The sequence below is a fragment of the Tenebrio molitor genome, chromosome 4 (assembly GCF_963966145.1).
Source record: "Tenebrio molitor chromosome 4, icTenMoli1.1, whole genome shotgun sequence".
NCBI lineage: Eukaryota > Metazoa > Arthropoda > Insecta > Coleoptera > Tenebrionidae > Tenebrio > Tenebrio molitor.
The window spans coordinates 9,058,298-9,112,551 of record NC_091049.1 but is presented as its reverse complement, the minus strand read 5'-3'; the positions used below and the strand labels follow the sequence as shown (position 1 = coordinate 9,112,551).

General features: G+C 37.2%; 6 long non-coding RNA genes across 9 annotated transcripts; 2 read left to right on the top strand and 4 right to left on the bottom strand.

Moving 5' to 3' along the window:
• Positions 1-22,358: 22,358 nt before the first annotated feature.
• On the bottom strand, positions 22,359-23,624 carry LOC138129642 (uncharacterized). Its single transcript, XR_011159297.1, has 2 exons — positions 23,321-23,624; positions 22,359-22,935 (listed from the first exon to the last, which is right to left on the bottom strand). It is a non-coding gene; the product is annotated as an uncharacterized lncRNA (long non-coding RNA).
• Positions 23,625-30,647: 7,023 nt separating this feature from the next.
• On the bottom strand, positions 30,648-33,880 carry LOC138128657 (uncharacterized). Its single transcript, XR_011158820.1, has 4 exons — positions 33,643-33,880; positions 33,180-33,580; positions 32,851-33,128; positions 30,648-32,755 (listed from the first exon to the last, which is right to left on the bottom strand). It is a non-coding gene; the product is annotated as an uncharacterized lncRNA (long non-coding RNA).
• A 64-nt stretch (positions 33,881-33,944) lies between these two features.
• On the top strand, positions 33,945-34,507 carry LOC138128656 (uncharacterized). Its single transcript, XR_011158819.1, has 2 exons — positions 33,945-34,161; positions 34,279-34,507. It is a non-coding gene; the product is annotated as an uncharacterized lncRNA (long non-coding RNA).
• Positions 34,445-35,753, bottom strand: LOC138128655 (uncharacterized). Of its 2 annotated transcripts, none has more exons than XR_011158817.1 (2): positions 34,671-35,753; positions 34,445-34,619 (listed from the first exon to the last, which is right to left on the bottom strand). It is a non-coding gene; the product is annotated as an uncharacterized lncRNA (long non-coding RNA). The 2 variants fall into 2 exon arrangements; XR_011158818.1 differs by having other exon boundaries at positions 34,678-35,753.
• Positions 35,754-36,049: 296 nt separating this feature from the next.
• Positions 36,050-48,368, top strand: LOC138128094 (uncharacterized). Of its 2 annotated transcripts, none has more exons than XR_011158532.1 (3): positions 36,050-36,164; positions 46,285-46,353; positions 46,441-48,368. It is a non-coding gene; the product is annotated as an uncharacterized lncRNA (long non-coding RNA). The 2 variants fall into 2 exon arrangements; XR_011158533.1 differs by lacking the exon at positions 36,050-36,164 and adding an exon at positions 36,205-37,171.
• A 1,277-nt stretch (positions 48,369-49,645) lies between these two features.
• Positions 49,646-50,928, bottom strand: LOC138128093 (uncharacterized). 2 transcript variants are annotated; one of them, XR_011158530.1, is made up of 2 exons: positions 50,340-50,928; positions 49,646-50,283 (listed from the first exon to the last, which is right to left on the bottom strand). It is a non-coding gene; the product is annotated as an uncharacterized lncRNA (long non-coding RNA). The 2 variants fall into 2 exon arrangements; XR_011158531.1 differs by having other exon boundaries at positions 50,353-50,928.
• Between the last annotated feature and the right edge of the window lie 3,326 nt (positions 50,929-54,254).

Below are 54,254 nucleotides of genomic sequence, written 5' to 3'. Positions count from 1 at the left end.
TGTTTGACTAATGCCTTAATCAAATGGTGATCGTTTGGTAGCACGATGGGATGTTTGACATCGTAAGTTAAGGATGAGTTTTGCAACCTACCTCCCGCGCGAATTAAATTATCATTCTTGTCGAGAAAAATATTTAAGCACAGTAAACGTGATTTCTTGTTAATCGGTTTGTTTTGTTTAAGGCAAGCTAATTCATCGTTGAATGCAACTTCTTGAATTAAACGCATGATGGCCTTCATGGAATCTTTTAATTCTTCACATGTTAAAGAACTAGAGATTTGCCTTTGGTTTGGCTTCCTACAATTGTTGATGAACCGTAATACCCATGACATTACGCGTTCAGTTTTTTTGTAATTTGAAAATTTTGTAAGAAGCGGTAGTTGTCTTTCGCGAGAATGAATATTGGTCAGAGTGACAGTTCGCCGTTCTGGAATTTCAATATCCGAAAGATTTACGTTAGATACGGGCCAAGTGTCGTTGTTTTCTGACAGCCAATCAGGACCGTTCCACCACAGTTTATTAGTTTTGAGTTGACCAGGTAAAGCACCTCGGCTTAGTACATCCGCAGGGTTACTTTCGCTTTTGACATGATACCAATCTTTCGCATCCGTTAGCGTTTGAATTTCGGAAACTCGATTTCCTACAAATGTTTGTAAGTTTGAAGATGTAGCGTTTATCCATGCCAGAACGACTGTGGAATCTGTCCAGAGAAATTGCTGATCAATTTTGACATTTATCGTTCGTAAAACTGTATTAAATAATCGCGACAACGTTAAGGCGGCACACAGCTCCAAGCGTGGTAACGTAACAGCGCGAAGAGGAGCCACACGAGATTTAGCGCAAATTAAGGGAACTTGATGATTACCACTATGATCGGTTGTTCTTAGATAGACAGCAGCGCCATATGCGATTTGTGATGCGTCACCAAAACCATGTAGTTGCACCTGTACGGGGCTTGATTTTATTATGTTTCTGGGAATTTCGATTTCGTTTAAGTGAGCGAGTTCTTGCAAGATCTTAACCCATGCACAATAAATAGTTCCAGGTAATAGATCGTCCCATCCAATTTTCAAACTCCAGCATTGTTGAAGGATTATTTTTGCTTTTACTACTACTGGCGCCACAAGACCCAATGGATCGAATACCTGGGCAGTTTTAGACAGGATTTCGCGTTTTGTTAGTCTTTTCGGAATGTCGCACTGTTTTACCTGATACCGTAACGAATCGTGATTAGGATTCCAAAAAAGCCCTAACGTTTTAGTGTAAGCATCCTTATCGAAACTGACGTTGAGATTAGGCTCGTGACTATCTGGAATTAATGCCGGATGATTGGCGGCCCATTTACGTAATAAGAAACCACCATGAGCTAAAATTTGAATTATTTGATCTCGTAAAGTGATTAGGTTTTCAAGTGAGTCTCCTCCCGTCAGAAGATCGTCTACGTAAAAATCCTGTTGAATTGCTTTAGCGGCTTCCGGGTACTGATTTACGTTTTGAAGAGCTAGTTCTTTAAGACATCTTGTTGCTAGAAAACTGGCCGGTTTTGTACCGTAGGTTAGAGTGGTTAATCTATACGTTTTTAGCGGATCTTCGGTGTTCTCGCGCCAAACAATTCGTTGATAGTCACTGTGATCGGGATGTATTTCTATCATACGGTACATTTTAGCTATGTCCCCGTTTACGACGTATTTAAAAGTTCTGAATCTCAACAAAATTGCAAAAAGCTCTGGCTGGATTGTAGGTCCTGCCATAAGATTGTCATTTAGACTTAATGCATCAGCTGAGCGAAATGACGCGTTAAAAACAACTCTTAACTTGGTCGATGTAGAATCCTTGAGTACCGCGTGATGAGGCAAATATGTACAGTTCGGTTTATTTAATTCGCAACCCGGAACTTCCTCCATGTGACCCAAAGAGACGTAATCCCGCATGAATTGCACATAATCTGATTTTAGTGTAGGCCTTTTGTTTAGGTTTCGTTCCAGATTGTTAAAAAACTTTACAGCACTATCGCGGTTTGACTTGAGAATTGGAGGATCATTTTTTAATGGCAGTTTAACAAGAAACTTTCCGTTTGTTTGTCTGCACGTATTTTGAATAAAATGTTGCTCGCACATAATCTCTTCATTTGAAAAGCATTTTTGTTCGGAAGGGTTGCTGCATTGTTCTAGTTCGAAGAATTTTTGCACCTGGTTCTCTAAAATGTCGGTTACCGACGTTAGAGAAAGCGAGCAGGTGCTTGAGCTATTGTTATTGTTCATATTTAGTGACCCACCCGCAATGAAACCTAAATGAGTATTTTGCAGCATTAGTTTGTTATGGTTCTTCAGTGTTATTTCCTTGCGGTCTTGACATAAAAGGTTCCAAAACAAATCAGCCCCGATAAGTAAGTCTACTGGTGCAGTTTCTAAGAATTTCGGATCGGCTAGCTGTAATTCCTTTGGAATATTTATTGCAGACATGTTTATGGTCACCAGGGGAAGATTTTCGGTTATTTTTTCCAGAACAAAACAACTTAAGTTCGCCGAAAACTTATTGTACTGAGACTTGATGTTTACCTGGACGGCCTGTTTGATGTTCGTCGAAATTTGACCAATTCCGCCAACGGTTATATTTACGGCTTTCTGCTGTAGACATAATTTTTTGGAAAATGATGACGTAATATAACTGTTCATGGACCCTGCATCCAGGAGAGCTCTACATTTATGTGACTTATTATTACGATCTTCTATGAGAACGATCGCGGTTGATAACAAAATAATTGATGATTGGGACCTCATAAAATGAGCGTTTAAACTTTCTACCTGTGCTGGTGTTTCATTGGTTTGCGTGATTTGTCTTTCTTTGTGAAGCAGCGTATTGTGGCTTTGATTGCATTTACGGCATTTGAATTTGGACTGACAGTTGTTAACAAAATGATTGGTTCTTAGACAATTAAGACATAACTTCAGGTTTCGAGCTTGAGCGTTTCTTTCCTCTACATTTAATTTTGTAAATTCATTGCACTGAAAGATTGTATGATCGTCATTTTTACAAAATGTACAATGTAGTTTGTTTGTGGCAACATAAGATGTAGTGCTTCGTTTTTGTGACATATTGTTTTTTGCATTATTGTGATTCGGATTGACGTTCGATTTGGGGTGCAATAGATTTAAGGATTCCAACAACTGACATTTCCTTTCTAAAAATTCGATCGTTTGACCGTAAGTTGGAACCTCGTCGGTTAATGTAGCCTGCCATTCTCTTGCAAGATTGTCGTCTAATTTGTCCACAATTATTACGACTAGAAGAGCGTGCCAAGTATCAATCGGTACTTCTAGCTGTCTTAACGCGGCAACATTTGAATTCAACGTATCTAAAAAACACCTAAGTGACGAATGCGAGGCTTTAATTACTTGGGGTGCCTTTGTGATGGCTATTATGTGATCGTGGACGATCAGCCGTTTGTTGCAGAACCGTTTCTTTAAGATATCCCACGCTACATTATAATTTTCTGATGACACCGTTAATGACTCGACTGATCGCAAAGCTTCACCAGATAAACATGATCGCAAATATTGGAAACGTTGACAGTTGTTTAGCATGTTGTTTTCGTCTTCAATAATGGATTTAAATGAATTTTGAAATGACAACCATTCCTTATAGCAACCAGTGAAAGATTTTAAATTTAGAGTTGGCAGATTCAATTTGATTGATTGATCACGATTAGAACAATGTGAATTAGCGCTGGAACAACTACCGTTACCGTTCGTTGTGGCCGCAGTGTGCGGTGGAGGCGTCATTTGTTCAATTTTTGTTTGAATTGATGATAATAGATCGAAATATTTTGACTCAATTTCGACGCGGTCCTGAGTCTGCGTTTCAACAGCTGTCGTTGAAGAATCAAGTAATTCAATTTCAGTTTGTACCTCTTCATAATCTTTGAACGTCTGTTCGATGAATGTTTTTCTAAATTTTAGTGGATTTACATCGTTATCATTTGATTGAAAGTTAGCAACAAAGTTTTGAATTCGCGTAATTTTTGTTTTTAATGAGGTTCTTTTCTTTTTTAAAGCCTCTAATTTGGCAATTGATTCATCTAATAAGGATGTCTCGGGCATAATGATTGATTTGATTTACGTGGTCGAGATGAAAATTTGCGAAATTAAGAACAATAGAAAAAGTCGTACGTAGTAATGTAGTTTGGAAGGGAAATTGAAAGGATTGAGAGCCACTAACCTTTGTTGATGTCTTGAGTGATGATCGCTTCGCTGCTACCCAATTCGGTGACTATTCGTGCTGCCCTTTTGCCCTTGCTGAAGGTGACGAAATCGTTGCTGCCCTCTGGGTGTCGAAACTGCTTCTTGAATTGTTGTTGTATTACACTTGTTATTACACTAGACGACCGTCGTGTGATATGGATTTAATCATCCGGCTCGAAGGACCAAAATTATGAACGATTAATCACTGTTGGGTGGTGATATTAGCCGTTCAAATGATATAGTCGTCTTTGTATAACTACTTAAAAACTTTATTGTATGACAAAATGTTGATGTACAAGTGTTAAGTACCAAGGATAGTGGTAGACTCTGGTTTTTACCGCTATATCTCGACTTAAATAAGGGTGGGTGATTTCACCCCTCTCACAAAGAAAGTAGGCAGGACTACCTGCTACAGTACCTGTTTCTTACAATAACGTTCAAAATTACATTATTTTGTATACTGACACTCGCTACAACTCTCAGGCCAGCTTCTTCACAATGGTGAATAACGTTTCTTATATGTGCCATTAAGTTGGCAGTAGGCGTTGTTCCCCTGCAGAACGTAAACATTAAGGGTTGCTTCCACTTCCCAGAGAGACCCCTGATCATGAATACCAAGGCGTGGTCAGCAATGATGTTGCTTTGTTGCAGGCCAGTGTGAACAAATTGTGTCTTCCTATTCACATCGAAATGAGGCTCAAGGCTTACCTCACCAAACAGCAAAATGCAATTTCGCTCCCGTTGTCTTAATTGCCTTACATTGGCTTTTAAGTTGTCAAAGAGAGCTTCATTGATGCCTGCATCGATTGGAATTCTTTGCAAGAGCGTCATTAAGGTTTTCCTTGATGGCAAAGAAAATAGTTTTACATTGTGCGGTACGCTTTACCACTTTGCTTATGTAAAATAAGTCCTATGATTTTATCATCCAGGGAGAAGCGACGACCCTGTAGACTTCGCGAAGCAAGCCGAATTTGACTTCTCACAAAATTTGCAACAGCGGGTTGCAAGCTAGATAATTGCTTATCTAACATAAGACCTGTGTCTAGCTCAGATTTTTTCTTCACGAACAGTCTTCGCTTTTTTAATTGTTTAACTGAACGCCTCAAAATGACTGCTTTTTTGTATAGCCTATGTGCTTTTGGTGTTAATTCTGTCTGTCGGGTGACACCAACATCTTGGAGCAACAGATCAGATGCACCTGCATAGGAGGAAAACAATTAGTAATTCTGTATTTTAATGAACATACCAATAATAAAAACATTAACTTTTATTGTCTTTCACGTGATACAAGATGTCCGCGAAATGGCGCACTCACTACTTACTAAAGTTGACTTGTCGTTTGCAACAGCATTTTTTTCATATTTTTGAACCAAATAAAGGCACAAAGGGACCAGAAAATCATATTAGGCAGAATATAGCCTAAGGGAGTCCGTTTCGGCTCAGGGACGCGAGGGTCGCGGGTTCGATTCCGACCCAGGGCGAAATTAAAAAAACTAAAAAAAAAAAAAAAAATGAAAAGGCTATATTCTGTCTCGTGATTCGGAAGTCACGTTAAGCCATTGGTCCCGGTCTATTGAGTTGGTCATCATGCCCCTCATAGATTTGTAAACCAGTCCTAGACTGGGTAACAATTTTTTTTTTTTATTAACAGTAACACAATGTAAACAAAAACATATTCGTACATCATTACCTTGCAGTGTCGCCGTAGTGGGTTTAAGATAATTTTTATAAATAGGGTTATTAATATGTAAAGAAGGTTTTACAACTAATTATTATTATTATTAATTAATGACTGACTCAACAGGCAAGAGCCCATTAAAAGAGTCAGATGAAATGTAAAGTAAAAAGAGTAAGTACCAAACACGACACAATGAGAAGAAATGAGAAATGTAAAATAGAAGAGAAAAGAGAAAAAAAAATAGCAAAATAGAAATTTGAAAAAGCCAATTGAAGCGGAGACAGACGAAACTGACTAACATTCAGAGACCTCAACCGCACCGTAGGCCTTCCTAATGTCAAACGCTCGACAGACAAAAATGTCAGCTGCCTGCTCAATCTGTGAGAAGTTCGAAACAGCATGGAACAAAGGCGACCTTCTCAGCAGATTGGTTCTCGGTGGTGGAACCACGAACGTACTGGCACTCCTCAGGTTGGGCCTTGGAACACGCAGCGACAACTTACCCAACAAGTCAGGACAGTCCACACGGCCACGGACAAGGTGGTACAAAAATAAGGCCGAATTTATTTTCCTTCTGAGCGAGAGACTTTGGATGTCAAAGCTCTGCAGCAGCTCACCGTGGGGGCACCCCCGACACGGATAAACCCCGTTGAAGACGTATGACAAATACTTGAGGAAACGTCTCTGAATTCCCTCCAAGCTGCTGACAGTAACACCGTATATGGGATACCACACAAGCGACGCATACTCGAGTCTGGACCTGACCAGTGCAAGATACAGAGCCTTCAAAGCATCAACCTCTTGTATTCCTTTGGCATTGCGTATCACAAAACCCAACGATCTGTACGCTGCCGAAAGTACGTTGTGAGTGTGCTCATCAAAAGTCAGGTGAGCTTCGAAAGTCACTCCCAGATCCCGAACATGATCAGGTCTGTGAAGTACACCCTGATCCAGGGAGTAATCAAATATAAGGGGTTTCAACTTCCGAGCTCCGGATCTGTCGATATATTTTCAAGTCATCAGCATACAGTAAGCAGTGAGAATGTATTCCAACCGTTATATCATTAACGTATAAGTTAAAGAGCAGGGGACCGAGAACCGACCCCTGGGGAACTCCTGATGACTGCCCGTACGCACGAGACCTGAAACCGTTGACCAGAACACACTGTCGTCGACCAGACAAATAAGAGTACATCAAATTCACCAGATTCCCTGAAAAACCAAAGCTCTCAAGTTTTTCGAGCAAGATAGAATGGTTCATGCGGTCAAACGCCTTAGAGAAATCCGTGTAAATGCAATCGACCTGACCCTTCCTGTCCACAATCTCACATAAGTACTGACTAATGACCGCAAGATTAGTCACAGTCGAACGACCTTTCATGAACCCATGCTGGCTATCGATTATCATGTGAGACACATGAGGATAGACGAGAGAATGCAAAACGTGGAACGATCACCACTCTTGAATATAGGAGTCATGTGGGACATCTTCCAAGCAACCGGGAAGATGGACGACTTTAAGATCAGATTAAAAATGTAAGTCAAGGGCTTAGCCAACACAGCACCACAATCCTTGATAAGGAAAGAGGGAACAAGATCCGGTCCAGCAGTCATCGTAGACTTCAACCTGCGAATTGCGGAGAGCACCATGCTCTCATCCACCCCAAGGATATTCAAGTAGTTGCCATTAGTGCTGACGCAAATTGGATCACTATTGCTACCGGTGTTGGGATCCGACGAAACAAAAGCCTGCACAAAGAAGTCAGCATAAGCGTCGACAATGGCTTGTGGATCGTTCAGGATGATACCATCCCTAACCACTACAGATGGGAAAGACCTGATATTATTTTTTACCTTAAAAAAACCCCAAAACTTTTTGGAGTCCTTTCTCACGTCGGATGAAACTTTCCCGAGATAAGCATCATATGCATTCCTCGTCTGAATCTGGATGTGCTTACGCAACGCCGAGAACTGATCATAGTCGTACCTGCATTTAGTTTTCCTGTATCTCACCCACAATCTATGTTTCCTCCTAATAGATGTTATAATCTGTCTGTCATACCACACAGGATAGTTCCCCAGTGACTTTCGCTTTAAAGGCACATATCTGATGAATATATCGCGCAACATGTCATCCAACAGCGAAACAGCAACATCCACGTCATCAACATTGTTCAGAAAAGCAAAATTAGCGACAGTCAGCTCTCTGTAAAGTCCAACAAAATCTGCCTTTTTAAAGTTAAAAGCCACATGCTGATTTGAAGACTTGTGGGGTTTCTGTTTCAGATTTTCAATAAAAACAGTAATATCTAGAGATGGATGATAGTGATCCTCAGGCGTCAGAGCGTCGACACAAGGACTGCAAACTGCGATCAGAGCGAAACACGTTAAAGTGGTTGAGATCAAACAGTTCGGAGCTCTTTACGTTTGAGCTGAGCCATGTTTCAGTAAAACACATAAATATCAGCGACTTTAGTATTGAGTCCTCTAGTGTTTTGATAGTAAACATTAACCATACTGCACTGAACTCTGAAAATACTATGCCCACTCTTGGATGTTATATCAGAATCACTAGCACCCTGAGACAACTGTGATTGCTACTGGGCCACATCACAGCCGAATAAGTCACTCTTCAGCTTTTTTAGAGCCTGCTTATAAGCAAAGCACTTGTCGACATTAAGAGCTGCATGGCACACATCGAGGCCCTCAGGCTTGGTCTTCAATGAAGTGCAATTTGGACACTTATGAAGGGATTCATCAGCCTTACAATCTCTCATCATATGTTCACCCCCACACAGCGGGCAACAGGCCTTATTTTTGCAACTCTTCGATCCATGATGGAAGCCACTACAATTATAACAACGTAAAACACTAACAGCGTCATAAATAGAACAGCCATTAAGACCTATGATTACAGTACCTGCACTGAGTAACATGGAATAAGTATCAATGTCTACCTTTAGATTAGCCTGAAATACATTCTTGTTCTTTGCAGTGGGCCAATAGCGAATCAGTTCACAATGTGAAGAAGCAGCGAAAAGTTCAGAGTTTTGCTTACGAAGACAATCAACTACTCCCTCCTTAGAAATTTCACTTGAAATACCAACCAACCTGACCTGTGGACGTAAAACACTAAGCTCCTTAACCTGGTACCGATTCGACAACTTGTCAGACACAATGTTCATCAGCTTCTTACAGTCTAATTCATTGCTACATCCAACAACTATGGCTCCACTAGAAACCCGCTTTACATCATTGATTTTAATGTTCTCATTAATTGGATTAGCATTATGAAGAATATCAGACTCAGTAACTAAACTAGATTGTTTCGAGTTAATAGGCCTAATAACCACCTTGCTCTTAACCTCACTTTTTAACTTATGGGCATAAGTAACTCTAACAGGAGAGACACTTCCTGTAGTACCAGCACTAGCAACTTCCTCTCGCAGATCAGCTATATCTTGTTTCAGCGGAGAGACAGCCGAACATATCATACTTTTAATGTATTTTAAGAAAATGTTATTTCCAAGGGCTTCCTTCATATCGCCATCATATGAGGGAGAAAAAGGAGGTGCTGCAAAGACAACATTACAATCTAGACACAACAATTTCACATGTGGAGAGCGACGATGAGCGCTCCGCAAAAACATAACCTCATCCGCCAAGATACCAGCACAAGAGTAATGCATCCCGCGACCACACGCATCACATCTGATGGAGAGCTCAGGCTCCACACCCCCATTACAACCAGGACAAGACTGCTCACTCATTATATAAAGCAAACAGTTTGTTATGATGTACTGCTGGCCAACACCCTCCTTTTAGCAGGTAGTTTAGGGATTATTTAAGAGGACGCCACCCCGGTGGTCGATATATTACGTAGCATCTTCCGACTAGACTACCAACACCCCTCCAACACACTGCATGAATTGACCAAAACCACACCAATAACACAGCGCTTCACGCATTACCACGCACGCTACACAGAACGGACCTTAAACAGCAACAACACTCTAGCCCAACAAACACTCCACACATCATACAAACTCCCAACCAAAAACCGCCTTATCAACCGCGTCCCCAAAAAACCCAAAGTTAAATTCAAACACCTCCCCACACTAATACTAGCTGCGTCGTACCCCAACCTATCCCCTGAACTCCGACTCCTGGTAGAAGAAACCCCTCTCTCAATGAGATAAGGAACGCCAAAAACACCCTCCACCCCCCGAAAGGACGAGATCACCCCCCCCCCCCCTAATACCTATGTTTCAGGCCCAAGGACACCCAGCCCCCAGGAACAGGATGACATCACGACAACCCCCAGGAACCAAACCGGGACAGGACCAGGACCAGCACCCGGACCCCACACCAGCCCCAGGACCAGGACTCGGCTGGTCACCCAAACAAGAAAAACTCCCCTTCTTTTTTATTATATCGAGCCACATAAACCAGGAAATTTTTTTTTATATCGAGACAAACTATGAAACTTTTTTTTTTTTTTTTTAATGTAATTAAAGTTAAATTTCACCTCCCTGCTGAAAAGGCCATAAGCCTCTGTTGGGATTTTCTAATAAGGCCGACTGTTTTGATTTAAAAGCTAAAACTGTTTATTCAAACGTGAACGTGTTGTTTTACCATCTACAAGTTTCAAGTTAGTGTCTATGGCGTATACCAGGTTTTTCCTTAGTTACATCTACTCGTTGGTTTTAGTACCAACCTAAACAAAATAAAAGTACTGTTATTAAATAATTATAAAGTGAGAAATACATCAACACTCTCCCTTATTTAATAACTTACAGATTCCCATGTCGTTACACAAATCTCTAAATCGGGTTGAAAACAATGGTTTTGTTAATATGTCCGCGAGCTGTTTTTCAGAATCTACTTTTGAAACCATAATCTCTCCAGCAGTTACTAATTCGCGAACAAAAAAATGTCTGATACGAATATGCTTCGTTCTTCGATGGAACTCGGGATTCTGGGCAAGTCGAATAGCAGCTTCATTGTCGATTTGTAATGTAGGTGTTGCTTTCAATTGGTCCAGTTCAGTTAAAATCCTCTTGATCCAGATGATCTCCCTGGCAGCTTCGCTGGCAGCTACAACTTCAGCTTCAGTTGTGGATATGGCAACGGAAGATTGTCTTTGGCTCATCCAGGAAATAGGGGCCCCAGAGTGGAGGCACAGTACACCAGAGGTCGAGCGCCCCGTGCTAAGGTCACCACCATGATCTGCATCGCTGTAGCATTCAAAAACCCCCTTTGCTTGGTTGTTCTTGTAAAGAAGCCCACAGTTCGTTGTACCTCTCAGGTACCGCAAAATCCTCTTGACCCTAACTACGTCTCGATCTGTTGGATTCTCAAGATTTCTGGATACCACGCTGAGTGCGTACGCAATATCCGGACGTGTCCCACACATGAGGAACATCAATGCTCCCACGGCTTGTCTGTATGGAAACTCGGAGTTTCGAGAGCTTTCTTCTGTGTCGTTGTCCTTGACGATTGGAGTAGTCACTGCCTTGCAGTTACTCATGTTGAATCGTTCTAACAGTTTTTCGGTGTAGTGGGTTTGACTCACCCTCACCGAGCCGTCTTCTTCTCGATTGATTTCCAGTCCCAGGAAAAACGACGCAGGTTTAGCAGTTATTTTGAACTTTCGTCCTAAGTCATCGATAAATTGTTGAAGTTCCTGTTCGTCATTGGCTGCAATTAAACCATCATCAACATAAAGGACGAAGAACATTTTTGTGGAGCCTGTTTGCCTAACAAAAAGACAAGGATCCGCTTCGCTCCTTCGAAAACCCAATTTAATGATGTAATTGCTAAACTTCTCATTCCAGCAACGAGGGGCTTGTTTCAGCCCATACAAGCTTTTCTTTAGTCGACATACTCTCCCAGATCCATCACCGTGTCCTTCAGGTTGTTGCATGTATATGGTTTCCTTCAAGTCACCATAGAGAAAAGCCGTTGAAACGTCAATCTGTGCAAGTTTCATACCTTCATTTGCGGCAACACTGAGTAACGTTCGAATAGTAGACTTCCTGGCTACTGGACTGAAAGTTTCGTCATAGTCAATTCCTCTTTGCTGTGAATAGCCCTTGATGACCAGTCTCGCCTTGAACTTATCGATTGATCCATCGGCGTTGGTTTTCACTTTGTAGACCCATTTGTTTGAAATAGCCCTTTTTCCTTGAGGTAAGTCCACTAGCTCCCAAGTCTCGTTTTCTTGAAGAGCCTTCATTTCACGGTCCATGGCTTCTTTCCAGTAATCCTTTTGATCCGACTTCATGGCCTCGCCGTAAGTTTCTGGTTCCTCAAGTGACGTTGCAAGATGCATCACGTAGTCTTGCAGTTTCTCTGGCGCTTTCAGAGTCGATCTGTTCCGTAGACATCGTGTGGTCCTGTCGGCGTTGTGCTCGCAATCTGACTCGGAAGTTCCAGAAATTGACGTATCTTCGGTTTCCTGCTCCTCTTCATCGTCATCGGTGAGTTCATCATCGCGATCAGCTTGAATTTCCTGTTTAGACGTTGAATCATCTTCTGGAATAATCACACTTTTCGTGTGCTCAAGCGTTTTCTCTTCAAATACGACATCTCGTGATCTAATGAGTTTGCATTCCTCTTTGTCGAAGATCCTGTATCCGTCATCATGATCGTAGCCAATGAGAATACCTTTAGTGGCTTTTGGGTCCATCTTTTTTCTGGTTTGCTTCGGAACATGAACATAGCAAGTGGAGCCTATTACACGTAAGTGTTTCAGTCCCGGTTTCTTACCGTACCACAGTTCATATGGAGATGTTCCTGGCACGTTTGAAGGTCCCGTGCGATTCAAGATGTAGTTAGCTGAACGAACTATTTCAGCCCAGAGTGTCTGCGGAATGTTTCCGTGGGCATGCATAATTGCCCTTGCTGTTTCGACGACTGTGCGATTCTCTCTTTCGCTACAGCCGTTTTGTTGTGGGGTGTATGGCATCGTTAGACGTTGAATAATACCTTCCTTTTGAAGCATACTTCTAACGTCCTTGTTGTCAAACTCCTTCCCATTGTCACTCAGAAGTTCTTTGATCACATGTCCAACAGTTTTTGTTTCAGCTAAAAACTGACTCAGCTTCTCTGCAACTTCTGATTTTTCTTTCAAGAAATAAATCGTCCTGAATTTTGTGTAATCGTCCTTGAAGAGCACAAAATATTTAAATCCTGACATCGATTCCTGAAATGGTCCGCATACATCTGTGTGAACTCGCTCTCCTGCTTTTGTTGTCTTCGTTCTAGTGCCAAATGGTAGGCGATGAGCTTTTCCGTACATACAGCCTTCACACAGTTCACTGTCCATTTCCACTTTGATGTTCAGCTCCTTGCTCAGTAGCGACTTCACATGGCGCTTATTCTGATGTCCGAATCTCTCATGATATAGCTGCAAGAGATTATTTGTACCTGTGACATTGACTTCATCGAGTGAGCTGGTTTTCGTACTTCTCACGGCCAACTTATAAAGTCCTCCAAATCGATCACGAACTCCTATCAGCTGGACTAATCCGTCGACTTTGAAATTGCAAGTTTCTGTGGTTGAGATGAACTCGCTATTTTGACGTTTATCTTGTGCTGCAAGAACGGAGAACAAATTCTTCTGAATACTTGGAACGCACCAAACATCTGTCAGAGTGATTTTGTTCCATCTTCCTCCAACTGCTGCTTCAATCTCCACTGTACCTTTTCCAATGGCTTCAATTTTCTCACCATTCGCTGTGGTTACTGAATGTGTTGTTGAAAATGGTTCAAGTGTTCTGAACGAATTTTTGTCATTTGTGATATGACTTGTCGCGCCATTATCTACATACCAGTCTTTATTACTGCTTACAGAATTCATCACAGTTGATGTAATAGAAACGAGTGTCATGTTCGTACCTGGTTCCGGATTGCTTGATTTCGGTGGCCTGCCATCAGCTATCCACTTTCTACACACTTTCACGGTGTGATTTGGCTTCTTACAATAATGACAAATCAGCTTCTTTTTCTTCTTGGAATCGACTACATTCGCTTGCTGCGATGCCTGCTTCGACGAGTTCACAACCAGAGCTTTCTGATCAGAAGATTCGTCCTCCTTGGTCCCTAAGGCTCGTTCATATGCACACAATTGATTTGTCAGATTATCGACTGTTCTGTCACTTTTTGACATTAACATCCAGCTAGACTTGAATGAAAAATAGTCATCTGGTAGTGTTCCCAGAATTTTACAGATCAGAAATAAGTCTGGTAGTTCCAGGTTCGCTTCATCTTTCATCATCTCCTGCTTCAACTCGCTCCATAGTGTTTTCAATTTTGAAATATGTGATGCGATGTCAACTTCAGGATTCCTCTTAAATCCAAAGAATTGTAAGCAGAGGTTGTAGACTTTGTCCTCAGAAACGCCGTCAAACAACTTGTGAAGTTCCAGCCATACTTCTCGCGACGTCGTGAATCGCATTATCTTCTGCAACGTTTCATCTGACATGTTCGTGGTTAAGATAATCAAGGCATTGCTGTCTGCTTTATTGAATACTTCTAATGCACTTTTGTACGTCGCTGTTTGGGCAGCGGTAGCATCTTCTTGTAGTGTATTAGGTGCCACTAACCTGCCTTGGACAACATCCATTGCTCCGGAGACTCCTCGTAGACAGACGGAAATTTTGTATTTCCACGTAGTCCAATTTGCTTTCCCTTCCAATAGTCCAACGTTAATTATTCTTGACGAATCCATTGTTTCTTCTTTGGTTCACCTCGTGGATTCCTTAACCTCAAAATTGGACTTGCGGAGATTACTTCAACCAGTACGCCAAATTATATTTTCCCGTTAGTGCACTTTCTTTTTAATACGAACTGTAGCCCATAACCTGTTGGGATTTTCTAATAAGGCCGACTGTTTTGATTTAAAAGCTAAAACTGTTTATTCAAACGTGAACGTGTTGTTTTACCATCTACAAGTTTCAAGTTAGTGTCTATGGCGTATACCAGGTTTTTCCTTAGTTACATCTACTCGTTGGTTTTAGTACCAACCTAAACAAAATAAAAGTACTGTTATTAAATAATTATAAAATGAGAAATACATCAACAGCCTCAGCGGCAGTAAGAACATAAATTGTATATATTGTAAAAACTACACCATAAAATGTACCAAACAAAACTGAATAAAATGTATTTGAACTGAACCGGTGGTCGAGACAGTTCGTCTTATCGTTTTCTCAAAACTAGTCACAAACGTTGTAATTTTTAATTGTAAATAAATAGATTAAGGACGACCTCTAGTATTATTACACATTCGACGACAGACAGCCCGAAGAAAGTGTAGCGAAGTACCGTAAAAATCGGGCTACACAACAAAATTGGTGTCAGGTGTGGGGTGAATGTTGGTTGTTAAGTCGTCATCTCAGTGGTGCTACTGTTGTGCAGTGTGTGTATGTGAAGTTCACTTCGGTTTGAAATCACCGAGAATTCAGTGTACAGTGGAAGTATCCGTCGAAAGTCACTGATCCGACTTCATCCAGGATCCAGGGGTCAGAATCAAAAATCGACGTTCCGTACGCGAGGAGTGAACAATCTAGGGGCCACGTCGGCGATCAAGTCAAATAATCCAGTCCAGTCCAGCAATCCACCACGACAGTGATAAGTGCAAAATCTTAGTGCCTAATTTTTAGTCATTTAGTTAGTTAACGTAAATTATATGCAAACTCGAGCTCAGAAACGTAAGGTCGAGCTTCGAGCCTATCTTCCATCGAATTCATTATCATTATACGAAACCAGTGACGCAACAGATCAATCAAAAATGCCTTTTAGTATCGAAATAGCGTTAAAGATGATCCCCGAATTCAAGGGAAGTAAAGAGCAGCTACATAAATTCCTGACATGTTGCGACATTGTTTTTGACACTGCTATCACTGATGCGGAACAAACTACATTTTTAAGTGTTGTAAAAACTAAACTTTGCGACCAAGCTTACAATTTAATTAAGTACAAAACAATAAACAATTGGGCCGAATTAAAAACACTACTCAAAGATCATTATAGAGAAAGACGAACAATGGCTCAAATTCAAATAGAACTGCTAACTTGTCGTCAGGGCAAGACCGATGTAAGATCATTCGCGACAAAAATCGAAAAAATATTAGGTGAACTAGACGATGTTTGCATTTCCAGTCAAGGTGAAAACGCCAAAGAAACGATTCAAAATTTGAATAGAGCAACAGCTCTTAAGGCATTTGTTGATGGTTTACATGATTCGATTAAACTTATAATTAAAGCGTGTCGTTTCGATGACTTGCCTACAGCAATCGAGGCGGCTTGCGACGAAGAAAGGAATGTTGCCATTAACAGTAGAAGTCGGGAAAATAATTCAAATCAAAATTGTAAAAAATGCGGTCGATCAAACCATATCACCAGCCAGTGTCGTTACAATAACTACAGCAATGCACCTAATCAAACCTTACAAAACCAAAATCGCGGTAATCATCATAATTATAATGCAAATAATCACAACTTCTCAAATCAAAACCGTGGTCAGAATAATTGGTCGAAAGCTAGTAATCAAACACAAACCAATTCCGGTACAGAGTTATTTTGTAGATACTGTAAACGCGTAGGACATGAGATTGAATTCTGTAGGAAAAGAATATATAACAACAGTCGAAAAAACATTAACAATGATGTCCAAAATTCGCAAGAGACGTCGGGAAACGAGAACGGATCGAGCTCAGGCAGTCAAATCTCGGTCCGCGAACTCAGGACTGCTTCCCAATAAATTCATTTGAAAAGCAAGTATTTGTTTTGACAAATAAAAACTCATGTTTTGTCAAACTTCCGCTCAACATATCAAACTCTAAAATTGCAACACTACTACTTGATACGGGATCGGATATCTCACTATTAAAAATTAATTCCGCCGATGATGACGCACAAGTGTCCATTGAAAAGAAAATTAAAATCAAAGGTATTGGCACAGAAATCGTAACATCTTTAGGCGTATGTTTTGGGAATTTCCAGCTTTCTAGTAAGGTGTCAATTGGCCATGCAATTCACATTGTCGATTCAAACTTTCCCATCCCCGGAGATGGCATTTTAGGTAAAGATTTTTTGGAAAAACATAAAGGCGTCATAAATTTTGCAATACCGGCTCTACAAATAACGATACAGGACGAAACATTTTCATTCCCCATGAACCAGATGTTCCAAGAAACACCCGTCGTAAACCAATCTCTCTTAGCGGAAACCGTCCCTCAAATAACGATTCCGCCTAGAACGGAATTTACAACCAAATTAGAGGTAAATTTTTCTGGACCCAAACTTTGTTTACAAAAACGAGTGGTCGACGGTTTATATATTCCAAATGCCATTGTAAAAGGCGAAAGCGGATATTGTCGAGTGAGAGTAATAAATTCTTTAGAAATACCCTCAGAAATAAAAATAACTGATTTCGAGTTCGAAGATCTAGACAATTACCGCGCAATAAATTTCGTAGAGAGTTCTCATTCCAAGCGGTTACAATTATTAGAATCCCAAATACTTCAGAATCATTTAAATAAAGAAGGATATGACTCAATTTTAAAAATTTGCCGAGAATTTAATGACATCTTCTATCTCGAAGACGATCAACTAACGCACACTAATGCCACAAAACATTCAATATCCTTGCTAACACAAAAACCTGTATTCGTCAAACCTTATAGAATTCCTGAATTTCAAAAACCCATAGTCCGACAACAAATCGATCAAATGTTAAAAGATGACATTATAGAAAATAGTGTTTCTCCTTACAACGCACCAATATTAATTGTCCCTAAAAAACCCGACAATATGGGAAATAAAAGATGGCGTTTAGTTGTTGATTTTAGAAAATAAACGACATAACTGAATCGGATGCTTATCCCCTACCAAACATTACCGAAATCCTGGAACAATTAGGTCATTCTAAATATTTTAGTGTTATCGATCTCGCGACAGGATTTCACCAAATTCTTTTGAGCGAGGATAGCAAACCATTTACTGCATTCACATTTGAAGGACGCTATCAATATAAAAGACTTCCTATGGGATTAAAAAATTCTCCCGCCACATTTCAAAGACTAATGAATCATGTTCTTACGGGACTCCAAGGAATAAATGCCTTGTCTATTTAGACGACATAGTTATTTATGGTAGTTCCCTGAGAGATCACAATAATAAACTGATTGACGTGTTTAACCGGCTTAGACAGCATAATTTAAAATTACAACCGAGTAAATGTTCATTCTTAAGGAAAGAAATTACATACCTAGGCCATGTCATTTCGGAAGATGGGATTAAACCAGACCCCGATAAGATACAAGCGGTCAGGGATTACCCAACTCCAAAAAACAAAGACAACGTCAGATCTTTCCTAGGTTTAGCATCATATTATAGAAAATTTAACAGGTTAACAGCTAACCTAAAATTTAGAGCCAAACAGTTTCTTTCTTTAATGTTTTACATTTAACATAACATAACAATATGTTAACGATTCCTATTCTCGAAGCAATTGGCTAAGGGCACCCTTTGCTGAAAACAAACATGTTCAATTATGTCCCGATTAAACATAAACCACGGAAAATTCAAACTTTACACTGTTCTAAACGGTTTAATTTTTCCAATGCTTACTCAGCCCAGGATTCATTTGAACGCGTGATATGACAAACATTACATACCAAGTGATGGCGACACATTCTGTATGTTTGGGGTTAAAGGTTCAAATGCAGTGGAACTTGAACTTGTAGAGGGGCCAGATTGCTCTTCAATGGAACTTGTCACAGTTGCTTCCATTGAACTTGTAGAAGGGCCTGCTTGCTCTTCAACCAAACTTGCCACAGATGCCTCCGTTGTAACAGGCCTTGGTATGTTAAGAGTCGGAACAGTAACACCTTTCCGTAAGTACATATTCGTGGTCACAAATTCTTGTCAAAAATGTCTATGACAAACTCGATAGTTATTGTAGAGCTTGGTAGGACTGACCCCTTGCAGACTGGGATTTCCACAAGCTTCAACCCATTTCATCAATAATTCCAAATGCATTCGAGGATTGGGAAAACGATGCCTGTGAGATTTCTCATGTTCACATCCAAATACGGCACATTTTTTTGTGTACCGCACCATCTGAAAAGTTTACTTCATTTACCAACTACATATAATCCCACCACATATGTGTAATTTATTCTAGGATACACGTGTTTGATATTAGTTTCCTTCTTTTCAGTATACAGTGAGTTTTTTTTTAAGACTGGCCATAGGGTTTTACATGCTAATTTTTCAACCCCCTGTTAACTTTTGTTCCGATGAAAATATTCAAACCATTTTTGGAATGAAGGTGAAAGATTTTTTAAGCTATCGGATAGATTACAATTCAATATCCCAAACTGTCGAAAAAGGTGTGAAAAAAATATTTTTAGGGCGCCGAAATAATAGTACGTCGAGCGGCCGCCAGAGTAGCGCCATTGTCGGCTCAACCAGCACCTGACGATCTCCAATTTTGAACGGTGAACGCTTTCGGCGCGCTAAAAAATATTTTTTTCACAACTTTTTCGACAGTTTGGGATATTGAATTGTAATCTCTCCGATAGTTTGAAAAATCTCCAAACTTTGTTCCAAAAATGGTTTAAATATTTTCATCAGAACAAAAGTTAACAGGGGGTTGAAAAATTAGCATGTAAATCCCTATGGCCAGTCTTAAAAAAAACTCACTGTATTTAATACGGAAGTAAAATAATGTTTTTTTAGCCTTACCTTAACAGACAAAAGACCACAGTTTAGTCTTGAAAAAGACTGATTTTTTTTAATTGTGACGGAAAAGGGAAAAATCATTAAACGCAAAGAAAGACACTAATAACACAACGGTTGGGTTATCAATGACGGTTGAACAGAACATAAAAATTCAAAAATATGACAGAAATGTCAAATTCTGTCGACTAGAGCGCTCCCTAGTAAAATGTGCCGGTACTACCATTATATTTCTTTCTCTCTCTAAAAATGTTTCAGAATATTCAAGAGGTAGTGCGCTGGCCATGGGTTCCGTTCATAGATATACCGAGTGACTATAAATGATTGAAGGAAAATAGTGGATTGGCAACACTGATGCAGTTGGTAGTGCAAGTCTTCTCGTGCATCATCTGTCAATCATTCCTATTTAGGTTAGGTTAAGTCACGAAGTACATTGTCGATTTAGATTTTTTTGACGTTTGTTTCAATTTTAAAAATTGCGTGTGTCATGCCAACGATGTTGCCAACTAAAGATTTTAAATGTGTTACCAACATAACAAAATAATTTTCAATCATTTATAGTCACTCGGTATAAGGAGAAGATACAGCAATAGGTGAAGTACTGGGGACAAGACGTACCTTTTGTTTCTATTTCAGTCGCACGCATGTAATTAACAAATACCGAGTGACTATAAATGATTGAAAATTATTTTGTTATGTTGGTAACACATTTGAAATCTTTAGTTGGCAACATCGTTGGCATGACACACGCAATTTTTAAAATTGAAACAAACGTCAAAAAAATCTAAATCGACAATGTACTTCGTGACTTAACCTAACCTAAATAGAAATGATTGACAGATGATCCACGAGAAGACTTGCACTACCAACTGCATCAGTGTTCCCAATCCACTATTTTCCTTCAATCATTTATAGTCACTCGGTATATTATTCCTAGCGTTTCCCATGAGTTACGTATATTGTATATCCATGAAAGGATATTTCTTTATTTGAAGAATTGTAAGGAGTGGAACATACAATACAGGTCTTCATCTTTAAAGCAAAAAATAATTCACAATTAATTTGTCACGATGACGTTTCTCAATTATCAGTCAACTAGATGAATACGAAGTACTTCTCTATTCAAGTGCAGATGTATGGAAACAAGACAAGAATACATTACATTGTGTGCTAGAAAAAAATGGAGGATAGTACCGGAATCGTTGATATGTTTTCCCAAGCAACGAAATACGTTTATATGGAATGGCTGTATCTTCTCCTTATATATCTATGGTTCCGTTCTTAGATTGGTTAAGAGTTTAGATGTCGCTCTCTTCACAAAATAATTAAGGTACTAGATCAACAACACCACGGCCTCCTAGATATGACAAGAGACAAGTCTCTTAGCAAGTCTATCGTTATATCTAGGAGGCCGTGATCAACACACTACGTATAGAGGTACCGCCATTCCATTCCTCGCGAGAGTGGATTGTAAGATAAAGATATTTTACATTTACATAAAGATATCAAATGCAAATTTCACAAGTGGAATAAGGAAGACAATAGTTTTGGGGATTTTTTTAATGAAATAATGGCATTACTACAATGTCAAAAATATGTTAGGTTATGTCGCCCATTATTAATCAAATTTTTTTAACTGAAATGTTTTACTGGTTGCAGATATCTTTATAATTAAAATTTACAAAAACATCACTAATAAAACCCAAACAAGTTACCAAAGTTTTAATCGTTTAAAAATACAATATCAAAATATATTTTGAACTGCTCTTCTCATTCCCATACTTTTATGTAGATACTTACACAGCAGCTTTGTAGTCACGGTTGGAGCACGAACTCACAGACAGTCTCAATTTTTTTAGCCACTGTTCCCTCCGTACTCTGTTTTTGACTTCTAATATTAAATTGCTTGTTACTGTATATAAGTATATGTAACGAGTGTCTTACCGTTTGGAACATAAAACAATCCATTTTTTCTAGAACTTGAACAGCCGCTAACACAACACTTGTTACTGACCATGTTAAAGTATTAAAATAAACGCAAGTAATTGAACCAAGTTAAAGGATGTAACGAGAACAAAGAAATAAATGACAATACTTAAACACAAACGAAAACTGTAACGAAATAATAAGTTAGATGAATCTTGAACGAGGATTATTAAATATACAGCAGAATAATGACACTAGTTTTTGTCAAATTACGTCAAATCATTTTTAGATTGTGTTTTTTTTATCCCCAGTTTGAGTAGATTGTGCGACAAGGACAGACAAAAAAATCACTGATGGCGGTACCTCTATACGTAGTGTGTTGATCTAGTTACCTTAAAAATAATGGTGCCAGATCCATGGGTGCCAGCAGAAAACAAGGCCATCTGAATCAAAAAGCTACGCTTATAAGGCCGTTTCAATGTACATAATAATTGTTTCTGCAGAGTGGCCATAAAACAAAAGAAGACAGAACCTTATTGCGCGCCCTCGGTGGCCGATTAACGAATCAAAGCTACAATATTGGCGGCAATTTAAAATATTACCCTTCTATTTTACATGAAATGGTAAAAGCGTGTTTCATTTGTGGGGCAAAAGATGTTCGCTTATTTGAAATTCGCAGCAATATGAAACAAAGACGAAAATGGTTCGAAGCTTTTGAAACGTTTTGCGGTAAGCAAATTTATGGAGACAATGATAAGCACAACCTTTTAATTTGTATTTGTAATATAAAAGACTACAACAATTACGGATTACTCAGAAATTTGTGAGCAGCATTTTCAACAAGTCTCTATAATTACATTACAACCCCCAAAAGACGACGCTTATGTAAAGATGCTGTTCCTTGTCCTTCTATTTTTGTAAGTACCTATAATTAAAAAAGACTTGTGGTGTTTATTGCTACATGAAATATACGTAGAAGCGAAGTCAACCACGACATATGAGAAAACAAAATGAGCTTCCTCTTCTCATTTTTCGATTAATTACGTATTAGTTTTCACAGTCATAATTATAATTACTGTCATTTTATTAATGTTTTTGTTTTTTAGGCTTTTCCCACTGAAACTCCGGTTGAAATTCCTGTACCCCAAAGTCCTGTAGAGTCTTTCATCATTCCAACTGTTCCAATGACATCCAAATCAATTCTAGTAAATAGTATTTCTGCGCAGTATATGCCACCAAATGGTTGAGATAATGGGCCCTCATTTGCTAGAAAATCCAGTACTTTCATCTTGTCTAGTACATAAAAATCAGAACTGCAAGCTGATAACAACTGCAACGCTGAAACCAGTTTTAGATAATACATATTTGTCAAGAAAAAACAGATTTATTAAAGAGGAAATGTGCAATCCAGAACAAAATCCGGTAATCTTGCATTTTACGGTGGCAAATGTGCACATGCGTAGAAATGTCTAGTATATGGCGAAAATGTGTTGCTTCAGATCAAATTGTTGAATCCCAATTAATTTTAACGCGGCAGTAATTTCTCAATAAAAATTGGGCCCTGTCTAATTTATATTTTGAAAGCAAATTAGCAAATTATACCGTTGACAACAGGGGGTCAGTATATGAAGTTTGCACATGCGCACATTTGCCACTGTAAAATGCAAGATTACCCAAAATCCTTTGCAGAAAAATATTAAAGTTATAAATTGTTCTAACCTACCTTGTGTTGTGATTTCATGTTTTTTTGCAATTCTAATTTATTAGTATTTTGCTAGTCCAGAATGTATCCAAAATAAGCTCGGATCTTGGATATTTTATTGCATTCATGTTTTAATTGACGTTTTAAGCACTTAACCTCAAAGTAAAAAGTGGAAAAAGTGTCAATCGACTGCGTTCGAAATCAGTAGATGGAGCGCAAAAAGGTTCTGCCGCCCGAAATGTCACAGAAACAAAGTTTATATGGAAAAATCGAAAATTGAAACGGCCTTATAAGCGTAGCTTTTTGATTCAGATGGCCTTGGCAGAAAAATGCTGTCAGCGACATCTATTAGTCAGGCACGAGTTAGAAATGTAAGCAACATTAGATTGGTTCAGGGTTAAGATTTCGCGCCATTTACAGCACGATTTCACCACTTTAAATTTTAATGAAACGTTGTTCACGTTGAGTTGACAATTTCAATGTCAATAATTATTTTCGGCTCTAGATTAATAAGAGTCGAAGCCTCTAATACGGCTGGTCGAGTTCATCAGTTGCATTAGTACTGGATACGGTGTACAGCCATCATAGTTGAATAAGACGTACCATCCATTTCTGTCGCTCTCAACGCATTATCTGGGTATTAGCACTATCCTTTAGCGAGTCCCCCGACTCTGATTGGTTTAAATTCTCAATCTATCAATTATTTATTACTCTCCTGTCATTCGTGTCATCTTTTTTCTAATCTGTTTCTCTCAAGTTTGCATAGTTCGAGAGTATTTGAACCGTTAACTCTATCAAGTATTATTGTTTTAGAACTTGAACGTATTAAGAATGACTAATTCGTCTAAAGCCAGGTATTTTTCACTCTAATGTGAAACACTGACAATGCTGTTGGAAAAGATTTCACAAAAGGAAATCCAGGTTTGGACTACAAAGGTGAAGAGAGTTGTCTGCCTTCAACAACTACCAATATTTTTGTGAACCACTTAACTTTAATTTGCGCGTAAATTCAAACTCACAAGTATCCATGAAACTTACAAAAAAACACCAAAATAAATATTACTCGTAATAGATTCTTATATTTATTCATTATTAAATAATACAACTTTGTTAAGTTTACTTCTTATCTTGTTTTTGTTAAGAGCTTTCGCAGTTTTCTTACATTCGTAGTGTATTTCCCTTTGCTCGTCAACATGTTGGATCATATTTACATGTCGTTTTGCTTTTCGAGGGCTACTAAAATGCTCTACTGTTACATCTGCATTATATCTCGAATCTGCTGATTGAGTAGCCGTAGTTTTATTTTCTAACAATTTTTAAAAATAGGTAAGTAAGTTATGAAAGAGAAATTAAATATTTAAGTTTTATACGCTCTACCTTTGTTGCCACTACAATGTTCTTCTGCGAAATTGAAATTAAAGGGGGCATTAGGTGTGGTAGGAAAATTCAGGTATTGTGAAGATACCTATACAAACCCTTTTTAAAATTTTGCATGGTTTTTTACATTCATCCTAATCAGAATTCCGAAATGTTTTGAACAAATAACCGCATCGTTTGCAACTTTGATTGTCTCTTCCACACTGATAACCATTTGTTTCTTAAGAAGGTTTCTTTTGGAAAACTGAAATCATTTTTTCACCCAGGTCTTCGGTATTTGTAAAGAATCGTCTATTTTAGGTACATACCAGTGAAAAGATAAGTCTTATCTTGAAGAACAATAAGGAGTAGAACAAATTCTGCAGGTTTTCATTATTGCAATTATTCTATTTTACGAATTCAGGAAGTTTTATGACAGTTCAGACCACAGGTTCAGACTTTTGAATTAATTTCAAACTTCAAAATTGACATTTGCGAAACATCAAAACGACATACGTATTGTAATAATAAGAGAGAAACATATTTTAATACAGGTTAGAATGAAATGGGGGGAAGGTACCGAAGTCTGTGATATGTTTTTTCAAAGTCGACATACGTTTATAGGGTATTGCCGTATCCAGTACTAATAAATCCATGCACGGCTTCCTAGATTAATAAGAGTCGAAGCCTCTAATACGGCTGGTCGAGTTCATCAGTTGCAAGCATTTTTTCTGTTCCTGAGAGGGCGCCACTATACATTTGTGTATTTGGCTGCTTAACCGCGTACAAATCTCATTTTAAAAAGAATCGTAATTTGTATGTTACATACACTACTTCAAAAAGTAGATTATTGATAGAAAAAAAAACATTAATACGATTTTTCATTCATTTAATTAAAAAAATATTCGTTTTTTGGTAGAGGGCGCTACTATACTTTTGGCTTTTGAAGGAACAGACAGTTCAAGGAACTCGACCAGCCGTATTAGAGGCTTCGACTCTTATTAATCTAGGAAGCCGTGGTAAGCAACATTAGATTGGTTCAGGGTTAAGATTTCGCGCCATTTACAGCACGGTTTCACCACTTTAAATTTTAATGAAACGTTGTTCACGTTGAGTTGACAATTTCAATGTCAATAATTATTTTCGGCTCTGTAATTATGTTTTGTAAATAGTGGCATGCAGCTAACCAACATAATGCGATTTAGCAATGCTCAATCCAATGTGAACGGTGTTTACCTGCATGTTACTATTTACAAAACAGAACGAAAAAATTAAATTATTTGACCTTGAAATTGTAAACTCAACGTGAACAACATTTATGTACTTTTTGTGAATGGACGTCCCAAATTGTGCTAATTTGTCAAATTTGAAGACGAATGTCAAAAACTGACAAAAAACAAATTCCGAAAGACCTACACAAAAAGGCGCTTAAATCAGACTGGCAAAAACATTATGCAGTGCTAAAAAATAAAACATGTCAAAAACAGTTTTTATTTATTTTTTACAAAGGAAGCTTTGGTCCTTTACGGGATTTGCCGTATTTCACAAAGGCCAACTTGGTCAACAGATCAAGGTCTTTGTACCGAAGATCAGTGCCTTTTAAAATATTGTTAACCTTACTAACATAAAAATACAGTACAAAATTTAATATGATTCTTAAAAGGATCTCGGTGTTCGAGACGGAATGCTCCGCACAAAAAAGATTTGTAAAAATTGGCGAATTGATATCAACCTTATCTAACAAACGTTTTTTTTATATTGTATGTTGTTATTATATGTGGCAACGCAGAAAAAAAAAGTCTTGTTGTCCAATCTACAGCCTGTGACAACTCAACACTGGGACGCACCAGAGCATGTGGAGCATACTCTCTTACCCGAATCAGCATATCTTCTGGCAAGTCTTCTTCCGTTTCCAAATTAACTTGACAGGATTGGCACGCAGGCAATTTTTTTCTCAATTTTTTGCCAATCACGCCAGACACGTATGCTGTTGCCAAATCCATATTATCTTCGGCGGGAAGTTGGACAGTCTCTTCAGGGGGATAAACTGGAGCCAACACCAAAGGAGTCTCCGTGATGGCAACTTGAGTGTTCAAAAAACTTTTCAAATTGTCCAAATACGAAAGTGACCCATCATCTTCACAATTGGCTCCAATGGCACGGGGAGAGACCAAATTGTTCACCAGCAGTGCCTTAGCGGTGTGAGCAAATGAAGTTGTAGTGGGTTTTGCATTTGCTCCAGCATAGCCCCTTACACAGGAAAAGAAATTTTCCAAGGGATCCTGATTGAAGGCCCTTGGAGTTAGGAATTTAAAGCCGATGCCCCTAATTTTTCTCCACAAATAAATAAAACTCTGGAGAGTGAAAATCCAGTTCTTCAGAGATGGCGTCCTCACGGGTTTGGTGGAACCTGGAGCGGTAAAATACATCGACTTCAATGTCACAATGGACGACTCCCAAAAAGGAATGTGGTTTGTGGCATCAGTCACTGCACTACGCAACGTTTTCCCGTCTTGACTCCTAAGCTGACTTCCATTCACGCTGTCAAATAGTTGATCAAAAAACAGCAAAAGGTCACTCGTGTCGGAGGCTGCCGGGTCTAGATAAAATTGCGAACTAGGCTGCAACTCCTGGCTGATTAATGCCCTGGCCTTTATTGCGCTCGCAACTTTATGACTGAAAACTTGCGTACAATGTCGCACACTCATTTTCTTTATTTTCTCAGGCAGGATATGTTCATCTGTCAGCTTTACAAACTGGCTGTACAGACCCAATTTTTGATCAACACGGTAAGCGTCTACGACGTGTTGCCATGATGCAATTTTCTCCCTCCCATCCTGCGTAAAGGAAAGGTCCTTGGTAAGGAGGGCGTTCCGAATACCCTTCATTAAATGAGGGTAATCATAAAGATGGATCACTTCATCACCATCAATAGTGTATCCGTGATAGTTATTCTCGACGCCCCTGCGCAGACACTCGGCATTGGTATCATGCAGTAAGGCATTAACTGCTGCCACATTCGTCGCCCCCTGATCGCACACAGACGCAACCACATTCAAGCCCGTTTTCCTGACATTGCGCACAACTTCTTTAATCATGCGAACCAGATCGCCTTTAGATACCTTCCCCTCCGTGTAACAATAGCATATGGGTTGCTTCCATTTTCTGTACACTCCCTTTATCATAAACACCAGTGCGTGATCTGTGAATGCAGGGCGTTTATGGGCACCACCGAAATCCACAAAACCTTTTATAGAATCCGACTTTTGGTCATATTCGAGTCCAGTTGATAGTGCAATTTCGTCAAACATCAGTACACAATTGCGTTGAAGGGGTTTCATCTTGTCCACTGAATATTTTAATTGTTGAAACACAGCTTCATTGATTCCACAAGAAAAAGGCAAATTGTTCAGCAGGGTCTGCAGGGTTTTTTGCGCATATTTATATGCCTTCCCGCTTTGTTTCATTAATGATAATGAAAAAACTTTGTCGTCCATAGTGAACCGTCGGCCTTTAGGTTTTTTCGGCTGGTTCTCTAATTGGCTTACTATGAAGTTCAACGTTGTCTCATTTAACTCTTGCATTTGCTCTAACATTGCAGGGTGTTTTTTAAGTGTTGTCAGAGTTTGCTGTAACTTGGATCTCCCTTTCTTGACACGCCTTACTGTATTGCGAACAGATTTCAACTTTTTAATGAGATCTTTTTCTCTCAGACTAATGGCTCCTGTCCTACCACCATGTGTTGAAGACTCCATAGCTAGGAAATATATAGCAATCAGGCATATCATACCATTACACATTAAAAAAACAATGGCAGGACCTATGTAATATGATTTCATCAATGCATGTAATATGTGAGGACTGTAATATTTGAAGACTAATTGCATAATGGATGTGAATCCATCCCTAGAAGGAAGGCAATTGTTACTAAATTTAAAAAACAGAACAATACGCATTTGCTATACTGCCACCAAGCCAGTTATAATCCATAATGCATCATATACATATGCCCAAGCCACCATTCCTCATAACACATAACACTTCTATGTTACAATAAAACAACCGATTTACATGCAAATTTACCTAAATGTGGAGAAGATGAAGTGGCTCGTTCTGCAGTAGAAACGTTCTCTGATGAGATTTCGGCAATATTGCTTGTCAATGGCATTATTTCCATTTCATCCACAGAAATGTCTGCAGTAGATGTTGAAGCACATGAGTAATCAACAGATATGTCTTCTTTTGGATTTCCCATAAACTTTTTGAACAGCTGTTCTTGCAATTTTCCATTCTGGACTCTCAGTGGCTACAGATGAGGTCTGAGGAATATTTTGAAGAGCCACTATAAAAGTAATTACATGTTAAATAATGTTTACTATAGTTGGAGAATTATTAAATACCTCTCAATTTCTCTGGAGTGATTGGGTATGCAGCTGGAGTCTCAGGATATCTAAAGCAAGTCTCCTTTGTCGAGGGCAAATCAAATCCTACAAATTGATTGTTATTGATATTGATTGATTCTTAAACCTGTAATTAATTATGTAAATACCTATCAAATTGAGAGTCGGTAATGAGTATCTCTGCAACTTCTTATTATTTGATCCAGTAACAAAGCACATGTCACATGTCTTGCACATACACGATAATATGCCACTGCATGTTCTGGTACTTCAATCAATTTTGGATTGTTTATTCCTAAAATGTCAAAGTTTGACACTAGCGATAAAAAAATTATGAAAACTATTTTTTTAAATGCTACATCAGCCACATCTCACTCCGATGCAGACAGATAAGGCTATTGCAAGCTAAAAGAAAATTGGTCGTTGGCTGCTGTGGCGAGAAAATTACATTGCAGTAAGACTTGCATCTTCAATATAAAGAGGGGTTGGCAAGAAAACAGGCTTGAGAGGCCAATGCGAATAGGTGTTGGAGAGGTTTCTTTACTAAAGTTTACTTTCACTTTACTAATGTATTAATTACTTCTCGGTCTCATTTTTATTATTACAACTTTTTATTATTAAAATAGCAACGCCTGCTGCACGAACGCCAATGAATACAGCCTGATTTAATCTAACGAAAAATACGGAAATTTTCGCAAGCTATCGTTCACTTTTGGATGGCCGCGATTGTACCTTGCAGTTTCTTTATCGGTACATCCAGGCACACAACACGGTCGGATGCGAGTGGTGGTCATCTTTTCATTAATCACAAGCAAAAAATCGAAAAATGAAAGTTTAACGCCAAACAAATGAAACAAACAGCACGCCAGTCCTTGGTGGTCTTACTCCAAATGACTCCAATACCAATATGGCATTAAGGTTTGTGTTCTGTGTGCCCGCTGCCATACACAGCACAGCGGGCACTCGGGCATCCGTGACTCGGGCAGCCGATGACAGCTGCTTTCCAGGTATCTACGCGAGTAGTTCCGAACTACTCCAGGGGTACAACAAGTGTTCCATGTAATTTGTGGAACTACTCCAGAACTACTCCGTTATACCCTTCCCCTGCCCCCTGAAGTACCTACCTAAATTTTGGTACTCGGAGTTTTTTTGTGGTGGGGATGTTAAGAAATGTCAAATATACGGTGGGAATCGGACTCAGATGACACTAATGACAGTGAACAGTACAGGAGTAAATTCAGCGTTCCAAGCGGCACAATCCAATGAACAGTTCGGCGTAGAACTGTTGGAAAGCAGCTGACATGTTTCGGTTCCTTGTCATTTCCTTGTTAAAGTCCCTAGAAACCATATATTTAGAACTCCTATATTGCGTGTTCTGTTAGAATCTAATGGCTTGCCCGTTTAGGGATAAAGGGAGACAAAACATACATATTGCTGCACCGTTGTAAAAGAAATTATTTTTGCGCTTGCGCTACCATGTTAACCACGGCGATTTGAAATTCATGGCATCTAAGTATGTGAATTTTTGATTAAAGTATAAAATGACTAGGCAACCTTATCATAAAAATGAATGCAGACGTAAGAAACAGTACTCAACTTGAAATTATTTTTATTAAAAAAAAATGTACAGTAACAATTCATAATGAAAAAATTATGTAATTGGAAAAAATATAGTGTACATTTACTGACCCTTGAATAAAATTAATTTTGTGTATTTCTGACGAATATACTCATCTTTCGCAGACATTGTGCTGGCTTCGTGAAAAAAACGTACTTTTAAATAAAATTCAATTATTAATTTGCACAATAGCACCCTGTGATTATTCAAAATATCTTGCGACATTACATGGTTGTCCATTTCTGTGTTGTCGAAGGGAACTCCTAATTTATGAAATACTTCGTTGCTAAGTATAGCTTTCATATTTTTGGCAGTTAGGCGATGGGAATTTTGCCTTACAATTTTTTCGCACAATGTGCAAATAGAGGTCACATCTCGTGACGGTGCTGTATAGTAAGTTCCCCAATCCTTGATCTTTGACAACAACGGCATGTCTTTGCCAATAATCTGCCGAAGGCAGACACTGCAGTCGATTTTTTTGGAATTTTTTTTTGAAATATAGCCTGCTATATAATTTACGGCATTTTCCACATATTGGCTTAATTGCCAAAAAGTACTTATGTAGTCATGTCCGAAATCTGATACAGATTTGTTCAGTACTTCCGCTTCGAGACATGTAATTTTCTTTCTACTTGCAGAAACATGTAGAATCTCCACCCCATCGAAAAGGCAGTTGCCATTCTCTACCTCTTTAATTTCATGCCTTACTAAAAGACGCTTGTATGCGCTCTTGAATTGAAGTGCATTAGGATTATTGTTGAATCCTCCCCTACTTCTTATTGCACTGAAAAATGTTTCCAGGTAATCTTGCGATAACTTATACGTCAAGAGATATGCTAATCCGTGAGGTTTCAATGCATCGAACAGCTTGAACATGTTTTTCAAACAAATAATTAGTCCTAAAAAGCCCGTCTTTCTGTTCGACTTTAAAATAGACTTGCCATCTGCACACTTTAGGCTTTCAATATAAGTTATGAAATTATCGGCATACTCCTTCAATATTAGGTAGTTGTCCTCAGTCAATGGAGTGTCAAATTTTCTTTTTGAAAACCTATTTTTACAATTTAGCATATCTGCTATGTTGTTAAATGCCAAACAGAAATTTGCTGTGGGCAAGCAACCGCCAAATTGTCTATTTAATTTGACATCAGGGATTTTAGTCAAAAAAACAAAAGACTTGTACACACTTTCACTTAGCACTTGCATAGCTAACCGAACGTTCATTCTGTTGTTAACAAAATTAGTGTGTTTTGAAGTTAATTTATTAGCTAAACGTAACCCCTCATTCTTTTGTAAATTATGTAATTGCACAATGTATTCCCAACTTATGTCGTCATCCCCAGTTTTTAAATGTTTTCTGTCGCCTAGAGTGTTCCGAACCAATTTAATCATATGACAGAAATCCAAGAACACATAACAGTTTTCAGATGTTATTGGATTTCTAAAATATGGCTTAAAGTTGGAACTAAAATACTCGAAATCTGCCCCCAAACTTGTGCACATACTTAAATTTGACGTTGCTCCATCAAAAGTTATCGAATAAACTTTCGCTTTAGCGTCCTCCAATAAACGAAATGCTTGAGTCAATAGATTCGCCCGTTCGCTTCCATTTAAGCCACGATTTAAAAAATACCCAATAGGAATTTTCCAATGGTCATTTAATGACACTGCCATAAGTACTAACGCATTTGTGGCCATTGGTACATTATCATTTTCTTGTTGAACGTTCACCGTTCCACAATCCACACCGCCATGAAACTCATTGTCAAAGAAAACATTCGCCTCTTTAATCGACATTTCATCAACAACCAAATTTATTATTACTGGCTTGGAAGTAGCACGAAGAGCTATAGCATCAAACGCTTCCTTGGTAAAGCCTGGAGAGCCATCCACTACTCTATACCACTGTCGGAGAGTTGAAGGATGTGGCAAAAGTTTATTCCAATGCTTTCGCACATAATTATAGGCCTTAGGAGAATAAAAGTGTAAAGTCAGGGCGAAACTCCTTATTTCTGGCGAATACTGTCCTTTCTTTTTCAGATTTCTTGAAACAATATCCTTCATGCTAGAAGGTAGCATGTCCTGAAATTGAAATTAATTATATATATATATATATAAACATTTAAATCTAATGGTTTAAGAAAATTAAGAGTCCACCAACCACAAGCCATACTAACCATTAGGTTATTTCCTGCTTCTTCAGTCATTAATCCTTTGTTGTTCAAATGTTTTATTAGTTCTTTTAGAGAAGCAATGCGCTTCATTAGATATCTGTTTTTGTTCTGTAAGGTTTGAATCATCTTCGATTTCTTTTCATCGATTCGTCTCACTAATGACAAAACTCTTCGGGCTCTTTTGGGAGTTGAAACGTCTGGTGTTTTTATTTCCGAAATAAATCGTGGCTCTGCAAATTTTCGTTTCTTGGGAGTCTGCATCATATTTCCACTCTCAGCACCTAAGAATTAACAAATGTAATTCAATACATGGGAAAAATATATTGTCTTACTTTGCTGATTAGAATTGCATGCTTTGGATTCCACTTCCATTATGTCAGATTCAACTGATTTACAGATTTCTGGTGTTGATGTAGCTGCATTCATCTCACCACACTCCATGATATCTATTACTGAAATAGCTGACAATGGAGTTTCTTCCATCATAGGTGATGAAACTTCATATGAAACATTAATTGCTGAAGGTGGTGGATTATACACTACTATTGATGGCACAGGGACTGCTCCTTGTTTCAGAACCATTCTTCCTCCTCGTAATTTTGCATTAGGTTCAACATAGTCACCAGGTGTAAAGTGAAGGGAACAAATTTTTACTTTTGACACATTATCCACTTCTTCAGAGAATCCGCAGACTTTAAACCACGCTTCGCGCGTTTTTTGATCATTGGGAAACCTTCGATAATAATTAAGAATAATTAATCCTTTGTTAATTGCAAAAATATTTTCAATACTTACTTGTGGAAACTTCTCGTGGATCCTTGGTCGTGTTTTAATTGTTTACCGTTGACCAAACACAAATAACAATTTCCCGGCATGTTTCAACACAAAAAGTACAGAAACAGTCGAAAACAAGACGCGGTTACAACGAATAATAATTAAAAAAGAAAAGAAAAGCAGTCGAAAACAATATAACACTATGGTCGAAAACACATGGAAAACACGTTTAACGAAAGTGACGGTTGTCAACTGTCAGTTTTCAATTTCCAGGGCAGACGCTACGCTTCCGATTGGTTCACAGTCAGCGCAAACGCATCAGACATAATACAGGGTTATTATAAATGTTTGTAGTCAACGAGCCCATGAAAACAAATGAAATTTTTTCTTTTGCCGTTCCATAGTTCAATACGAAAATGATACGAAGTAGATTATTATTCTTGACATTAGGAGGTTATGTTTACCTTCAAAAAATTCTTTGAATTATTAACCACAACAGTGAAGATTCGTTTAAAGAGATTGTTCCAACGTTTTAATACCGTGAGTAACAGTGACTTAAATCCATCAAGACGGGATTTGTTATCAAAGTGAACTTTAAAGTTCATATGGTTCAATCCATCTCATACGGACAATAAAATTTAATTTTCTCTATTTCAGTTTTGTAAACTTATCCACTGGTGTTTAACCACAGGTGTGTAGAACTGAATTGTTGCTGTTAAATTATTCAATGGGTACTGAATCATTTTTGTTTTAAAAGTTTCGAGGAAACAATGTTAAGTACCACAAGATTCCAAAACTGTTGATGGAAAATGAGAGAATGAAATCATTGTAAATAGACATTTTATTTATGTGTTATATGGCAACAAATTAAAGCTATTTAACTGTCCAGCAAGGTTTTATTGTTGTTAATGTGCATTAAATGATTTCCAATGTTATAATGTGGAGGAGCAGGATACACAAGATGGGCGACGTCAGACAGGGGCATGTGTTGATCCAATCTGGAATAGTTGTTAATGAAATCAGCAACAAATATGGAAGAGGAGGTATACTTATTACTTCTAACGTCTCCCTAAGTACAATCAGGTTATGAACTTAACAGCAGGACCACAAGGGCGTAGTAAAGGGGGAGGCCACAGGTGGGCCCGGCCCACTCCAGAATAAAAGTAAAACACATTAAAAACAAGATACATCTGCAATATCTATCTATCATCTGTCTGGTTTCAAGTCTGGCCCACCCCAGCAAAAAATCATTGCTACGCCCTTGCAGGACCATGCCTTGTTGGAAAAGAATGACAAATCCAAAGTTCTGTTATCATTTAGGTTGTTTAAAAACCAGCTGCAATATGCAACACGACGTGGATAATCTGCTGGTTTCAGTTCTTGAAACAATGACATTTTATAAGGGTGCAAATTTAATCTTTTCTTCACAATTTTCTGACATGTGCTCAGTGCTACACCTGACTGTGCTGACAGCAATGATGTTCTGGGATTTTGTTCCATTCTCTCTCTCAAAACTTCACCAACTTGAAGCCTTCTCGATGACTTTTCCTTTGAAGCATCTCTAGTTTTGTCTATTCACAATCCATCGAATGTGGGTCATTAAAGATTGTTCCTCTATCTCTAAATTAGGAAACTTTGCGAGATATTGATCCTTACATGATTGCATTCTGTTTTCATCTCGTACACCATTTTAATAAAATGAAATAATAATGAAAGTAGTCTGTTCCACGGTGTACCCCATTGCAATCCTAAAAATCCTTTTTATTCTAAAAAATGTGTTTAGGAGAAACTGATAATTAGGAGAGAGAATTTGGAAGAGAACAGTTAACCTGAAAATAAATTTACTTGAAACTTACAGAATTTTACTAACCTAACCTTGATCACTGTTGTATACTCATCGTCGTCGTCTGTGGTCTTAACACTCTTACTCTTAACTTTTACTAAAGACTTATTTTGATTCGAAGGAAAAAAATGCGGTAATCAAGTGATTTGACATTAACAGCGACTTTTACCGTTTCAGTTGGTCAGGAGCTCACTCATACCAATATCCCACTAGATACAGTGCAGAATCGAAACAAGGCGGCACAAATTCATGGCCTACTTGGACTACAAACATTTATAATAACCCTGTATATACTACGGTGCAGCAACATATAGTTGTTCCGTTTTAATTTCTTAAGTTTTGCCACTCCAGCCGCAATATAGGAGTGTTAAATATATGCTAGAAACTATAGTTTCTAGGGACTTTAATTCCTTGTCATAGACAACACAGTAAACTTATAGAACGCAAACTCCCATAGTTTTTTGTTTACTGTGTTGTCTATGTTCCTTGTGTTATGGTGCCACCATCTAGTGGCATTCAATTTAATTAAAAGTTTGTGCCAGGACTATAGATGTCGCGACAAACAGTGAAATCAACGGATTTCATTGGAGATTCACGGCCCTGGTTCCGTTGCGTTGCGTTGACAGTTGACACACGCGTTGCCTTCTGTCGTTATTAATTTATTAGTGTGTTAAATCTTAAATCAAATTGTTTTTAGGGGGTAAGTAATATGTTTTGATATTAATTAAATGTTATAAGTGTAAGACTTGGTTTTTGCTCAAGGGCGTTATCCCTCAATATTTGATAATTAATCGATCAGACTCATCGATACACATTAAATTAGACAATCTCAGCTACAGTCATACGATAATCTACAATCGGACTCACCTCCACCTCATTCAGTCATTCAAATGGTAAAGCACAGGTCCGGACTCGGGTTTGCTCAATGGGACGGTACAAACATGTAAACGATAAACACCTGACACATCTGTCACAAATCAAGGTCATACAGTGACTCACCCGGGGGATTCCTCCCCCTAGTCCGATCATGACGAGGGGCTCCAATCGCAGGCGTCGTCTTCAGAGCGCTACGTTCCGGGTTTGCGTTGGATGGTCTGGTAGTACCTGTAACAGCCCCGTGTGCAGTTTGGGATGCACGGCCCGCCCGCGGTCTTCACAGAAGAAGACCGCCACGGCCAGCGTGTGAGCCTACAACCCACTTCCATACGATACTGTGCTCCCTCAGTACAGGAGAGCCGGGGTTACCTCCCAACCGTCTATCAAGCGCGTATGATCTGTTACATTTGGTTGTCACCACCGGCCATCTCGACAAGACGCGCCCAGTCAACGGCCGAGCCGTGTCATGAGCCAAAGATGCCTCACCCGGACATCCGGTGCTCAGGAATTATACCATGGTATCTGCCAGAGGTTTTAGCGCATTGGTGGTACTGACATCACAGCCCAGGTTGCCCAAACCTGCTATCACCCAGTTACCAACACACCTGGTAACTGTATCACCGGCTAGCACAAGCGTGATTCACTGCACCACTCTCGGGTCACAGACTATTCACCTGCCGTCACTCTCGTACTCGTACCTGGGACAGCCCGTCGGTTCCAGCTGCCAAAGCCACACTGTCCCTGTCTCGCCTGTGGGACTCGTAAAAATCACCCCCCTAGTCAAGGACCTTTCAGAACGTAATTTATGAGCCACATGTTTGGGTGGAAGAGGTAGTTTTTCTGTTGCGTTTTTAAAATTCTCTTACATAAGTAATAGTATATAACGGTATTTGGCCGATATGGGTTATGTAACAGACGAGGTTGAGATATTGTAAAATCGAGGCAGAGCCGAGATTTTATAATCAACCGAGTCTGTTATATCCATATCGGCCGTATGTTGTTTTATAGTTTTCTTTATATCAATAATACTTAACATTTAACGATGATTTATTTGTAAGACTGACATTTCTCTTTACTTCAAAATTAAATTTAGTTGTCATCTGTGCCGTAACCGTAGCAACGGTAGCAAAAATAACGGCCTCGGTCTGATAATTTTGAATAACGGCCTAGTCTGTTATGGGTATCATATCAATCAAGCATTGAGTACTGATAAATCCTAATAACAGTATGGTATAAAGAAAAATATAATTCGTCTGCTTTCCGTACATTTTCAACGGTTTTGTCGAAAATTAAAGTAAATGAAATAACTGAACAGCCACGTGGTACATTGTTATCGTTTTCCAATGTCGTAAAAGAAAAACGTTGCTTTCACGTCCAAAACAATAGTAATTAATAGAATAATTATATTTATTATACTATTACTGTCAAGTTGTAACATGTGTTGAATTGAACCTAAACTTAATTATAGGTTAGGCAATTTTCTAAATTTATGTTTTTGTAAAGGTTTTTTAATATCTCAGAGGAAATATCAACTTAAAGCTGACTCGTACTGTAAGTTGTTTCCGTTAGTTTGCTAGTTTCATAATCCAGAAAAGTTGTCCAAATCACACAATTCTTGGCTGCAGCTACTTTTTATACTTAGAAGTAAGAGAATAATCTCATTTATCGGAAAAAGGGCATAACCCATATTCAATTTATAAAATAGTTTATTATTCGACTTCGCACTTGTCATCTAGTAATTTCTCACTAGATTTCTCCTCCAAAAAGAAGAAATTACACTGGTATATATGTGATTATCATAGCCACACAAAACATACTCAGCTTATTTCATAAAACTACTTATTTCAGATTACCAATTTATTAAACTCAACTTAACAGTAAAGTTAACAGTATTTTGACAGTATAAGTAGCTAGGATAGAAAATAAATCTCTCACAGTTAGTTGCATTCTAAAAAATTAATAGATATGTATAATAACTCCAAAAATTAAAAAACCACCACCTGTTGAATTATGTTGGTGAAAACAAAAAAATACCCAAAAATTATTTAATGGTTTAGGTTGGTATTGACTGTGTGCATCATTTGTATTTGCAAATTTTATAGTCCAGTGTTTCTCAAATTAAATAATTTTTTTCTTAAATTATTTTGTAAACCCAAACCAGACAAATCAAATGAAATCATAATTCATTTTACCTTCTTTTTTTGAAGTGACATATTTGTCACTAGAAAAATTACTAAACAGTGTTGTCGGTTAAATTTTCATGCTGTGATGCCGCTTATGTGTTTTTTTTTTAATTTTTGGAGCCATTATAAATAGTGTAATTAATTTAGAGTTTCAATCACAGAACTAATAATGACAAGTTTGTAATAACGTTATTTAAAAATAATTTGCCAAATAGCTCTGTTGGTGATTTTATACAAATGACCTCGAGCACGACTAAAAAAGTTGATTTTTTTTAAGGACAATTTGTTTTGCTTAGGGTATCAACGAGCTCTCTGTTTACGTTGTCATCATCGATTAAATTACTATCATAAAAACTTCTCTTTACCACAATTGGATTTATGCGGACTAAAAATATTGTTTATTACCGATTCTTTGCTATAAAACTACACTGACCACCAAAATTAACGCATCACTTGTATTTTTACGGTTTTTTTGAAAAGTTTTACTTTAAAGCAAAAAATTGTTATACACACTGAAAATAGAGGAAAAACATGGATCATTCTACAAGAGTAAATAAAATTTCCAGCCACTGTGTCCAAAAATGAGCAAAAATATGGTTTTTGCTCAATTTTTAAATTTACTCGAAAATAATTTTTTAGTAACAGTTGAAAAATTGAATCAGTATAGGCATTGCCATCTCGAACTCCAGGCTTTAAGCCAGACAGCGTGTGACGTCACGAGGAAGGCCAAACGTCAAAATTTGACATTTGTTTACATTTTCAGAAAGTATCAAATACGGTGTTTTAATCATTCTTATGGAAAATTGTGAGATAAGCAAAAGCTTGGTGGCAAGTGTATATAATAGTTTCAGTTGATACCAGGGTATTTACTGTTCATCGAACGTCGCAAGAGACGTTGAAACCTGGGAAGTATTTTTATACCCTATCAACATTTTCGTGATTACAAGTCGTTGTAAGGGCAATTTAGTTGAAACTATATTTGCTACACATATAATTAAGATGTATGAAGCATTTGTTGTGATTTGGTGTTATTTAAATGATTCACAAAGTAAAAATCACGAAAAAACAATAAATACACAAACTTAACCTCACTTGTAAATGACAATTTTCGCGTCATTAATGGCATTTAACTCCACGAGGCAGTAATTGTAAAGCCTAAACACATCGTTCTACTAAAAAAAAAGAGTTCTAACCAAAAATTTTACTGTTTTTATTAAATTCTGTAGGTTTAATGCGTTTTTCGATGAAGCCTTTACTGTGACGTCACGATCAAAAACAATTGCTGCCTTAAGGCTTTGTGTTCTAGATGGCAATGGTATAGGCGAACGAAATGTTCTAAAGTAACCTCTGGCGGAACCTGGTTGAATTACTTTGTGAAGTATACCTCGTGGTTGTTACATGTTTGTTTACTATTTACTAAAGTTAATTCAAGTTGCAAAAAACCACTTTGCCTTTGCAACAGCACTTTTATGGCATTAGTCATTTGAAATTACTTTAAAACTGTACTTATATGGAAAATATTCAATCCAAACTATGATTTTCTGGTCCCTTTGTGCCTTTATTTGGTTCAAAATAGTTATTTATTCTTATCTGACCCAAAACACATTTGCCCGGAAAAACTTATTGAAATAAAACTATAAGTACTGGGTGTTTACCTTTCTTTGTCACGTAGTATATGACAGGACCTGACTGCAATCTAACAAAAAAATATCTTGGCCTGCTGCGTATTTAAAACAACGTCAACGGCTAATAACTAACAAGTAAATCTATAACCTCAAAAGTTCATTCAATATGAATGTTTAATCTTCCGTAGTTTTTCATTAAATTGGTACCTACATTTTAACAGATTTGGATTAAAAGAAAAAGTTGATAGACATAAAGCATGGATGCTTAAGTTTTCAGGCACAGAGCAAATAAAACCACTCTGGTGACACTTTTTAAGACTCTCGGCCCTTTCCCAACACACTGAGATGAGGATACTGCCTCCAAATAAGAAAAAAACAAAAACAGAAACGAAATAACGTAATGTACTTCTTACGACGGCCATATTTGTCACGATTGCAGCGCCACCATCGGTCATTTGTTTCGCCTATTGACATCAATCTTCATTTACTTTTAACATGGGTGATGTTAGGAACAACTTCGCATTTAAAAAGTCCGTGCGAGTGATTTTGTTAGCTCAGAATTAAGAGAGTCGGAGGACTATAGCATATCACTTTGGTATGAACCAATCTACCGTATTTAAAGTTCTAAGAAGACATAGGGAGACTGGACGGCACACAAGGAGGCGGGGACAAGGCCGAAAACGGATCACAACACCTCACCAGGACCAATACTTAAGGTTAATAAGCATTAGAGAAGGGTTTCTCACTGCTCTCCGACTTCAAGATCGCATGTTAGACAATATGCACTCCGCCTGGGTGAAAATACTGTTAGAAAATGACTAAAGGAGGATCAGATACATGCGAGTCCGAGAAGACCAGCCACTGGATCCAAGTTAACTGCAGCTCTTCGGAGGGCCCGTTTAAACTTTGCATTAGAACATGTTAATTGGGTCGAACAAGATTGGCGCAGAGTTTTGGCCTTCGGTGAATCCAGGTTCTGTCTATACAAGTCTGACGGACAGGTAATAGTGTATAGACGACCTGGTGAGTGATATGCGCAGTGTAATTTCGTTACTAAAGAGAGTTTTGGGGTAGGGTCAATAATGGTATGAATAGGAATATCTTTAGACGTAGCTACAGAGCTGGTGGTTTCAGTTAGACGCACTTTAAATGCACATCGATATAGCACGAACATCTTGGAACCTGTTGTTGTACCTTATGCCCCATTCGTAGGGCAAGACTTCATTTATATGCAAGATAATAGACAGCCACATATTGCAAGGGAATTTCCGACTAATTTAGGACTATTGAAATATCAGTTATGAAGTGGCCAGCACATAATGCCGGGAACCCACTTGCTCCACGCCACGCCACACTAAGCTACACTACGCTACGCGACGGAAATGTGTGCAGAAATTTAACAAAGATTTGAATGCACTGCGTACTCATTTGTTCCATGCTATCCGACAACACGCCACACGACGTGGGACGACGTATGCTCGATCCAACCGTCCAGACTTTTTAGTAAGCGTGTTGTCCCCCCTCCTTGCTTCTTCAGCCCCGCAGTAGAGATTTTCATACAGGAAGTCAAGTTTTACCGCCCGATCGAAAACACCCACTTCTAATCGATTTAAAATTCTCAAAAAATTCAGGAATTATTATGTATCACTGTAGAACATTCTGTAAACATTTCAAATTTTTTAATGAACGGGTCAATATTTCGTTTTAATTCAATAACCACTACATTAATTTACATAATTTTTCACTAAGAGTACTTTCAAACATTTAGGAAAAATTTGGTGTCATTGAAATCATGAAAACATCATCGGTTTTTGAAATAAATGGAATTTGATATTAAAGTACAAAATTATATCCGTCACAAGACGTAACGTGGCGTGTTCATAGTGTGCCTATTCGTTCGGCAATGCGAACACTTATGGGATAATATGGAAAAACTGTTACAGGCAATGTAAGGACATCCAAATGACTTCAGTCAGCTAACAAGAGCACTTCTGGATATTTGGCAAAATATAGGCTAAATTCATAACAGAAACCTCATTTTTAACATGCCACTACGTTATTGAGCTACAATTAACGCTAGAGGGGACAATACAAGATTTCAGGAAAATAATCTTTAACTTTCGATGGTTTTTTTCGATTTCTCATTTTTACTCGTGATGTTACCTTTTCGAATTTTTGTATTTTTTTACATTTATGTACTCTTTTTTGTAAGAAAATGTGTTGAAAATATTTCCCATGGTTCAGCTGTTATTGTTGTTTACATATTTTTTTAAATATTTCAAAACATTTTTTTTAATTAAAAAAATCAAAGTGATGCGTTAATTTTGGAGTTCAGTGTATTATACTTACTATATGGTCTTTGGTTAACTTGGTAATATTTTTGACCCTCTTAATTTCAGATTATCGTTGTTCAATTATTGAATTTCTTTATTTTTATTTTCAATTTGCTTTATCTGAGTGATTTCTCTATATTTAAATAAAGTCTTTAGTGTATTACATAAAATATGAGTAAAATATTTCTTCTAAAGTAATATAGTATTCTCTAATTTCTTGACCCCTTTTTGTATTAAATCTCATTATTAGGGATTTAAAATTATGAACACACAATGAAATCTATGCTATAGGCTTTGCCATTTCTATTGAAACACCACCTGTTGATTGACAGTTTGGCAACGCTGCAAATATGTTTAGTAATTTTTTGACTATTATTGCCAATCTTGATTTTTGTTGAATGTCATGTCATATTTGACTCAACGCGTCTTTCATTCAATTATAACCCAATAATTATCAAGAATTTATTGTTTTTTGAAGAGAACTCTTATTAAATTATATGATAAACTGCATTTAAGTCAGCCAATGTGGTCAGTCAGAAAAATTTGTGTTGAAATTTCAGAAATCTTTTTCGTAAGTTAAAAAAGGTGTTTTTCTATCATTCTAAAAAGCGTCAGCGTCTTCAGCTTAGAACGTATTTAACATATTTGCTAACAATGTTAACATTTAGGTAGGTATAACATCAAAATTAAATCCCGCACTTTTTATCACACGCCACTTGGCACATGCGCCTTGAGGGGACACTTAAATTATTGTTCTAAATTGGTTAATTGTAACTTTGATTTTCATCTCTTCAGCTAAACTTTCAGTGCAGTTTTATTTGTTATTAATTATTATAACTCATTTAACTTTAACAGCAGAAAAGTGAGGTTACGTGTAAGTTACGTTCATCCTCTGTGGTTTCACTATAAGAAAAATTCAATAAAAACATTTCAGCAAGTGTAGTTTATTAAAATACTTAATACATTGAAATAAACCAAAATTTTTTTACTTAAACTTTTCCCCAATTCATTCAATTATGAGTTTTGAGTTCCTCAAACTCGTGATTTTTTTTAATCCTTACAATCTTATCCCACATTGCCCACATACCCCCATAATACCAATTTGTTTTTCCAGATATCTGATATTGTTGTCTACAGAATTATCCAATCACACCTGAGAGGCGAATTCCTTCAAGATTCCAAAACTGGCGCCAATTCTTTGATTTTGTAATTTCCTTGTTCATTGATTAAAATTCTTTGAGTTTCCCTTGGGTTTTACGTTCCACCTTCCAGCAAGGAACACTAACCACGACAGATAACCACGCTAAAAACCACTCACTCGCATTTGCAGTGGTAGGACTCGCAGGCGTAAAATTTTTATATTTCTATGAACATTTATATTAAATTATTATATACATATATGTATTAAGAATGCACGATGCGTCGACGAGATAAATAATTGCTAAATGTGTAGTTAGATCATTGATTTATCAATTTATCATACTTTTTTTGACAGTGATTTGCTTTGACGTTTTAGGAACTAGAAAACACCAGAAAATGTCAAAATTTCAAATTTCTCACTACAAGCCGTTTTACAACCAACCGAACCTGTTACACATTGCTAAATGTTAGGAAAAATCCAACAGGTGGTGTTTCAATAGAAATAGAATAACGGAAACTATTGGTAAATTATTTAAATACAATGGTAAACCACGTACTCAAATAAATTTTATAGTTATTTTCACTTATAAAATCAAATATGTTTAATGAATTAGGATTAATTTTATATTGCTTTAAAAGATTATATTCGTTAACGTAATTTTCATATCTGTCTGCCAACTCTTCTTCAAATGAAAATAATATTTCCTAACTTTTTTTGCCTTATTGTTATTCATCATTATTGATTCTTTAAAATTTTTAATAGTTAATAATATCCAACGCTTTGAATGAATTGTGCGCGAATCCCCATTTTTTAATATCATTTTGTATATATTCATATAAATTTACTTTTTCATGTTTATAATAATCTATTTCTATTATATCTAAAAATATTTTTCGACTACGTTTTTTCTAATATACAATCCCATAAATTCGTGGACATAGTCCACTCATGAGCCGAAGGCGAATTCTAACAAGTTATTTGTGATTAATATTTCTTTCTTTTTCTGAAAAAGAACCCATGTATACAAAAAATACTACTTCGTCTTGTGAAGGGTCTTTAGACTCGAATATTTAGTATCTGACAAAGCAAGACTGTATCGATTTTCTTTTAAAATCAACACCTACGTCTTCATTTATAACATTTGTTGATTTTTCATAACCCAATATTTCTGCTACATCTATACCTTTAAACCAAGGTTGATTATCATTATCTAATATGAAAAATACAACAAATAATAGTATTTTTCGTATCCCACCACCCGGCGGCAGGCAATTTTGCCGGAGTACATACACTATTACGGATAATACTATCAAGTAATAATGCAGTGCTTATCAACATAATTACCGGCGTCTCGCCTCCACATTTTGACTTTTTTGTGTTTTATGTTCTGTGTCAATGTTAAGGAATTTCCTCACGATATGACATGAGTATAATAATATACCTCTAAGTCCAAAATTTTTAAATTTTTAAAAAGAGATTGCGGTACTATTCCTGTTGCTGAAATTATACTTAAATGGTAAAATCGAAATTTTTTCTAAACACCAAAGATTTCTCATAGCAACGGAGAGTTCTAAATATTTATTAATTTTTGTATTATATTGTGTGAATTTGGAACAGCTATATCTAAAAGATATGCTTGCTTTTGTTGTTTATTTAAAATAACTAGAGGTCGCCCAGCGGTCGAAATTCGACCGTTTTCATTAAATTTTTAAGTTTGAACGTTACTGAGGTTTTTTTTTTATTAAAGAGTATACCTCTATAATTATGTCATATAATTTTTTTGAATTTTGTTCTATTACGTCAGCTGCGAGCGTTTACAAATACGTCATTATGTACTAATTTTCGAGTTACATATTTGAAAAATACGAACGATAGGAAAAATGAGGTATAGTTTGGCTACGCCATATTTAAAAAACAATAACGCGTTTTTTGACATTTCCTTGGGTTTTTTTTAATTTGCCTATTTTTTCAAATTATATAAAATTGAAATAAAAAATTAATACTTGCAAAAAATGAAAAATAAAATAAAGAACACGTGTTTCGTATTTTTTATACCTATATTTTTTATTGAAACAAAAAAACCTGGCGGTTAAAAAATAAAATGTTGTCCATTGAACTTAAATATTCTCGTGTCAAAAATGGATTACTCCCTAGGATTTAGGGATATTCGTTACTAGGTTGCCATAAATTTGGTTAGGTTGGAGGCTATGTGGTTTCTGGTGACAAACAAAAGATATCCCTAAAATGTAACAGCAAATTAATTGTAACAGTTGCAAATGACTAATTTCTTGCTAAGTAATAGATGATTTTTCGTTTCACAATCAATTTTGGTTACTGGTGGCATATTTATTTGGATTTAATCTCTCAATTCAAAGTAACCAACCTTAGGCATTCAAAATAACTTTTGAAAATTCTAGTTACACACAACATGAAAAACGTTATTTCCCTAAAAGTTCGAATTCTAGGGAGTAATCCATTTTTGACACGAGAGTGTTAAAAGTGATTTTATTTTGTTCGTGGGGTTGGTCAACTCGCTGCGCTCGTTTCCCAATCTACCTCACTTACAAAATAAAATCTCACTTTTAACACTTACATCATAAATAACTATTTTGTATTATGTTTAGGTCTCCAGATTGTTTTACATTATTCTTATTGTTTCTAGCCGATGAGTTATCATCTAGAAAAAAGAGCAAGAATGGAAGGAGGAAGTGCAAATGAGGTACAAAGAAAGGCAAGTTTAATAAATGTAGTCTCATACCTGTTTATGTAACATTTCTGTTCTTGCATAGTTATGTGATATATGTTTTTATCTTTTCAGAGCACATCACCAAAGGAAATATGTATTTTGTCCACACAATCATTTAGTAAAATTATACATACTGCTGCCTTTGTGGATAAGACGTTATTTATTAAAGCCTTTCTTGAAGTAAGTCATGAAGTGATAGTAACTTTGGCGCCGCGCCGCTTTGGGAAATCAACAAACATGGACATGGTGAAAGAATTCCTAACAGGGAACAAAAAACTCTTCCAAGACAATCAGTTAAAAATATGGAAAGAGGAAAGGATTCTTTTTGATAAGTACTGCCAAGAGAATCCTGTCATATACGTGGACTTTAAACATATCACTGGTGAAACTGAAGATCAACTCCTTGAATCATTAAAGAAGCTCATTCACCGTGCATTTTATGAACATCAGTATCTTATAAAAGAGATTGATGGAAAATATTCTTGGTCAGATACGAAATTGAAGGTTGTGGACTGTATTGAAGAATTTGAGAAGTATTGGAAAACTTCTGAAAATTTAAGTCGAGGTGATGTGATCGACGGATTGAAGCTCTTATCTCACTGTTTACATGTGTACCATAACAAACTCGTTTATATATTAATCGATGAATTCGATTCTCCTATCATGAACATCATCGTCAACCAATCAACTTCAAATAATGATTTTGTGAAGAAAACCATCAATGTTATCAGTTGCCTCATGTCCATTACGTTCAAAAACAACGAACATCTCAACAGAGGGTTAATAAACGCCTGTGTCCGCGTCGCAGAAGTTTTATCTGGCGACGCGAACAACATCCAGTATTATCAGTTTTTAGAAGACCGCAAGTTTTCTGATTATTTTGGATTTACAGATACAGAAGTGAAGAGTCTGCTTGAAAAAAAAGAATTTGAAAAATTTAATAATGAGCAAGTAAAAAAGTGGTACAATGGTTATAAATTAGTGGGTGATGAAGGGGACTATGCCATTTATAGCTGTTATTCAATTTTAAAATATTTGGATAAAAGTCACGAAGAGATGAAACCATGCTTTAAGAATTACTGGGTTGACTCGGGCAGCATCACTTACCTAAAACATCTGTTTGGATATAATCCCATTCGTAAATTGATTGAAGATCTTATTGATGGAGAAGAGATCGAAATAATAGCCATTACAAAATTTGCGAAAGACAACATAATTGACTTAATAAACTTGGTTCATCGAGAACTTAAATCTATAGATGTGTCACATGCACATCTTTTCCTCCAATTTTTGACCGAAAATGGATACTTGAATGTTTTACGCACTAGCCCTGATAATCAAACAATCACCATTCGGATTCCAAATGAAGAAATTAGGATGTTGTTGCGGGGAAAATGTTATGATGTACACTTGTTTTCAAAGAAACACCAGCTTTTAGGTGATAATATTGGGGGTTATTTGCTTGCATTAGAATCAATGCTAACAAGAGAAGACAAAAATGTATTTAAAGAATATGCAAAGGCTGTCTCTAAATTGTTTGATGGAGCCATAATGCCCCAAAACGAGGACGAATTTCATTGTATTCTCTTTGTTTTGGCATATAATGCTAAATTTTATATAGTTCGCAGTGAACTAAGCATCTCCCGAAGAAAATCTAAAGGAAGACCGCCTCATCTTGATTTGCTTATGATTTTGAATGAAGCTGGCTTGATTGTGGAATTAAAATTTGCCGACCAATCATCAGAGGCCGCTCTTTCTCAAATTACAACGCGACAGTATGAATCAAGCTTCGACAACTACAAAAATGTCACAAAGAAAATTCTTATGGGTTTGCATATGACTAAAGAAGGGAAAGTTAGTCTGACTTACACTATTGGCGGTTCAGATCCAGAAACTGTTACCAGCCATGATGAATAGACTGTTGATGGCACAGACGTCTTTTTTTATTTGTATTGCCATTGTATTACCGTTGTTAAATGAATAAAATAATTATAATGGTGTTTTTAGCGTTTAAATTTTTATAAACACAATAGAACTGCATGAGTCTGTGTTGGGAATTTAGCTTTAGGCAACTTTGGGAGTTTCTGGTGTTCCTTTAGTTGGTGGTAAGGTTATTTTTAATATCATAGATAGTGGGTGAAGAGAATTTTATGGATTTAGAAGAATCTTTCGGTTTGTTCGTATTAGGATAATTAATTTTTATTTTTATGGTTTAAATAGAATTATTTTTTTTGTTTTTTTCTTTTTTGGTTTGTTTATTTTTTTATTAATTTAGATCGCTTAATTTAGAGCGTAGTACTGAAGATACCAAAGTAATTTTTAATTTCTAAATATTTTTAATTTTTCTTAACTATAAAAATTAGAAATATAATCAACTGCTTTTTTTAAGTTGGAGGCTTAATTTTAAAATATTTCTTTAATTGGGATTTTTCCATTTTTTTTATCATTAACAGTGATATACAGTGCATTTTTTTTAACTGTTGCAATAGGGAATGGTAAAACTTGTACCGCCTGTTAACTTTTGTTCTGATGAAAATATTCAAACCATTTTTGGAACAAAGTTGGAAGATTTTTTAAACCATCGGATAGATTACAATTCAATATCCTAAACTGTCGAAAAAGTTGTGAAAAAATATTTCTAGCGCGCCGGAATAATAGTACGTCGAGCGGTCGCCAGAATAGCGTCCCTGTCGGCTCAACTAGCACCTGAGACCTGACCATCTCCACTTTTGACTTTTGTCACTTTCATTTAAAAAATAAATAGCGAGATCTCGAGGCTATGATTAAAATAAATAATAAATTAAGATATAAATCCTAATTTTTGTTCCCATATCCCCTACTACGTTTTTTGTCAAATTCCCTACGGCAACAGTTAAAAAAAACGCCTAAGAGGTCAACCAGAAACTGTGGAGAATAACACGCGAAGAAATTTTCAAGATCGCTTGGGACATTGTCTAGCAGTCGAAGGAAAACACTAGTCACACTAGCCATTCAGTTTGGTATTCGCGGCCCTACATCTTTTTTGTTTTAAGAAAAAAGTATAGCAAACCATATATATTTGTAAATTGCTTGTGAAACTACAGAGTGTCTATAAATGATTGTGGGATCCAAGTAGGCTTTGATTGTGTGCCGACTCTTTCACCAGAAATCGATAATATTAGCCTGATCCACGATATGCAACCCCAGAACAAACTGGTTTTACTGGTTGCCTATTGCGTAGTTTGACAAATTAAATAAAAATAAATCAATGAAATGCATTATTGATAAGTCTCAACACTCTCAACAAATTATGTATTTATTAAACACTTAAGAAGGTGAATAACATCAATGATTCAGTTAAAAAAATAACAATATAAATTAAAGGAATGGTTCGAAGTGTCCTCCATTTTGCTCTGAATATCTTCTCACTCTCTTGATGTTACGACAACAGATGGTAATCTCTTCTATTAAGTCAGGTGAACAGATTATTCTGAAACCAATTACAATAATTTATGCAGCTTTCAGGATCATTACGGAGGAGCTATTGTACAGTTGTATGGATGTAAATGCAAGTTCTCCTCTAACAACTTTATGGCATGTAAGTACTGCAATTTGACGAGACAGTCTAGTAAGTTCTCGGATGTGCTTCTAAATGATCTCGTATATTTTCAACTACATTTTCCATCACCTTGGGATGACCTGACGATTTCCCCTTTTCAACACTACCAGTAGGAACAAAATGATTAAAAATTCGATATATGTGAGCCGTGAGGCACTTTTCTAAAACATTTTGGTGCAGGTACTTAGCTAAAAATTCTTCTTTGCAAGCTTGAAGGCTGTATGTCCATTTCTCATCTCTTTTAACACCGTTGCGGTAATAAAATATCATAAGGAACTTAATTTGTTCAAGTGTGAAGACCATTTTAGCAATTACTTCTAAAATATTTGAGAGGTTATAAAATTATTCTGATTTTCAATATAAAAGTAGATACCTAAAGACGATACCTTTGTAACACCACCGAAAATTATCTAGCTTCAACACTACCCATAGTAACAAAATGATTAACAATTCGATGTATGTGAGCTGTGAGGGACTTTTCTAAAACATTTTGGTCCAGGTACTTGGCTAAAAATTTTTCTTTGCAAGCTTGAACGCTGTATGTCCATTCCTCGTCTCTGTTAACACTGTTGCGGTAACAAGACATCATTAGGAACTTATTTTGTTCAAGTGTGAACACCATTTTAGCAATTACTTCTAAAATATTTGAGAGGTTATAAAAACCAATAAGACAATACCTTTGTAATACCACTGGAAGTTATCTAGCTTTGAAAAAAGCTTTTTTTTAAACAATAAGCAGATCAGGAACGCAAGAAACAACAAAACAGGGCTTCGAAGCATAAATGAGGTTAAGTTGATTTCGTGTTGACAGCTTGTGAATACAGAGTGATCAACAACAACAAGAAACCAAATCAAGAGTGCTACCTCATCTTTTATTTTATCGAAACGTACGTCGTATACTAATCAGACACTTTTATATACTTGCTGTGCACACTCGTTTTGTTGGTTGCCTACCTCTCAAAAATCTATTATTAGAGATATTTTCATATTTGATGGCGGAAACAAAAGACTGAGAAATGTCACAAATTTGTATTGTCAGTGTCAAATTTCTCAATGACGTTCGTGATTTAAGCAGAAATGCAGCAAATTGGCAATATGAAAGTTATTTATCGTCGAACTAGAGACATAATTTATAATACGTTTGATTATATGAGAATAACTTTTCCTTTTGAACCACTGACAAAAATTGTTTCCTTAGAATTTATTTTTTCAATCAATTTAGCGAAAATTTAAATTTACCTAGACATTCCTTTTTACGGCGTTTATGAGAAATTTGACACTGACAATACATTTTTGTGACATTTCTCAGTCTTTTGTTTCCGCCACCAAATATGAAAATACCTCTAATTGTCTTTATAAATTTTTGTAATTCATGAATAATGGATTTAAAAGAAAGTTATTATTAATTATTATTTATTACTGATTAAGGAAAAAACACACAGTTACATAAAATTCCTTCATAAGGCACGTAATCCGTTGTTGTATGTATATTTAATACCTATACAGGTTTATAAATTATCCGATTTTCGACATTTCCCACTAACTCAATAAAATACAATAAAATATAATATAATAACTAAAACTAACTAACTAAATAAGACAATAATTCAAAACAATAACAAATTAGCAGCTTTCCAAATACAATTATCCCTCCCCACATATTGTCCCTCTTCTCCACTCAACCTTCTTCATCCATTCGATCCCTCTTCCGTCCTCATTCAACATTTCTTCTTTACTTTCCTCTCTCTCTCTCAATTCTACGCATTCATTCAACATATGTTCTATCGTCTCCTTTTTTTCTCCACACATCCTGCACACTCTAATCCTATCCTCATTCCAATATTTATTCTCTCTCTCCTCATTTCCACACCTAAATCTTGCTATTATCACTCTCTCCTTTCTACTCTCTCTTCCTAGGTACTTTGGTAGTTCTTCCGTTATTATTTTTTCATACTTCCCATTGTACCTAGATTCCCTAATTCTCGTTCTTCTTTCCTGCACTTGCACATCTCTGTCTCTCTGCACCAATTCATATGTCATTGCTCTGCCTCCCTCTCGCATTCTTTCTATCTCCGCTCCTGCATACCCATTTCTTTCGAAATATGCCTCCCTCTCTTTCCATACCCCTTTTCCTATTTCTTTCCTTTTTTCTTTCAGACACTCTTGCAAAATTCTACACTCTCCTCTCTCTATCAACCTCTCCTCAAATCTTATTGCTCTCTTTCCTGCTTCTATTCTTATTCCATCCCTTTTTGTTTCCTCCATCACTATATAGCCCGGTGTCTCTCTATCTACTCCTAGCACCCATTTCAAATATTTTCCTTGCACCCCTTCCAACCCTTCTTGCTCTCTCCATCCCCATATTTCCGCTCCATACATCATCACGCTTTTCACCAGACTATCAAACATCATTATTCTCCTTCTAAAGTCATGTCCAAATTTTCTCTCTCCTATCCCCCATACCGCTCCTATTATCTTATTCGCTTTTTTCACTAACTCTCTCACATGTGCTGCTGCTGTGTTTCTTTCATTCATCACATAACCTAAATACTTAAATTCTTTCACTTCTTCAATTTTATCCTTTTCCCATCTCCACTCATTTATTTTTCTCCTACCACCCCCCTTTCTAAACACCATCATCTTGGATTTCTCTACATTCACCGTCAACTTTTTCCTCCTCATATATTTCTCCATATTTCCCAACATTTCTTTCATACCTTTCTCCTCTCTCGCTAGCACCACCAAATCATCCGCGTATGCCAAAGACCACACTTTTTCTTTGCCCACCACCACCCCCCCTGCCTGCCCCTTCCTGAACATCTCCTCTATATCTCCTATAAACGCTGCAAACAGGCTGGGGCTTAGTGGACAACCTTGTCTTACTCCCTTATACGTCTTGAAACATTCACTCACTCTTCCATCCACTCTCACTCTACTTATCGTCTCTTCATATATCTCTTCTATTTTTGTTACCAGATGCTCATTTATCCCTTTCTTTCTCAAGTATTCCCACAGTAAGTCTCTTTCCACATTATCAAAAGCCGCCTTCAGGTCTACAAAAAATGCATATATCTTGCTACCCCTCTTTTTTATCTCATTTCCTATTATATGATTCAAGATATATACGTTGTCCATAGTCCCTCTACCTTTCCTAAATCCCGCCTGCTCGTCTGGTAACGCACCCCGCTCATTCATTTCCTTCATCAGTCTTTCTTCCACAATCATCGCGTATACCTTAGATGCCGTATTAATGAGCGTGATCCCCCTGTAATTGCTGGCTGTATCCTTTTCTCCTTTCTTATATATGGGGCATATTATCCCCTCCTTCCACTCCTGGGGGAAGCCCTCTCCCTTCCACACTCCATTCATTATCTCTAACAACCTATCAACTTCCCTTTCAGTTCCATATATCCACGATTCGTTCTGTATACCGTCCCTCCCCGGTGCCTTTTTCCTTTTCAGTTTTCTTAATTGTTGCTCTAATTCTTCTCTTGTTATCTCTTCTATTTCTCCCACTCTGTGTTGTCTCTTTTCCTTTTCTTGTCTGTTTTCCTCACCCCCCAACAACTCACTGAAGTACTTTCTCCATTCCTCCATAGTAATTCTATCACTCACTATTTCTCCTTTTTTCTTTCTTTCCCTATTTATGTATCTCCACACCTCTTCTTCCGTCTTTATACTTTTCATCTTCATTTCTTCTTCCATCCGTTTCTTTTCCTTCTTCTCTTTGCATACTAATTTGTACCTCTTGCGTGCTCTCTTGTACTCTTCCTTCGTTGCTTTTTCTTTTTTCCAATTTCTTAGTTTCTTTCTTGCTGCTTGCTTCCCTTCCCTGCATTCTTTATCCCACCACTCGTTTTTCCACAACCCCATCTTCTCTCTTATCTCTATCTCTTTTTTTTCTGTTGCATTTTTTACGTTCTCGCTCAGCTCCCTCACTTTTTCGTTTATTTCTCCTTCTTCGTATTTTGCCTCCCTAAGTCTTGCTCTATACTTTTCTTTTCCTTTTTCCGTCCAAATATTCTTCACAATTTTTCTTTTAACATCCTTCATACTTCTCTCTTTCTCTCTTCCTTTTGTCCTCACTTCCAATGGCATATGATCCGACTCCACTCTTTCTCCCACCTTAAATTCTTCTATTTTATCCCATGCTTCTTCATTCACCATAACATAATCAATAACTGTCTCCCCTCTCGATCCAATATACGTGTACTCCCCTTTCTCGTCTCCTATGCAGTTTCCATTAAGTACGTCCCATCCTCTTTCTTCTACTAAGCTAACCAGTTCT